Source organism: Nicotiana sylvestris, chromosome 7 (assembly GCF_000393655.2).
Source record: "Nicotiana sylvestris chromosome 7, ASM39365v2, whole genome shotgun sequence".
Taxonomy (NCBI): Eukaryota; Viridiplantae; Streptophyta; class Magnoliopsida; order Solanales; family Solanaceae; genus Nicotiana; species Nicotiana sylvestris.
The window spans coordinates 66,440,307-66,512,395 of NC_091063.1; the positions used below are offsets into that span (position 1 = coordinate 66,440,307).

The 72,089-nt window shown below is 38.2% G+C and overlaps 3 protein-coding genes and 1 non-coding gene across 4 annotated transcripts; 1 reads left to right on the top strand and 3 right to left on the bottom strand.

Annotated features, from left to right (window-relative positions):
• Positions 1 to 21,052: 21,052 nt before the first annotated feature.
• Positions 21,053 to 21,180, bottom strand: LOC138874256 (U6atac minor spliceosomal RNA). Its single transcript, XR_011401300.1, has one exon. It is a non-coding gene; the product is annotated as a U6atac minor spliceosomal RNA (small nuclear RNA).
• A 1,003-nt stretch (positions 21,181 to 22,183) lies between these two features.
• LOC104231622 (COP1-interacting protein 7-like) lies at positions 22,184 to 27,870 on the bottom strand. Its single transcript, XM_009784642.2, has 9 exons — positions 27,704 to 27,870; positions 27,427 to 27,603; positions 27,149 to 27,273; positions 26,582 to 26,634; positions 26,458 to 26,510; positions 26,214 to 26,366; positions 25,478 to 25,749; positions 23,498 to 25,200; positions 22,184 to 23,143 (listed from the first exon to the last, which is right to left on the bottom strand). Exons 1-9 carry the CDS (start codon positions 27,760 to 27,762, stop codon positions 22,184 to 22,186), a joined length of 3,555 nt encoding a protein of 1,184 aa, XP_009782944.1. The 5' UTR covers positions 27,763 to 27,870.
• Positions 27,871 to 30,938: 3,068 nt separating this feature from the next.
• LOC138873254 (uncharacterized) lies at positions 30,939 to 31,757 on the top strand. Its single transcript, XM_070151699.1, has one exon. The coding sequence runs from the start codon at positions 30,939 to 30,941 to the stop codon at positions 31,755 to 31,757; it is 819 nt and encodes a 272-aa protein (XP_070007800.1).
• Positions 31,758 to 55,130: 23,373 nt separating this feature from the next.
• Positions 55,131 to 55,780, bottom strand: LOC138873255 (uncharacterized). Its single transcript, XM_070151700.1, has 2 exons — positions 55,616 to 55,780; positions 55,131 to 55,415 (listed from the first exon to the last, which is right to left on the bottom strand). Exons 1-2 carry the CDS (start codon positions 55,778 to 55,780, stop codon positions 55,131 to 55,133), a joined length of 450 nt encoding a protein of 149 aa, XP_070007801.1.
• Positions 55,781 to 72,089: the final 16,309 nt, after the last annotated feature.

Consider the following 72,089-nt stretch of genomic DNA (forward strand, 5'->3'; position numbering starts at 1 on the left):
GGATTTGGCATTTTAGGCTCAATTGGATTCAACATGCCCAACTACCTCAACCTGTGGAAAAGACCGGTATATGATTCCCCCAGTGGAGTGAAAGTCTTTTTCTTCTGTGACCTCTCATTCTTTAGGGCTTGGTTTGGTCGAAAACCTGTCCCGGGGGGATTTCTGTTGGCCCTTGGGGGTGGATATGTGTTTTGTGGAGCTGGGTATGGATTTTGTGGAGCCGGCGCACGCCATTGTGCATGTGTCTGGGTTTGGGCATAGGCTTGTGCATGATGGACGGAAAAAAATGGGGATCTGGCGGTGGGTAGTAGTGCTGTGGAGGGCTATATGAAGTGTGGAGGTAATTTTGGTGGTAGGGTCGTGATTGGCTATAGTAGGGTGACGGGCCTCTAGATCCGAACCAGGCTTCGGACTCAACAGTCGTGACATCTTCTTTCTTCTTTTTCCCAAGCACACCCCTAGTGCCGCTTTGAATGGCCTGGGTGGTTGCCTTGATTGCTGAATAACTCATGATCTTGTTGGACTTAAGCCCCTCCTCAACCATGCCTCCCATTTTTACAACCTCATTAAAAGATTTGCCAATTGTGGACACCAGATGACCAAAATAGGTCGGCTCCAAAGCCTGCAAAAAGTAATCAACCATCTCGCTCTCTTTCATTGGGGGATCTACCCTTGCTGTTTGCTCCCTCCACCGGAAACCATATTCTCTAAAGCTTTCACTGTGCTTCTTTTCTAGTTTGGTCAGGGACAGTCAGTCCGGAATGATCTCAAGATTATATTGAAAGTGACAAGCGAATTCTTGGGCCAAATCGTCCCATGTGTACCACCTGTTATGATCTTGTCTGGTGTACCATTCAACCGATCCACTTAAACTTTGGCTAAAATACGCCATCAGTAATTCATCTCTTCCGCCTGCTCCCCTCATCTTGCTACAAAAACCTCTCAGATGAGCCACCGGATCACTGTGGCCGTTGTACAAGTCGAATTTGGGCATTTTGAACCCTGCCGGTAGTTGTACATTTGGGAACAAACACAGGTCTTTGTAAGCTACACTCACCTGACCTCCTAACCCTCTCATATCCCTGAAGGATTGTTCTATGCTTTTCATTTTTCTGAACACCTCTTCCTGTTTAGGATTTTTAGCCGGTTTTTCTGCTTTCCCCGGTAGGTCAGAATGTGGATCATGTGGATAGGCTTCAGGCACTTTGAAGGTAAGCTCCAAGGGATAATACTGGTTATCCTGCGCTTGGAACACAGGTTCACTCGGGGATTTATGGAGTGCAGCTGGTGGAGATGCCACAAAGACAGGGGTGATTGGCGGAGGAGGGTATGGAATTGATTTTGGTGGTGTAGCTTGTGGCGTATGAGAAGTAGTGCCATGGTAGTGTTGATAAATGGGAAAACCTGGATCGGTGGCAAGATGATCCTGAGACTGAGCTAATGGTGGGGTAAAAGCCGGGTTGGCTGGGTAAGATGGCGGTGATTGCCCTTTGGACCAGGCCTGGTACATTTCGGCCATCTGTTGCTTAAGATTGAGAATCTCCTCTTTCATTTTATTGATGTCCAACTCCTCTACCTCAACACTAGTGTCGACATCCGGGATAGACATAATTTCCGGTATTGGTCCCTTCGATCTGGTTTGGTAATGATAATGTGACAGTATCTTCTAAATAAACTAGCTTCTTGAATTCTCTGGAAAACAACAAACTTGTTAGTTTTTAGAGTTTAACACATATGTAATTACACGTTGGGATGCAATGCACCTAGGCAATTAACCATTTCTATCATGTATTTGCTTCGGTTGCGTGCGTCATTCAGGCCTCTCATAATTGGGCCCCTTCTTTTAAGCTTCCTTTATTCTATCCTTCTTTATTTATTTTTCATTTTCCCCTTTTTATTTTTAGTGGTGGTCGAATCCTATAGAGATTGCCTACGTATCACATCCCCGCATGAATCAGATTGTACGTAATTCTGTCAGATAAGCGTGCAAGTAAATAAAACATTTTTGGGGTTTTTAGCTTTTATAAAAATAGATGCTTCGATTACAAAGACTCAATATCAACAAATTTCAAAAGACTAACAGACTCTAATGCAAAGATGACAAACAGACTCCGAAATTAAGCTATCATACTCTAAAGAAATATAGACTCAAAATAGAAAGAAAATATAAACCTAACATGACTCACAGACTCTGATAGAAAAAGGAAATACAAATTCAAACGGAAAATCATGAGTACATCAATGCTCCTGGTGTCCATGGGACATCATTCGGTCTCGCCACGGGCCTATGTGCAAGATCCCTTTGAAGTCGGTCCAAGTTGTTCATTATTTGTTTAACAAAGGTCATCACCGCTGCAAAGAATGTAGTGCGAGTCATATCCTTACAAATGTGGCACTTCATAATGATGTAGTCAGCGATGTTTCTAATTCTCTCTCTTATGACGCCCTTTTCTTGTAACAAACACCCAATCTGCTGGACCCTGGCCTCCAAAGTTTGCTTGGCTGCATAGTTTTGTTCCTGAAGTTGTTGCAAGTCTATTTCTAACTATGCCAACGTCATGTAACAGTGTTCCCTTTCAACCTTGAAGTCTTTTGCCTGCTTGATCATTTTGTTTCTCATGGCGCCCGCGACCTCATCGTCATACCTTTCTCTCAACTGCTTAACCAGACATACCCGTTCATCTGCATTTTTAGCCAATTGTTTTTGAGCCCTGGCCAGTTCACTTTCTGCTTTGTTCAAATAGAAACTATAGTTACTCACTTTCTGCCTTAGGTTAGCTACGAGCTTTTCATCTCTGTTACTTCGGACTGGATTTTCTGCCGCTACTTTCAGTTTCTGAATTTGAGCTCGGAGGGCCTCATTTTCTTTGGCTAGACATTTCTTTTCACCCTCATCCGCCACTTCTTGTAAGCCATTCTCGAATTGAAGGTCTTTGACTTGCTTTTCCAGCTTTCCTATTGTGGCCCTGTACTCGTTTTCTTTGGCCAACCAAGCCCACGGTTCTTGCGATGCCTCGACGAATTCCTGAATGTGTGGTTTTTTGGCCGGTCTTTCTGATTAGGCCCTTGCAGCGTTCTTCTTTCTATACCAGGCAAGGTAGGCGGGTGAGACCTCGCCTTTAGATAGGTTCCGCACTCGGGTGCTTGCCGTCAAATACTGGCACTCGTTCCAAACAGAACGAACTGTTTCTTCGTGAAATTGGTCATCGGAACTAATCTCAACCGTGTGGATACTAAGATCTTCATCTGGATGCATCACCTGACACCTTCCTAATTGTCTCATCACTCGGTAGGGAGCGTAAGGCTGAATACCTCGAAGACCCATTAGGAGGAAGTAAGGACCTGTGGCGGGTATATACATAATTTCTTCAACAGGAAGCCAACCTAGTGTCCATCTATTTGTCCCGTAGTGATGGCGCGAAGGCGGGCTATCCATTCTCCAAACCCCTCCGGTAACTTGAACCCTGAAACCCTTATGTTGAATTCTTCAATGCAGCTTTTCTCTGCGGATCCATAACTCATATACTGAGGGTGGTGGCACAAGTGCTCGATCATCCATATTTGTAATAGTAAATTGCATCCCTCGAAGAAGTCTGCCCCAACTTTACAAGCTGTGAGAGCTCGGTATATCTCAGACACTATCATAGGGGCGAGAGTGCTCTTGGCATTGGTAACAAGGACCTTGACGACTCCAGCCACCCGCAAATCGATATTCCCGTCTTTTTGGGGAAACACCACAAGGCCTAAGAATGCTACCATGAAAGCGAAACGCCTAGGCTCGTCCCATTTTATTCGGTTCCCTTTACTGCAAACCCCGCTTTCTGGATATTTGAACCCTCCTACATGACCGTACTTCTGGTATATAAAACGTAGAGTGGAAAAACCCCATTCCAACTCGGAATATGGTATTCCCTTGCTTATCTTTAGCAAATCCATGAATTTGTGAGAGTTAACGGCCCTTGGAGCGATCAGATACTTATGCCTTAAACCTGCAGTACTTTTCATATAACCTGTTATCTCTTCCAAGGTCGGGGTGAGTTCAAAATCCGAGAAGTGAAATACGTTATGGGCCGGGTCCCAGAACGTAACCAAAGCCTTTATGATGTCTCCTCTAGGTCTGATCTTTAATAACCCGGTGAGACCCCCCAAATGTAGATCGACCTTATCTTGCTCTGACTTGCCCAGATCTTCCCACCACATACGCAACTCCAAAGGGATTTTGTTCATAACTGTTACCGGCAAATTCTGACTCGTGCTCATTCTGCATGTTTATTGGGGTGTTTAAAATTTAAGACTTATTTGACTCAAAATAAAATTAACACATATTTTTTCAAAAATAAAATAAAAACCCGATTTCGCAATTACGGCTTTTCAGCACTTCAAGAACGAAGATTTTAAGGCTGTGTTGGCTCACTGGTGAAAGCCTTGCAAAAAAATGACCACAGGTGGCTGTTCTTGCAAAAACGGCCTTCCGGCGCCCTTTTTCAGTACATTCGGCTATTTCTGACAAGAATGACATCACTCTAACTATTTTTCAAATAAAAGTAAAATTTTGTTCTTTTGGCTATTTTTGCGAAAAGGAAGTTGGACCCGATGAGGGTTGCCTACGTATCTCACACCCTGTGAGAATCAAATTGGCGTAGTTCGGGCAAAGAAAATAAACTAATTTGGAAAATAAGACTTCGTTCTTTTGTTTTTTACAAGTAAATCACACTAAAAACATTTTATTTTCATTTTCTCAAAATTTTGGCAGAGTTTCGATGCTATTTGGGCACTATTTTTTTCTAACAATAGGTAATTATCTCTCTACACTGCTATTTTTCTTTTTCTCTTTTTCCCACTTTTTTCGATATTCCCGTATTTTCAGAAGCCAGTCAGCATGCAAATTTGAAGCAAATAAATGCGTAAAACAAATAGGATGCAGCAGGATGGTCATTTCATTTCAGGTTGCTTGTCCTAGACGGACCCAACCTCTGTGTTGAGTCCCCTAAGTCAAAAAATGCATATGATGCACACAAACGTTCCTACTAGGGATCCGACATGAGGTTTTGTTATACTAGGTATAATGCCTGGGTGTATTGTTCTAGACCTGGCTTACCCGAGCGGACAACTCGAGCCGAGGATGGGAGCTGTGTACCGGTAACCAAAAGATCATCCCGTTTTGCAACTCCTCCGAATCCTCGTTCTATTTTGGGATATGACACTAACAGAAAGAAGTCACGACCAGCGTGCACTCCTCAGGAGAGAGAACAGAGGGGTTACGTAGCAGTTTATATATACAGTTCAAATAATATCAAAGTGGTAAAAGCAACATTTAGCACATTAGGCCCAAACAGGTAATAAAATCAGATAATAAATAAAGCCAATTATAACAATTATTCTAAGCTCGAATTCTGGAACCCTAAACCAGAAGTTCTGGGTTCTCGTCCCCAGCAGAGCCGCCAGAGCTGTCACACCTCCTTTACCTGCGCCCGCAGGGTGTAAAGTATAAGGGAGTTTTTTCAAATAAAGGACAATCGAAATGGGATTTGTTATGAAAGATTCAGAGTCGCCACTTGGGAGATTTAGGGCATCCCAAGTCATCAGTTGAATCCCAAATCAAGGAAAAGAATGACTCTGTTTAATAGTTCGCGAACCAGAAATCCGAGTAAGAAATTCTGTTAACCCGGGAGAAGGTGTTAGGCATTTCTGAGTACCGTGGTTCTAGCACGGTCGCTCAACTGTTATATTCGTCTTAATTATCTGGTTTTTATACATGTTTTAACCTATGTGCATTATAACTTTTAAATGCTTTTATTATTATTTTTAAATAGAATTGCAACGTCGTTAAACACGTCTCGAACCACGTCACATAAATGCACCCGCGGTCTTTGACATATTTCAACTTCATTGGGATTTGAATTTGGGTCATATAAATGCGCACCCGAGTTTAGGAAGATAAAATTATTAAAATACGCGCTTAAAGCTTTTCGCATTTGTAACTTTACGAGGGCCAAGGAGTTTTCTAAACGACACGCCTCGATTTCTAAGGAGTCGAAGTTAATTATCCGAGGGCCATGCATTTGAGATTTTATTTGACATGGCACACCTCAATTTTATTAGAGGAAAAATACTCAACTAGGTGAACTATGGATATTCATATTTAAAACTAGTTTAAGATTAAGTATCACAACCATGCCATGGGAACCATACCCGTAGTTGTAGTAAATTAATTACGTGCCTAAAGCAAACTACGACATTTATGAATCGTATCCATTACCGAAATACTTGTTTTTCTAAAGATATAAATAAAAACCCCATAGCTTTGGTAGTATATCAAGTGACAGACACAAATGCAACTCAAATCAATATGTAATTTATATGCCAACACGAAGTATCCTGTCATGTTTTAATAGCATAACTTTGCTGGAAAAGACAATGTCAAACCTTTGTAGTAAGTGATCACAGATATTATCAAACATTTTTCATTCTCATAACAAGTGATAGTATAGAATATCATACACAGTAACACAGCCCGAATCAACCCAAAGATCAACTATCGTAAACATCAATACTACATCTTGGAATGATTAAAACTTTAAAGCCAAATTAACTAGCTTCTTTACTTATAACTTGCCTCTCAGCCAAGCACAAAGTGTCACAAGCTTAAAGACCACAAATGCAACTATAACATATATACATATTCCTTTTTTAAAAGAAATCAACGTGTATATATATAGTATCCAAGTTCACCAGTCAGTGCCTTATGTGAACAAATTAAAATCTAATTAACATAATGCAATTACTTTCTATATAGAGAGACAGATAAGGCAAGCTAATTTACATTTAGCAACAAAACAGTAGCCCAAACTGCTACGAAAAGTGTAGTGTACATATTAAACCAAATTGACAAAAAAAAAAGATTAGAAGATGAACAAAAATTCAAACCTTAACTATTCACAGAATCGACCTTCCTATAAAGTTAACTACTAAAGATAACAAAATTATTTTGAGAAAACTAGCCAAGATCAGAAAACTACTATCATTCATGGATTAAAAGGGAACAAACATTTTCTTGCTGAAACTTTAAACCAACAAAAACCAACAAAAGATGACAAACTAATTTATGCCAAAAATGAACAGAAAAATAAAAATGTTCAACCAATCAGTACGTATGAGCCAAACATTTATACAAATACCCCTTATAAAGAATTCAAATTTATATATTAATCGAGAATAAAGTAATGGAAGGACCTTATCTTGGCCTCTCATGAAATCGAACAAAGAAAAGCTAAGGCAAATACAACTTGCATTCCATAAGATTTCTACTTGAATTACACAATCACATTCATATTGTTGCTCGTAGATAGAGGAATACCTGAAATTGGAAAAGAAAAAGGAGAGGAAGATCAGCAATAAAAGCAGCAACACACAACAACAAACAGCCCAGATTTAGTGATTAAAACCAAGGAATTCAATTCCAAATCAATGGAGCAGTAAACCTTTTAAAAGCTCTGATTAAAAACCTTCTCTAACCCAAGATAAACACATTTCAGGTTCCCAGGATGGTTCAGAATTGTTTTCAGAATGAAGAAGCCAAGAAAAATGCAATCAGAATAACAGTAATTGTTTTTCTTTTTTGCCCTTTATATTTTAGAAATCTGATTTCTCATACTCTCGTTATCAAAAATGTGTCTTTCGGCTTTAGATTGCTTAAGACTTCCTCCCTGTTGCTCTCAGTATCCTTCGACTCTTTTTTTCTTTCTATATATATCTCTCTGTCTTATAAGCTTTCAAATCTCTTTTCTCCTAATTTTAAGCCTTAGTGGACAATTAAATATACTATCTTTAACCCTTAAAATCAGCAAGTGTTGTCTTCACTGCTAGTTGTCTTTCCTTTTTTACAATCCCACTAACTTAGTGTTTATTAACTAATATTATTGTGTCCCAAGCATTTTTAACGGAAGTGTAGTCCAAACAATCGATCAAACACAGTTTCAATTCAAGTTCTTATAAGAGTTCAATTTATACTTTTGTTAAACCAACCCAATAAGACTTAATTGAAAATCATATGCTTATGAGACACAAATTCTAATAGTAGAAGCAAACACAAACAGTAATATGATAGACATACTTACTAAGTGAAAAAGTAAATTCAAGTAAGAATCGAATACAAACACGATTAGAAGAAACCAGGATTAAACCACTGACCGGATCAGAAATCACGCGCGGCAACGGAAACCCGAACGACGACCTCAACGAACTCAAATTCGACCACAACGAACCTTAAACCGGCAACCAAAATCAACAATCTTCCGAACCTCAAGCGAATACCATGATTTTTAATACCAAAACCGAAATCAAAAATGAAGGAATAGAAGCTCTATTATATATATATTCTGTAATTTCAAGTAAACTAAAATCTGAATTTGCAAACTACAAAATATCTTTCATTTTTTCATCCCCGTTTTCCGTTTGCTGCAGTTCCTGCACGCCATTGCTGCTAGTTCCGGCGAGCTTTGGTTGGAGACGGGAGCAGCGACTCTTGAGAGGCGGGAGTGGGGGGGTTGCTCATTGAAGCTCAGGGGTCGTTTGGGGTAGGTTTTGTCGCGGCTGGAGGGTGAGGGACGGGCTGGTTCCGGCGAGTTGACAAACGGGCAGCAGCTGGTTTTCGAGGCGGAGCAACGGTGGTTTTGAGGTGGTCCAGCGGCTGGTCGTTGGTGTTGTCCAGGTGGGGTAGGAGTTGTTATGGCTGCTAGAGAGGGGACGGCGACGGCTGAGGGTTATGGAGAAGGTGGTCGTTTTGAGAAGAAGCAGCAGCAGCTGCTCCTTGTGTATTGCAACTAGGGATTGGAGATTGGAAAGGGGAGGGGGGTCCTTTGGTTATGGGTTTGGTGGATAGGGTGTGGGAACGGTGTTGGGCCGGGTAGGGGCTGATTTGGATTGGGTTTGGGGTGAGGTTTTTGCTTTGGGGCCTGGGATTTTGACCAAACTGGCCCAAACCAAATTTTCCTCTTCTTATTTTCTTTTCTTTTCAATTTTCTTTCTAATTAAAATAAATACAAACCTAAATTTAACCTTGACCAAATTATCCTAAAAATATTAATTGACTCCAAGTAGTCATTATCACAAATAACTAAATATCGAATTAAAAGAAAATCACACAATTTAACTTAAACATTAAAAATGCAAAATACCTATTTTTTTTAAAAAATGTCAAAGTAAATCCTAAAATTAACTACAATATATTTTTATGTATTTTTCATTAATTTTACAAATAAACATGCACAAAGAAATGCAAACAATAACAGAAAATATCATGAAAATTCACAAAATTGCATACAAAAATAAAAATTATTTTATTTTGAATTCTTTGGGAGTAATTCGTACAGGGCAAAAATCACGTGCTCACAGATACGAGTCAAAGATTCGTGTAGAAGATGTTCAGATAATTAAATTGGCATCTTCTACGGCCCAAAATCAAGGTCAATTGAAGTTTGATCGGAGGCATTCCAGATACCGGTTTGAACCATACCCGTAAGGATCACGTACTAACATGAGGCAGGGCATACCCGAAGCGAGTTGCCATAAAATAACTTCGATGAAACACAATAATGTCTATGAATGTTGGGACTATTGCATCAGAGCTGCAAAAACTGCAACAATAAGTATCGAAAACATGTGAAGATGGCTCTAGAACAATCTGTACAGGATACCGGGGATAGTCCGAATTGGCTCCGGAATAAAGAAAAGGATTGAGGACTGCTAAATCAACTTGAGAAAAAAAAATAGAAAGAATTATAATAAAAAATCGGCTAGACCCGATAGATGTCAGCCCAGTCGCAATTCTATTGCAATGAATTTTTGCTCATTTTCTGAAAACTGTCATATATACAAAGTTGTAAACACTTGTGTGCGATCAAGGAATGGAATGTAGCAAAACTTGCACTTTCTAAGAACATTCCCGTATATGTTTGAATGAAGAAAATCGTTCTTAATATTTGCTCATACTTATAAGCAAAAAGGGGATTACAAATCCGAACAATTGTGCCCGGATGAACATGAGACGCCTTCTTCATAAGCACAGTAAACATAATGGCCCTATCTTATAAAGCCATTAAATTAAATGGCTAAAGGTTGGATGCCTTGTTTTCTAATCACAAAATTAACCGAATGCATTAATTTTTTGGACTTTATCAAAACCAGAAGTATAAATTCCTGGTCATTAACATCCCTAGTCTCTAAGGCTGCGAGGTTATAAAAGTTTTCGGGTTCAACTAAAAAATTCAAGAGTCAGAATTCAAAGAAAAGTTTTTGAGTGCAACTAAAAATCCAAGAGTCGAAATTCAAAGATTAAAAGTTCCGGGTGGACATTAAAAACCCGAGATCAAGCTTTCTATAGTGGTGATACTTATCAACACCAATCGATCATCGACGAAAGAATAATAAGTGGTGCAGTTGTCATCTGAATCTCTAACTTCTGCACTCTTTTTTTCTTCGTCCGATTTTTATCCCGATTGGATTTTTTTGGCAACATTTTTAATGAGGAAGTAACGAGGATGGAAAACTTTCACTTCCCGATCACATCACAGTGAATAATCGGAAAGTTGAGGGGGAGATTATATGTATACGTTAAAAACCGATTTCAAAAGATGGGTAAATTAGGAAACAACACGTTCCAATCAGTAGTAATTCAACCATGTTCACACCAGATACAAATCTGTGGCCAGATAAGTTATTAACACCAGATATAAATTTATGGCCGGATAGAGGCAATTCAAAATATGACCATTATAGAAACGTTATAGAAGACCCCAAGATTCCTCCGCTCTTTATTTGCCTTTATTAGGCTTTATTACCTTTTATTATTCTTTATCACCTTTTTTTACCTTTTATTGTAGCATTAATATTGGTAATTAATGGGATATAATTGATAGACCATACACCCATGGTGCTAGTATAAATAGTGACTTTCAGTCTATTGTAAGACATCAAGAAATACTGATAACAAAAAGCTAGTATTCTTTCTCTCAAGCTTATATACAAGTGTTGTCAAGATTTTACAATTACTCTTGATCAAGGAGAAAACATTCTAAAGCCCAGGCTTGTTCTTTCTTTCTTTAATTGTCTTTATTTTATTTACTTTGTTCTTTGTTACTTTACACTTTCGGATCAATTTAATCCACATGTCTATAAATCACATTATAAATTCAACTGAACAGTTCCGAAGTAGCAAGACGAGTGAATGAAGGCACTGTAAGCAGTAATAAATACTTTTTCCATGGAGACTCTCAGGCATACTCAAATCGATTATTTGGCATGATCGAAACAATCTAGGAAAGGTTGTCAGCCTACATAACCAACTTCTCATACCAAGGGAGTTTTACGGGTAAAAAATAACATTTGAATTCCTTTGGTCACTTTACTATAACTTTTCCTATGTCAAAAGGTATTCAATAATTTATATATAACCAAAAAATTACTTTTATCTTATTTGCATAGTATAATTCTGATAAGTTATATTATTTCGTATTTTGATGATTTGCCAACCAGATTTGATCAGTTCCCCAGGTCATCATACAAGTCAACTCTACAGTTGTAAAAGCTGATGCACTATACCGTCTGGCAGCAGTATAACAACACAGTTGTAGCTTGCTAAGGCCAAACTAAATGATACTCCCTTGCATCATCTTTCTTGACCTCGCACATATATTATCAACATGAGGTAAGGGGTTTCACTTAATACTTGAAAATCCAAAAATCATATTCTCTCAAGTGCTAGCCACCGCAACCTTCAAGGCTCTCTAAAAAACAAAGCTTCTACAACCTCAAGGACCAGATCCAGAGATTAAAGATATTTTTAAGTCCTTAGGTTTGTTGAATCTTTGTCATTTTGTTCTTCATTTGTAGTCCTACACTACTTTCAAGAAGTGTCTTTGTAGGACAGATTTCAACCATTGTTTTGTTTGGTTTCTTGACTAGAGTTAGTCAAGGTTTGTTGCTTCATAATACAGTTATTACAAAGGGCTTACAATAGAGTTATTGTAAGGGGTGAGGGATTAAGAGTTTAATTCCTAGATTGCAATAGACTGTAATATGAATTTCGCTCGGTTTAGTGGAGTTAAAATCCTACTAGGGTAGGTTGTGGTTTTTAATCTCTTGATCAAGGAGTTTTCCACGTAAATGTCATGTGTTCTTTATTTACTGTATATTTACTGGGGAAACAGATAGAGAACCCGGTTCCCTATACTATGTGGTTTTATTTTCCGCTTATTTACTGTGAGAATAGATAGAAAACCTGGTTCTCTATATTGGTCGGTGGAATCCTAGTTTCTATCAAATTATTTTAACTAGAAATTAAACCCCTCATCTCCAAGCTAGTTTCGCGCCTTCCGCGCTCTGAGTGGCATGCCTAGTATTTGATAGTAAGTATCAGATGTATGACGTTATCGGGTTTGGCTTAATGAAGCAATCTAATAATTGGTCGAGTCAATATTTAATTTTGTCACGTCTAAGAGCACATATATATGTTCATGTAAGTCGAAGAAAATATAATTTAAGAAGTGCACCAGGCCAGTGTCAATTTGGAAGGAATTTTCAGAAAATGGAAAATAAAGATACAAAATTGATTGTAATTGATACTATTTCCTTTGCCTTCCTTTTTCGAGTGGATGATCATGGGCTTATCTAGCTAGTAGTTTTAAGGTCAGAACAACATAAGATTTTTAGGTATGCCTTTGTATTTCTCTTCTATAGTCCATTGAGAAGTTGATAGTACGTTGGCGACGAAGCAAGCATAAAATGGGGTTGATTCTGCTCTCTCCATTTGCTGGATTTATTAAAGATTCAAGATGGAGACACCATGCCGAGTGGTAAAACTTCTAATTTCTCTACTCTTCCTTTGTCCTCCCCCCGCACACACACACACACTTTTCCTACAATAAACTATAAGTCATTTATTTGTCATTTATGTTAAACTGATGGATAGTTCCTAAGTAAGAATATTCTAGTTACTGGTTGTATGGATATGATTCTTTTACTTTTAATGAGAGTTCTCGATTTCGAGCTCTGACATAAAAAATAATGTTGGTAGGGAGCGCTTTCCTCTTTAATCGGCCTTACACGGCACGAATCTAAAATAGCTAGTTGAGACCCAATACGAATACCGAACATTGAATAAAAAAAGAAAAAAGATATATTCTAGCTTCATATATCTCATTTGTGTTCGCCGTATACACTGCACTCATTAAATCCACCCGTTATTATTCACTAATCAATTACACTAATATTATAGGTAGTGACTAGGGGTGTTCATAAAAAATCCGAAAATTCTAACCAAACCGAAAATCAAACCAAACCGACCAAAAAAAACCGATACTTTTTGGTTTGGTTTGGTTTTTGTTTTGAAATTTAAAAACCGATCAAATTTGGTTTGGTTTTGGTTTCAATTAAAAAAAATCGAACCAAACCGAATATAGGAGTAGCTATTTTTAAATTCTATATATATACATACATACAAAGTTTTAAAAATTTTATACTAAATATTAATCGTTTGCACTTTTAGTACAGTTCTTTACCTTTACATTCTAGTTTGATTGGTAGTTTTCTTTTGTTAAGTGTAAGAATCTATTTCATGTTAAAAATAATATATTTTTAATTGAGTCCTTAAATTATTCATCACTATTTGATTCAATTATCATCAATATATCTTGGTAAATAATAGATTTCTCAAAGGGCAACTGATTTGATAGTGTTAAGTTGAAAATGTGGTCACTGAAATGTGTGTTTGGTAGTGTATGTCTTATATTTAAGAAAAAAACGACAAATAACCGAAAAAACCGAAAAACCGACATAAACCAATCGAGAAAAAACCGACTTAATTGGTTTGGTTTGGTTCTAATATTTGAAAAATCGACTTAATTGATTTGATTTCTTTTTAGGGAAAAACCGATCCAAACCGAACCATGAACACCCCTAGTAGTGACCTGTAATAAACTTAAAACTGTCAGCAAAGCTAACGAGTTTAATTTTCGTGTCTACAGCAAGAAGCTAATGAAACAACTTAAGGCACGTTTAGTGATACAAAGGAAGAGAAGAAATGCAATCATAAAACAAGTACGTTCCGACACTTTTCAACTTCTCCAGATTGGGCACCATGATGTCGCTTTTGCCAGAGTATTATTCTCTCACTTCTTCCTTATGTTTAATACTCCTATTTTTTGTTGTCCTATGTTTGTTGCATATACTAATAGTAGTTAGTAGCTAATGAACCCATCGCCATTTTCCATTTAGTACTCACTGAACAAACAAATTTTTTACAGGTTGGACAACTTTATAGAGAAGAGAGCAGGTTATCTGTATATCAGCAACTTGACAATTTTTGCGACTGCATCACAACGAACCTCCGTGATATTAGCAGACATAGGTAAAACGAATGATTTTTTTTCTAATTTCTCATTTCCAACAAATCTTTCACTATTGTTCTGTAGCTGTTCCGAACAATTCAACAACAGATGGCAATAAGGTAGTTAATGTATTTTTCATAAATTAGTAGCTTAAGTTTTTCAAAATTCACATAATTCCCAATCTCCAAATTAAATTGTATGTTTGAGTTGTGTTGCATTGTGACCCGTATTTGGATTACATAATTTTGATTCATTTTGACCAAATAGTTTGACGAGTCATTTCAAGTTTGACCTGTTTGGTCAAGTCAATATACGAGTCATAATCCAACCTGTTTATAGCCTGTTTGGCCAAGCTTTTTTTGGGTCCAAAAATGCTTAATTTGAGGTGTTTGGCCAAGCTTTTAAATGGAAAAAAGTGTTTTTGAGGAGAAGCATAAGCAGTTTTGAGAAGCAGAAAAAAGTAGTTTCTCTCCAAAAGCATTTTTCTGAGAAACACTTTTGAGAAAAATACACTTAGAAGCCGTTTTCAAAAGCTTGGCCAAATACTAATTACTGCTCAAAAGTGTTTTTTAAATCAATTAGCCAAACACAAACTGCTTCTCACCAAAAACATTTTTTTGAAAAGTACTTTTGAGAAAAACACTTCTCAAAATAAGTTGATTTTAGAAGTTTGGCCAAACGGAGTGTAAGTTTTGAGGGTTTTGGCTCCATTTCTTAAAAATGGTTTGATTTTGCTACCTCTGAATTCAACTCTAGTAGTGTTAATTATATTCTGCGTTTTCTGCAGCAAGTTGCCTGATGAAGTGCAAGAGGCAATGTCCAGTATTATATTTGCAGCTTCGAGATGTGGCGAATTACCAGAGCTGCATTCCCTTAGGAATCTGTTTAAAGAAATATTTGGTGAAGCATTCGATCGACTCAACGTTGAACTGCTTCCAGGTAACGCAGTTAACGCACAGACCAAGCAGTATCTCACAGCCACAAAGCTAAAAGAAGACGTAAAACTCCAAATCATGGATGAATAGCTAAGGAATCATGTACTATACCAGAAGATTTCAGCAGCTACAAAACTAGTCCTCTTACTACAGACTCATCTTGGGTTGAAAGCCTAAACAGTTCTAAGATTTATACTTCAAAGAGAACCAGATCAGACCAACGGCGCAAAGCTATGATTGAGAAAAATGAAATCTTTGATTGTAAAAGCTATGAAGCTGAAGAACAATCGCCTCGAGTAAGCCATGTACATCCAAAGCTTCCTGACTATGATAACTTAGTTGCCAGATTCAGAGATCTGAAAGGTGAATGTGTATAAGAATACAAATCACCAATCCTATTCTAAATGGATTAGGTGGTAGGATTGTTTCGATTGCCATATGTATATTTCTGTAGTTTATAGACCATTGACATGAACAATGGTGCTTCATTTAGTTGATCCCAATTTACTTGAGATCGACTAGATATACATTAGGAATTTATTTAGTCGAGCCTAATATACTTAAGTTTTAGTCATAATTGTTGTTAGCTTACACGAGAAGATGTATACACCATGAATTTATGTTAGTAATCTGTATTTGAAAATATATTTAGAAAAAAAAAAAAGCAAGGTAAAACTAGAAATGTAGAAGAAACAGAAAATTAATTCGAGCCTACTGAATTCACAGTATTTCTTTAAGGAACTTAATTTAGGATTATTTCTTTTTAGGATAGAACGAATTACCCTACCCAGTGACCAATGAACTAAAAGATCGATAGCAAATCACACTTACTGCATTCTCTTAAAACAATGCAGAAGGAAGAAGGAGAAATCAGAATTTTCGTAAGAAAAATCTATGAAAAAGACCATGTATTTATAGCCAAAAAGTTGAATAATACCAAACCGAAGAGTTGCAACTCTTAACCATCAAATTTAAATTATAAAGGGAAAATCAAAATGGAGGAAAACTAAATTATCGTTACAGAAGCGGCTAATTTGGATTAATATAATATTACTTTAATGTTAATATTAATTAACAAATAAATTTGGTCCATAACATTAATCAATGAAATCATTTGACCAAAGCTGAAGCCGAGCGAGTGACGACGATGGCACGAGACTTGCCTTCTTTTCAACTCTATAAGAGTTTGAAGAAGTGCAACTTTATATATATATACCCTCAAAACCTTTTTCCTCCTCCAATATGGGACAATATCCCTTTGCCGAAGAGGAAAATTCAAATTTTTTTATTTTTTCCTCCATTTCTTGGCCACCCTATTTTAAGCTATTACAAGCTTAAACCCAACAATTTACCCACTCAGTTTTTCTTATACAAGTCCATATGCGGGTCTAGGATAAACAATTAAAAATAAAAGCAGATGATGCAGCCTTTAAGAGGAACTAATTTGTTAAGATTTAACTTGTAGCTATTCTTCAAACTACTTGTAAATGGTCTTATTATAACTCAATTATTGTTATATGATGACATAAGATGTCTCGCGATAGTTTTACTTTTAAACAGTCATTTGGTTTTATTTTTACTAGCGTTAGGGTACGCAATTTGCGCGTGTCCATCTCAATAAGTATAAAACTTTAAAATATTATATTAATATTATTGAACTATGTATATCTTACGTGTCATTGTTAAGTATCATTTTAAAATTATTTCTAAAATTTGATTTTGAGATATAGAGTATAATAATTGTGGATAGTAATTTATTATAGTTTATAGTATTTATTATAATTTTTATTTATATTTTGGTACAAAAACTCTCTAGAAGGAGCGTTTGATTAAAGAGTAATGGACATGTTATTATATACCTAGATAATCAAACATAATTTTCCCAAAACTTTCTCTGTTTTTTATTTTTTTATTTTACTAAGATAACTAAATTATCTAAAATTAATTGGTCTTAATTCTATAACAATTACACATTTGTAATTAATCCATACTATTATAAAAGCACAAATCTCCTGCGCAAAAAATGCACACACATATAAGGAGTACATGCATTTTGGTCTATTAACCATTTGCATTTGACCCTCCCGCTTTTATAATAATCTAGCTTTTAAGTACGCGCTTTACATATGTACTCCATTATCAATGAGTACATAATTTTTAAAAATTATATAAATATTTTTTATGAAGACCAAATTGTTGCTATCTTTATTATCTAATATTAAAAATAAACAAATAACGCAAAAGTACTTTTATCATTGATTGTTCAAAACTTTGTTTAATAAAATAAAATAAACTATTTCATCTTTTAGGTTTTTTAGAGATGTGAGAATGAAGAGGCTAGTCTTACACATTACAAAATAAGTTAATAAAATAACAATATAAAATCTAAAATGACTAATTTTGAGTTAACAGTTTATGAAAATAAATTACTATATAAAGAATAAAGAGAGATGTGCTTTGTTGGATAAATGTAAATAAATTTACGAAAAAATAATATCAATGACAACTTATTTAAAATATATTACTATTTTTTCCTATTGCTTTAAATTCTCATTTTTACCAATTTGGCTCTTAATACTATAAGAAAATATTGCTCTATTGTATGGTTTCTTTTGTTGTTGATGCTCATATTATGGGATAAATTTATGTATCCCAAGAGTTTCATGAAAAATAATTTTACTTATATAATAAATTTAAAAATTCGAAAAACTGTTAAACACAATTCTTATGCTAATTAGTTCATTCAAACGTTTAATTATTTGTTCTCAACATTAAAGAAAATAACTCTTTTAATTCAACTTCTTACTATTAGCTCATCTTTTGCTTTAAATATTTAGTGTAATTATATTTTATCCAATAAGAATTATATTGGATTAAAAATAATAATTAGTATTTTTTAAAGAAATATTATACCTAATGACTAGAAGTTCTTTCCGTTAATGTAGGACACTTTCTAGGAGATTCTAAGAAAGCACATGAGATTTTCTCTAACCCAAAATTCAGAAGTCCATCATTTATAATTTGATTACAAAGTGTGAAAAGATCTTTTATATCCTATTGGAATTAAGATAAATAATAGGAAAAATTTACAATATTATAGTTATATACAAGTATAAATATGAAACTAACCAAACACCAATTTAGCTACTATATATAAATGGAGAAAGTGAACGAACTGTCCTACTAATTGAGTTGAAAGTGAAGGAAATTTTATTACTGTTAATTGAAAGCGCATTGAAAAATCAATATTATAAATAGTAAGAGAATAATTAAATTGTATGTGGTCAAAATCAAGGGGGCCGATTTCGAAATCTTGGATTGGGCTATGAGTTCGAGCCCGAGAGACTCAAAATGGTGGGCAGATCCCGCAGGGACACCAACCTCGAGGAAGCTGATCGAAGGCCTGACACGGTCTGCATCGAGGGCAACATAATCTCGAAGTCAATCAAGAAAGAGTGAAAATTCCACAAGGATACGTGGACCTGGGCATTAATTATAGGATAAGGGTTGTACGAAATGGTACAGGTTACTAGGCCGTTATACACCTGTACCAATAAAATTCTTTACCTTTATAAGCAAGGTACTATATTGGGGTTTTTTCCTCCTATATAAAGGGGACCCCAATCATTTTGTAAGGGCATCAGATCATTCACTGCAATAGAACATTCTTATTCTTCTCGTGTTTAACGTGCTCAATAATTATTCTTCAGCTTTATTGCCTTTACTTTATTGTTCATACTTTATTGGTCTTAGCTGACCTCGAGGTCCCTAGATAGACGAGCTCGAGACCCCCTACTATTTCAACAACATTGATTTGGTTTATTATTTCTTCTTACTTAAGCTCAATATCACTTATATAATCACTAGTATTAAAATATATCGCATATCTTTAAAATCACAAATTATCTTTAATTGTTAAACCCATTTTTCGAGGTAAAGATAAATGTCTATTCCTAAAGAGTAGGGAATGAACTAAATAATTATTCCTAAAGAGTAGGAGATTATTTATTCCTAAATATTAAGAAAATAATCAAAAAGACTATTTTATCCAAGGTAAACTCTATTTTTAATGGTAAAAAAGACAGAACGATATTTCACTAAGGGTCTTCGTGTTTTTAATATAACTAGTCTTAAGGTACGTACAACGTGTATATAACGTCAGTAAACTAAAGCTTGTATACAAGAAAAAATTAATTATCCAAAATAGAAAATAACGTGTAAATAACAGTCATTTAAGTGACAAAAATAAACGTGATTACATAGACATAGTAATTGGATATTTTCATAGCTTGCAAAGATAAACAGATCAGTTAAGTTAGTTATATATTATTTTAATTATAGGTATTTTATTTTATGAGATAATACTATGTTAGTATATTATATAATCTAACCCAATTTCTCTTTCATAAACGATGTTGTCGGTCCTAAAAATTTTAAATTATTTATTTAATACTGAAAGAAAACTGACGACTCTTTATCATTTAATCATTTAGATACGTATTGATTTACAATAATAATAACTTATCAAGTAAAATATTTAATAAAAAAAACTATGATTTTTTTAAAGCTAATCAGCATATTTAAATATAATTAATAATTTAAAGTTGTAAAAGGAACAAAAAAACTTAAAAGAATAAATTTATAGAAAAGGAATATAATTGAATAACATATAATTTCAGTGAAACTACGTATAGACATATAACACAAAGATTAATAGCAAAAATTCGAGAATTTAATGGAGAAAGACAAAAACCTCAAATTTGAAGGAATTTAAAAAATATCTTAAAAACAAGGAAGGGCTAGACAACATATTGGATACCTACATGGGATTTATGTTAACAAATACTAAAAAAAAGGTTTCAAAAATATGTTGGATGCCTCTAACATTATGTTGTTATGTCTCTTAACTATCAAAAAGAAAATAATTATGAAAAAAGTATGTAAGAAATTATAGTCATGATCCATAATTAATATAATTAATGATGGATTTATATAAAGTAGAATTTTAATAAATTTTAAGTCCTAAATATTAGGTTTCATGCGTAAACGCATACTCCTAAACTTGAAATAAAAGTGCTCGAGATATTTACCATAAAAATAAAAAATTCCTAAACTTACATCAAGATGGAAGTGCTCGAAAAGTTTACCTAAAATATTTATAAATAGTTAATAAATTTTGTACCTAGCATACTTATAAAGAATTAGTAATATTTTTCTTATAAGGAATTGATCGGTTCATTTTGTTTAAAAAAGATTCCTAAACCTAAAAGAAAAATTGAAAGTACTCAAAACTTTTACCTAAATTACTTATTTTTTAAAAAGAATTAATTGTTGAATGTAGGACAAACAAAAGGACTCCCACAGTAAAAGTAGTAAACGGCTTTTGTGAAAGACGTCACAAAATATTGTGATTTTTCATTGTTATTTTTCTTTTACTAATTTTTTATATTACACATTTCAAATAGGAAAATATTTAATACATAAAATCTAATTGATATCGAATTTCTAAATATTAGGAAACTATTAAATGACTATTCATATTTTTAATATTAGAGTAATCAAATAATTATTTTGTGTATTGTGAAATCTATTTCTAAAGGTGCTCGATATAGATATATGTTGGACTATATATTTTCAACACCATTCACGCACAGTTCCTAAGTTTATGATATTTGTAAAATTGATTAAGAAAATAAGTATGACCTACGCATTTTAGAATAGAATCTTACTCGTAAAAAAATTGGGTAAGATCCACCGAAGTGGGTAGCCTTAACCGGATGTGTCTGTTAACAGGTAAAGCCCGAAGGCTGTTCCCGTCCCTGTCAGGGGAGATGCCAACCGTCTCTCCTTTCTACGAACACAAGCAACAGGTTGGTAAGGTATGTATATCAACACACGTAATATCAATAAAATGTCGATGTGGGATTGCTGAACTTAAAATTAGACAATCATTTGCAGTTTTAGTCTTCTCTACAATTGGACATTCTGTGGATCATTTGCAGAAACTGTTAACAAACTGTAAAAGCACAACAACATGAGTAGGGAGAAGGATCTGACACTGACTTTTTCGAGGCAGGCCTTCGACCCCAAACTCAAGAGAGCTCTCCATCTTTCCCCAAATTCTGACTAGTACGGTTCTTTTTCTCCTTCAATTTGAATTCCATTTCAATTTTAATTTTAATTTTAAGTTGAGTAGTAAGTAGCTAGGCGGATTTCGCGCCTATGATAGTGTATGATACGGAACTCGGAAGGTCTTCCACTCCAGAAGACATTGTCATTTCACTCTTTCTCCCACTTATCATCTCTTTATGGGACTTTTTCTAGGAAAAATAGTTGCATTTAAGGAATTTTGTTAGTCATGCATTGTCAAAATAGCGTCTGGAAAGTTACACTACATTTGATGTTTCACTGAAGGATGTCTAAGTGTAATGTAGTAGCACTTGAACCACTCAAAGACAGCTTCATAAAAAGAATATGAATTCAAACAATAACGTTATACAACAAAAGAGAACTACATGATTGTAGGTTTCACTCATAGAAATTAAACGATTCTTTTCTTTTTCTTTTTCTTCTTTCCTTTAGGCAGAGAATAAGGAGAAAGAGGATCGCGAAAAGATCACAAATAACTGAGATATATTCTTAGGATACAAGTTTTTATTAAATAAAAACCAAACACTCATCACACAATTTCACCTATTCACAGCAACCACCAATGCAGCAATACCTGATGCCTTATTGTTCCTTAAACATGCAGCTTCTGTATATTTCCTATTTCCTACGCTACCACTCAAGAAGGTGATATGGACGGACGATAAGCTTCTGCAGACACACAACAAATGCCATGACTTGACCACACGGAAGGATTCAGCTTTTCCGACCAAACAAGAGAAGTTTTCTGAATCCTTTGGTAACTTTAAGAGAGCTTTCATCAGTTATCCATTTTCTTCTCGTGTTATTTGCCTCGAGGTTCATTTCATTATTTGGAGGAGGTGTGGAGACTTCATTAGAGAGGATCTCTTGGCATTCTGTAGGCTCCACATTTATGTTACTGTCCTCATGCATTTTGGAAGCAGAGGAAGTCAGAGGATTGATGGGGGACGGATTACCATTCACTTGAGGACTAACTCCAATAACATCATCAACAGCTGCTGAGCTTTCAACTTCAGATAGTACAAACCTTACCTTGTTGGAACTTTGTTTCTTTTCATCTTTCAAATGTTTAGCAGAAAGCAAAGGTATATCCTTCTTCTCATTTAATGATATGCTACGTACCTCCTCCGTGTTCTTAGCATCAACAGTCTCATTACAGAACTGTGGTCTTAGTTCAGATCCGCGTTCATTTGACATTAACATTATGTCATCCTTACCATCTTTTACCTTCTGAGAATCAGATGCAGAATAATCTTTTGCATGAACTTTTGTATCCGAAGGCTTGACCTGATGACTTTTTGAATCTGAAGGCTTGATTTTACTTGGACATTTCTTACTCTCATTTCCAGCTTTTTGTAATGGAGCGATCACTTTATTCTCCTTTTGACTTGCTTTCCTACTTGGAGTAGTTTTTGACTCAATTGATCGATCCTTAGCTGTCCTTGTAGCTGAAAGGCGATCTATAGTGGAACTCTTACAAACTGGTTTATGTAATCTATTCGTTGCCTCAGTTGGAGCCTCAGGTTTTGGCTTCTCAAATTTTGAAGATGTGGCTGACTCTTTTGCATTCTTCCTTGTAGTTGGTTTGGTAAAACCAGTGGTACCACTTCTTTCTGCAATTCTCTTTTGACGCTGCAATAGTGATTGTTCCAATCTCTTTCTTGTGTCTTCGTCCTGTCAGTAACATAGAGAAATTTAAAGAAAAATAATAATAACAATGATAGATGAAAAGAATAAGAAAACCATCACTTGGAAGAGGGGATTTTAGTATTTCTTTTCCTTCTCCTTTTTAAGATATGATATGTTCATATCAAGCAGCTAAATGACATGAAATTTCTACCCATATTAGAAATTGAATGTTCATCTTCCTCTCAAACGACACATTTTTTGAAAAAGGTTTCACCATAAACATAACCGATCCAGCAAATTGAGTGAACATGAATTACACTGAAAAAATAGAGATACAAGGTGGACAAAAGTAGATTTTTATTAGATGTCCATGCACCCCAGTATAGAGACTGTCCATACCTTCTCAGCTTTGCTCTTTTGCAACGTGGTTCTATTACTTGCAGAAGGAGATTTCTTGATTCGTGAAGATATCTCAGATTTGGTCCTTCCAAGAGATCCAACTGAAGCTTTAGATTTTGGTTCTTTGCTAACTCCCTTTCGTCCAAGGTCCTTACCGATCTTTTTGGTTTCTTCACCATTTTGTGGAAGCTTCATATCAGTAGGTCTGACATCAGTGTGAATTTTAAGAGTTTCAGACAAGAAGACATCATTTTCGTAATCTATTTCAGGATTCCAAGAAGCTGAAACTTGCTCAGCAGTTGAAGCCCTTCCAAGCACCATGAAAAGGTCATTTGGTTCGCATGTATCAGAAGCATCAAGCTTATCTTCTACTACATGATTAGGCATGTTGTTCTTAACTTGTTCAGCTCCAACAATGTCTGAAACCATGAAAATGTCTGTCTGTTGGTGATAATCAGACGCGATATCAACTGAATGGGATTGAACCATAATGGAGTCATCAAATTGAACGCCATTCTTATCTTTCCCCGTCTCCGAAGCATAATCTCCAACAAAGATACTTTGATCTGAGATTTCTCCTTGATGTGTTGATTTATTCAGTAGATTACCAGCTAACCAATCCTCCTCTTTGTGGCTCTTAAGGACAACTGATTCAGTGGCACCATTGGACAAGATAGACTGAGGATAGCGATCTGACTCCTGTGTTCTATGTGAAAATAACAACTCTTCTTCTGTGCTTTCTCTTCTATTAGCTGGTTGAAGACTTTGTTCTTCCCCAATGTTATGTTGAGGCACTTTATCTTCATGTCCTAGTTGTCTCTCAGTAACAATAATAGAATCGGCTGATGGAGTCCATTGCTTTAATAAACCTTCTGATCTAACATTGGATGCAGGTGCTACATCTTCCACAAAGCTCTTTGACCCCGTGTCATTGGACCTTGAATCTGCATCTTGCATAAGAATGTTCTGGAAGATATCCCAATTCTTACCGATGTTTTCTTCTCTGGTAACTTCATCCTTAGTATCCGCCTTAGAAGCCCCATTTGAGATATTGCCACTTTTGTTTACCTTCTTTCCATCTCGTTTCTTCTTGTTGCGAGACCTTGAGTTGTGGTGCCTCTCCCATGATCCAACTGCTTCTTCTACCTGCTTTCTGAGGGAACCTGCATCCTCATCGGCAGAACTATCATCAGTGTCAGTGCTGCTGTCGCTTTGCTCATTTCTATTCGAAGCTATGTAGTTTATGTTGCGGATAACAACTTTTCTTGATGAACTTTTCCCATGCTTCTTGTTCTGAAGGTTGTCGATAGGCAGCTGCCTTTTCTTCTCATCCTCATAGTCATCAGAATCACTGTTAGAGGCTGAATTGTTGCTATCATGTCTATCATCTTCTGTTGAATTATTAGGTCCTCTCCCATTTGAATATTTCTTCTTGTTCTTGGAAGGTGGTTTATTCTTCCAATTATAATCTGATTCATGAACAGGACCTCGACTAGAATCTTCGGCATTTGCAGGCCATGGCATTCCAGGATAGTAAGTTGGATTAACCTGCATGCCTGGAAACATGTACCCTGGATATGGTGGCACTTGTTGAAATGCAGGATTTTGAAAATTTTGCATGTAAGGTGGTAGATTGTTTGGCCATATTGCTTGTGATTTTCCATCTGTAGAGTGCATTTGGATTGGTGGCGGTAAGCCATTTTCTGCAATTCCACATACAAAAGCAGCAGAGTTTAGCTATCACACAAGCAAAGAGGGTCACAAAATTGAATATAAACAATGTGAAAAGACTCATTAGTCAAAAATTTAAAATAGGAACATCTGCTGTTCAAGAAGAAGATTAGAAGAAGTATATAATGAAGTAATGCCATATTCATGGTAAACATGGCTGAAAAAAGTCATCATGGAAGTTATTTACGAAGAAGTTACAAGTGAAACAAACAAGAAGACAATACAGGTTTTGAAAATATAGACGTGTACCTAGATTAGTGTCTAAACTTCCATGACTTATGGTATCAGATGTCGAAGCATCAATAGAACCATTCTGTTTTCTGCTGGAGAGACCGATGTTTTGATTGTTCATCATGATATCTTGAGTAACATCACTATGTTCAGCAGCAAGCATGATTCCAGATCTTCCAAAATATGAAAATTCAGACGGAGAGTAGGCCTGAAGAGCTGCCACTTCATCCATCCAGATTCCGTCATCTCTCTTTTTGTTACACAGCTCCATAAATTTAATGCATGCTTCCCTAGATACAGGCAGAAGTATATTTCAGTACTCATCCACTATTGGGAAAAGGTACAGATAGTATCTTCAAAGTCCACTGGCCCACACTAAATTGGAATTAGTATGACATGGTTAGAGAGTAAGAGCAAAGAACAGAAGCAAGCTTGGTCAAGCAGTATTTTAGTTCCCAAAGATAAGGTGTTGTCAGAAGAGTGACTAGAGAGAGCAAAGAGAACCTAAACAGGAATTAGCTAAAAGTTTTCAGAAAGAAAATAAAAGCAAAGAAACGAGGAGAGGTTTAAATCAGATGGCTATAAACTGAAAAACTCGTCTACTACCTTTCAAAGAAAATGTAACCTAACGAAGAGATTTATACGTTGGCAGCAGAATGAATAGTTTCAGTAACTCGTTGGCAGAAACAAAAAAAACTAAAACTATATAACCCTGTATATCTACATGTCACTAGTGGCTGCATTCAAGTCCTACCTTAAACGTAGAGCTCCAAAAGCATTGGCAAAAGATATGAGGTCATCCAAGTTATCCATATCAAATCCAGATACCAAAGCACGGGCGTAGGCCATTGCTTGCTCTCTCCTTAGAACTGCTTTTCTGCTTTCTAGAACACGTTGAAGACTAACCCTATCCATAGCAATGCGTACACAGTCATATGAGTTGAGTCCCCTTCATTTCTAGTGATGTTGTAATGATATGGCGAAAAACAAGAGCTTACTTGGGATTTTCTTCTTGTGCAGCTTCACCAATACCATCAGATTCACCTTTGGACTTCAGTACCACAATGTCAGTTATTAATGAGTAAGCATGAGACGAAACATAGTTTTATCGAATTGATATACCTTTGGAAAACCAGCAGAGAATTTGGAATCTCCATCAAAAGCTGATGCATTTCCTGAAGATTAAATATAAAGAACCTCAAAACGGTGCATCAATCTGTTTCTTATAAATCTCAGTTGTCACCCTAAAAAATTGGCTGAAGCCTGTCTGTTGTATTGCACTGTGACAAGTGACAACACACATTTGACTTCATAGCACATCACATTAACATGACAACCATTACCGTCAAAAACTGAACAAACAAAGAACACAAAATTATTCCTCAATTCTAATCTTTTGACTCCTTTTGTTAATAGATGAATTCTAACCTTTTGACAAACCAATTCGTTATAGTTAAGAACATAATCGCCAAAAGTATCGAATACATCCCTTGCAAGAAACTCTACATTTGGGATCAGGCAAAGGAACGAGAGAGAGAATCTATGTAGACCACATTAGTTGACCAGAAATTCTGGTCCAGAATTGAGATCAATTGAAAAACACAAATTCACACACACACACACTCTGCAGTGAATTAAGTGACATTCATCAGGTGCAGGGACCTAATATGGATATATTGGTGAACATACCTTCAACATTGATATTGCCATTTACTTGTTCATTAGATTGAACTGAGCTCTCAATCTGCGTAATTTCTCTTTCTATGGTTACAAATCGCTCGAGAATTTCAGGAGTACTAACAAATCCCACAAACCTGAGGATGTTGAAAAACAAAGCAGCCCAGTAAACATCGCAAAAAGCAATGACAAGAAAAATAATAAGGTAACAGAAGTTGCATGATTATTTGGACAAGAAAAAATATAAAATTAAAAGCTAATAAAAGGTAAAAAAAAATCAGTGTCTTTACCTTTGTAAAGTAGCTTTAGTGAACCAAGAAGCATTAGTTGGTGAAGGTCGAAGAGTAATGGAATAACCCCCTTTAGAAATCTGATCTTTAGCTGATTTGAGATGTGTGATAAAAGGTTCAAGTAAACCAGAAGCTAATTTTTCCGAATTGTTACCCGCATAGATAACAAGATCGCATCTACGAACATTCAATCAAATTTGAAACAACATCAATGTTAGATCCCAAGAACAGTTTGCATTAACATGAACAGTGTCAATGAATAGTAGTAAACAAATACCTGGTTCTTGTTGGGGTGAGCTGAAACAAAGCATAATCCAGACGGGTCCTGGAATCCATGTAAGCTTATATTTGACAGATATAAAATCTTGGAAAATACCCACAAAGAGAGGACCACAACTTCACTATTTTCTCATTAAACTAGTGTTTCTTGAAGAGAATGTGAATATAGAGAGAGTACTGAGATGATGGGTTGATCAGCAAGAAGAGGAACAAGTGAGACACAGAGGTATTGGGAGGGATTTGTTGATTCAAAAGTGGGGTCTCAATGTTCAATGCCGACAATTCATCTGAATAGAATGAATTTAATATGATGGTAATATCTTATACAACATACTTAAAATTTTGGATCCGTCCTTGTGAATCTGAGTAAAAGTAATTTAGTAGTGGTAGAGTGGAATATGGTTTGAGAGTGGTAACTGATGCTGGGGCAGGGTGTTGGGTGAAGGGTCGTCTCAAAGTCTGTTTGTCTTATAGTTGAAGACAGCAGAAATGGCGGGCTCCTCTTCCTCTGTTTCGCTCTGCTCTACTTGTAATTCAATTCTTGATCTAATTCTTCTAAATTGCTTTTGCTTTGCTTTGCTGTTACTCTCAAGTGTAATAATAACAGAGAGAGCAGGAGAGTATAGGCAAATGGTATCATATCTTAAAATTCATAAGGGTAAAGTCCCACTATTGCTGGTGTTACCGAATTTACCAGACGTCTTCCTCCAAAAAAATAAAAAAATAAAAAAAAAACAAAAAAAAAAACAGAGAAAGTAGTTATGCTAAAAAATCTTTAAGAGAAAGAGTTTAAGTTTTATGTATTAATGGTGTAAAACATACTTATTTACACAATTAGATCATTTGTAAATTGGCATGTAAATTTTTATATCAAACATTACTTGGTGACCTGATATAAATAATACTACTAACTGATCAGCTATCAAAGATAAGAATTTTAGTGAGTGTAGAAAATGCTACACTTATCAACCCTGCACCTATTAAATTAAGGGTGTCAAAATGGACGAGTTTTAGTTATTTTTGCGTGGGGTCAAAATGAGCTGAGTCGATAAATAGGTGGGTTAAAATGAGTTGAGTCAATAAATGGGTGGGTCAATGGCATGTCCAAAAATTACTTGGGCTGAGAAGGATTGTGTCAAGATGGACTAAAATTTGGGTTATAGCCCAACCCGCCCCTCTTATCAACCTTTTAGTAATATGATTTTTTTTTATGAATTGTTTCAATTATCAAATAAGCATTTTTTCTTATGTTATGGTTATATATAACATGTCAAATAAAAAAGAATTATTTTTAAAACATTTTAGCAAAGTTACTCATGAATTTGTTTGGACTAAAATCAGCGCAATTTTAGATAGACTGAGTTCAATAAATGGTTGGGTCAATGATCGGCCAACCTTAGGCTGATTGGACGGGCCAAATGGATCTGAACTTAAATTGCCACCTATATTAAATTTAAGTTCAGCAACAAGTTTCTCTTTCCCTGCAGAAAAAGATAGGCATGAAATTTATGCAAGCAACATCGCACCTGTTTATTAAATTTTGAAAAGATGGAACAACACAAATATCATATCATGAAGGTGGATGGAAAAAGAAGAAGAAGAAGAAGAACGAGAGTTTTAGATAGAAAAAAACCTACCTCTTAGCCGGATTAATTAGGACAATCTTCTCCATGATGATATTGACCTAATGCCTTTCTAATTTCGTCAATTTTTCTGCACTGCCTAATTATTTTAATTCTTGTTCCAAACACAACCAATTATTGATTTTGATATGCAAACCACCACCATCACTAGTATACCTTCCAAGCTAAAATCCTTCTTTGTCCTTGCATTTCAACCAAATAATATGAACTAGAAATACGCACCCAAGTGTATAATTTAAGGGTCAATGTAGTGGGAAAAAAATTATGGAAGTTAGAGGTTTCAAGAGTCCAACATGAAAAAATTGTATGTGTCCAAGGCAACCACGACAGCTGTCGAGTAGGACGTGGAATGAGGTTACCACGACACAACGTCTGATGGTTGTCGTGATGAAGGACGACGACCAAGAGCAGTCAGGCGAGATGAGATGTCAACGGTAGTGTAAACCTAGTAGGAGACAGTAAGAATATGCTTTTCGAATATTCTTTATGTTATACTTTTAGGGTTTCTTGGGAGATTGTACCTTATAAATAGGAAGAGTTAGTAAAGAAAAAGGGGATCCAGGCAAAAGACAAAAGAACACTTTGTAAAAGATTCATCTGAGAGTAAATACAAGAGAAGCCTTGTTCATTGATCATATAACCTGAGCATACATCATTATACGATACTGATAAGATCCAAAGATCCCACAATCATCTCATACTTATTCCCTTTCTGCGCCGACTGCATTTATTTAGATTGATTAGGGGTTTAGGTTGTCACATTTACGAGCATTTAATTGATTCCAACATATTAGCTAACATCATTCATCTTGCTTACTTTCTTTATCACTTGATCTAGATTTTATTATTCTTAACTGAGATTCACTCTTCTTTTAATCATAAGATTAGTTTAATCAAAGGGTTGGACATCTTTTGGTCAAACAATTTTGCATCGTCTGTGGGGAGCTCTTTAGTTAAGATTTTAGTTTCATCTAGATCATAAAAAGGAATAACCATCGCTTCCTAGCTTGGCATAAACTAACAATGGTAGGAAAAGGAAATGCAAGGTTAAAAGCGATAGCAAGTGTCACAACTAACATCCTGAACACCATCAACGAAGACGGCATGGAAGACAAAGAAAACGTGACACCAAACGTTACACCTAGGAGAGACGCTTCACCTTCCCACTCGAAAGCGTAACTACTTCGCTTGAAAAAGAAGCCTCCACGTCTACAACAGGAGAGACACCACCGGCAGTAAAAAGACTACTGGAAGAGTGGCTAATAAGCACTCTGAACAACATACTTGATAAACCAGCTCAAAGAGAGAATAGAGACATTGCACACATAGATGTCACGAAACACTCATACTACTGTTGATGCAGGTAATGACACACTCGCTACCATTCTACAGAAAATGGAGGAAATGGAAAATGAGAATAAGACACTCCGCGACTAGATAAAGGAGCATCAAGAAAGGGTCGACAAAATATCAGGCACCCTAAAGTTGTTACCAAAACGGGACGTTGGTCGATTCATCGAGCAACCATACAATGAGGAAGCAGCCCCCCACGCCATTCCAAAAACCTTCAACATGCCACCATACCTAAAGATGTATGATGGTACTATACATCCAGAGGATCATATCATCCATTACGTCACAACCGTAAAAGGAAATGATCTTTCGAAAAAACAAGTACCATCAGTGCTACTGAAAAACTTCGGTGAAACCCTAACAGGGGGACCCTTAACCTGGTACTCACAACTATCAGCACGATCAATAGCAACGTTCGAAGAAATGGTGGACAAGTTTGTCACCACTCATGCAAGAGCTAAAAAGGTGGGAGCCAGGGTAAACGACATATTCGCTGTTAGGCAGACGCACGACGAGGGACTCAGGGACTTCGTAGCCCAGTTTAACAGAGTGAGAATGAGTTTGCCGAATGTGTTAGAGGGGATGGCGGTAGCAGCCTTCCAAAACGGGTTAACCAGAAATGAGTCGAGAGCGACTAGAAAACTGTTAAGCAGTATCATGAAATACCCTCCCACCACTTGGGAAGAAATCCACAACGCCTATTGCGCCGAGGTAAGGGTCGACAAGGACGACCTCAATGGTCCAACCCAACGGCTGACGTTAGTTCAAGCTGAAGCAAGGAAAGATCATCGCAACGAAGGTCGAAGGGATCAGTTGGGACCTCGTCTTGGCCGAGAAAGGCATCAGCCCTACATCAGGACATCCATCCCACTTCCTCTGCTGCACACAGATGCCCCTCCTCGACATACCGCGCCATACCAAAACGAAAAAGGTATGCCTCTGCTCTTATCTGCTCACAATTTTTGTGTTTCTCCTTCAGAAATAGTGTACGCACTAGAGAAGCTCGGCACAAAGGTACAATGGCCGCAAAAGATGAAGTCTGACCCGAGCACTTAGAAGTCGAACTTTCTTTGCGAATTGCACCAGGAAAGGGGTCATAAAACCGAAGATTACATAGGTCTGCGGCAGGAGGTAGTAAGAATGCTAAATCAGGGACACTTGAAGGAACTGCTGAGCGACCAAGGACGATCTAACTTTGCCCATGGACGTGAACAACCCCAGGGACTTCCAAAACCGCCCTCTCCCGCTCGTACCATACAGATGATCATCGGTGGAGGCGATGACACATTAATCAACCATGTAAAGTTCACCACTACACACAAACTTAAACGGTTGATCACTCATGAACGACATGATGACCTCGAAGATAGTATCATCTTCGATAAATCAGATACTGACGGTTTGTCTTTCCCTCACTAGGATGCTATTATTATCACTTTACGTATTGCAGATACTGATGTAAATAGAATAATGGTAGATGGCGGAAGTGGAACATGTATTATCCATCCTCGAGTCCACATATAGATGAGACTCGAAGATAAAATAATATTACATTGCATAACACTAACAGGTTTTTATAATGCAGTCGATCGAACTTCAGAAGAGATAATGCTACCCATTCTAGCCGGAGGAGTCACCCTGGAAACAACGTTTCATGTCATGGACCAAGTTACAAACTACAACGCTATCATAGGGCGCCCATGGATACACGCCATGCGAGCAGTCCCGTCAAGTCTCTATCAAGTAATCAAGTTTCCTACTCCAGGAGGGGTATTCAATATTCGAGGCGAACAACGCACCGCACAAGAATGCTATCGTATCGCCCAGGATTACACACACACCCAACAACTAAAAGGAACGAGTGTGGAAGCATAGCAATCAGCAATGTTGGGAACCAAACTCGACATACAGACAAACATTATCAAGGATCCCGACATCGTGTAAGACTCCGAGTCAACCATAGAAGATCTCGATCCCGTCCAACTAGACAATAATGACAACACAAAAAGGCTTATATCGGGCACAATCTCTCGGAACCAGGTAAGTTTCATAAATTCTTAACTGACAGTGCCAATTTGTTTGCCTTCTCCCATTCAGATATGCCTGGCATCCCGAAAGACATCGCCACGCACAAACTAAATGTTGACCCCTTCTATCCGCCAGTGCGGCAAATGAGGAGAAAGTTTAATGCCGTAATCAACGAAGCCATCAGCGAAGAAGTCGATAAGCTACTCGCCAATGGCTGCATCCGAGAGTCAAATATCCCTAGTGGGTCCCAATGTGGTCATGGTGAAGAAGAAAAATGGAAAGTGGTGAATGTGTGATGATTTCACAGACCTAAACAAGGCATGCCCAAAAGTCTCCTTTCTATTGCCACACATAGACCAGCTCATCGATGCAACAGCAGGACTCGAGCTACTAAGCTTCTTAGATGCTTACTCGGGTTACAACCAGATCCTCATGGAGGAGGAGACCCAGGAGAAAACCACTTTCATTACTCACCAGGGAACATACTGCTACAGAGTCATGTCGTTCAGACTAAAGAATTCAGGGGCGACGTACTAGAGGTTAGTCACCAAGATGTTCAAAGATCAACTTAGAAAAACAATGGAAGTCTACATCGATGACATGTTAGTTAAGTCGAAAAGGAAAGAAGACCACATCGATCACCTGAAGAAAGACTTTGACATACTAAGACGGTACGATATGAAACTAAACCCCGAAAATGCACCTTCGGCGTAACCTTGGGCAAATTCCTTGGTTTCTTGGTGTCACAAAGAGGCATTGAGGTCAATCTAGATCAGATTAAGGCCATCGAGAGAATACCAGAAACATTAACCAGCAAAAAGAAGGTACAAAATTTGACAGGTCGGATAGCCGCCCTGTTAAGGTTCATTTCACGGTCATCGGATAGGTGCCATAAATTTTTCAATATGCTAAAGAAAGACAACGGGCTCCAATGGAATTCAGAATGTGTCGACGTTCTAAGAAAACTGAAAACATACTTGTACTCGCCACCATTACTCGCTAAGGCAGATCCAGGTGAATGCCTCATTGTCTACCTAGCCGTCTCCGAAGTCATGGTAAGCACAGTTTTGGTCCGTGAAAATAAAGGTATGCAATCTCCGATTTACTATATTAGCAAAACCTTAGTTGATGCCAAAACGAGGTATCCCCACCTCAAACAATTGGCTTTGGCGTTGGTCATAGCTTCACGGAAGCTTAGACCATATTATCAATGTCACCCCATAAAGGTGGTGACGACTTTTCCCCTCAGAAGCATCCTGCAAAAACCCGAACTGTCGGGTAGATTAGCCAAATGGGCCATAGAATTGAGCGAGCATGATATAACATATCAATCGCGAATTGCGCTAAAATTGCAAGTACTCGCCAATTTTGTCGCCGATTTCAGTGCAGAAATACTGCCCGAGGTCGAGCAAGAAGCGCTTCGCACCTTCCCTAGGCGATCCGACCTCTGGGTCCTCAACACCGACGTCGTATCTAATGCACCAGGATTGGGACTCGTACTTAATAGGCGAAGTGATTCGCCAATCCATACGGTGTCCCGAAATGACTAACAATGAGGCTGAGTCTGAGGTTGTAATTGCAGGACTGAAATTGGCCCTCAAGTATGGTGCACGACGAGTCATCCTCCGCTACAACTCTCAACTCGTTGTAAACCAAGTTACTGGGACTTTCCAAATCAAGGAGCAGAGGATACAAAAATACTAGAAAGAATTCCATAAGCTGCTACCAGAATTCGACGAATGCCGACTTGACCAGATACCCCGGGCGTAAAACATCAAAGCAGATGGTCTCGCCAAAATGGCAGCGGCAACTAAAAATATCACCAAGGAAAATGTGGTCACCCTCCTCCACTCATCAATAGACCAAGTCGAGGTACATTCTACAAATTTAACTTGGGACTGGCGGTATCTCTTTTTTGGGTCAACCAAGGTAGGCTCGTGCCCAGGTTCACTCGTGAAAGGAAGGTTCTAGCGGAGCAACCGCATCATAACATATTTGCAGGAGGGAGCACTCTCACAAGACAAAAAAGAAGCCAAAAAGCTTCGAATACAGGCGGCCTGGTACATCCTCATAAACCACAACCTTTACAAAAGGATGTTTGGTTGCCCTTTGGCAAAATGCCTTGGACCAAATCAAACAAGGCGTGTGCTCAAAGAAGTACCCGAGGGCCACTGCGGTGCCCATACAGGCAACCGAGCCCTCGTCAGATGCCTTATTCGTACAGGATACTGCTAGCCCACTATAAAAAATGAAGTCGTGGATTACGTCAAGAAATGTGAGCAATGCAAAAAGTATGCACCAATGATACACCGAGAGGGCGAACTCCTGCACTCCGTTACTTCACCATGGCTATTCTAAAAATGGGGAATGGATATCGTCAGACCCCTCCCAGCAGGGCGAGGTAAGATACGTTTCCTTTTGGTTTTAACTGATTACTTTTCCAAATGGGTGGAAGCAGGTGCGTTCGCCCAAATACGCAAACAAGAGGTCATTGCATTCATACAGCAGGTGCGTTCACCCAAATACGCAAACAAGAGGTCATCACATTCATATGGAAAAATATCATATGCCGTTTCGGCATCCCCAAAGAAATCAGTTGTGACAATGGACCTCAGTTCATCAGGAAAAAGACGATCGAGTTCTTCGAAAAATGGCGTATCAAACGGATACTCTCCACGCCATATCATCCCGCTGGCAACGGTCAAGCAGAATCCTCCAACAAAACAATATTGAATATACTAAAGAAAAACCTCGAGGATGCCAAAGGGCTATGGCCAGAACTACCACCAGAGGTGTTATGGGCCTACTGCACCACACCAAAAACTAGTACAGGTGAAACGCCATATTCATTAGTCTACGGGAATGACGTCGTTATACCAATTGAGGTCGGAGAACCTAGCCCGAGATAATCCAATGAGAGTGGACCGAACAACGACGAGAATAAAATACAAGACCTGAACGAAGTGGAAGAATGGAGGGATATGTCTCACGTAAGGATGGTAGCCTAAAAACAACAAATAGAAAGGTACTATAACAAGAAGGCCAAAGTACGACCACTCAGAGTCAGGGACTATGTCCTCAAGGCCAAAATACAAGCAACCACAGACCCAAATGAAGGAAAATTGGGAATTAACTAGGATGGACCATATAAAATTACAGCAGCAGCAAGCAAAGGAGCATTCCAACTAGATACAATGGAAGGAAAACTATTACAAAACAACTGGAATGTCGCCCATCTCAAATACTTCCACTTCTGAAAAACAACGCCGCCCAAGTCGTACTCTTTTTCCCTCACCCGGGTTTTGTCCCAATTGGGTTTTCTCGGGGAGGTTTTTAACAAGGCGATGAGGGTGACGTCTCAAAGTTCAGAGCATAGTTCATCGCCTGGCCTGCCGATGGCATCCCCAAGCTGAGCAATGAAGGGACTAGATACAAGGAAACTTCAATGTATGAACGAAATAGACATGTATCTCCAATGTATGAGGAAACTTCAATGTATGAACGAAATCGACATATATCTCCAATGCATGAATGAAATCAACATGTATCTCCAACATACGAATTAAATCAACATATAAATTACTCCAGTAAATGAAAAAAAACGTCTCCATCAATATTTCGCAGAAAAGAGTTCGACACCACTCGAACCACGACGGGTTAAAATTTTAAGATTAACTCAAAATAACACCCCTACAGCTAAGGCCGTCGTCAAAGAAAAGAGTTCGACACCGCTTGAACCACGATGGGTTAACATTTCAACATTAACTCGAAATAACACCCCTAAGGCTAAGGCTGTCGCCAAAGAAAAGAGTTTGACACCACTCGAACCATGATGGGTTGACATTTCAACATTAACTTGAAATAACACCCATACGGCCATCGCCAAAGAAAAGAATTCGACACCGCTCGAACCACGATAGGTTAACATTTCGACATTAACTCAAAATAACACCTCTACGGTTAAGGCTGTCGCCAAAGAAAAGAGTTCGACATCGCTCGAACCACGACGGGTTAATATTTCGACATTAACTCGATATAACACCCTTACAGCTAAGGTTGTCACTAAAGAAAAGAATTCGACACCGTTTGAACCACGACGGGTTAACATTTTGACATTAACTCGAAATAATACCCTTATAGCAAAGGCTGCCGCCAAAGGCAAGAGTTCGACCTTGCTCGAAATGCAACGGGTTAACATTTCGACATTAACTCAAAATAACACCTTTACGACAAAGGAAGTCGCTAAATAAAGAGCTCTACCTTGCTCAAATCATTTAATAATCAACGTCACATAGATTACTCGACATTCGACGTCGCCCGAATTACAATAAAATATCACACAAGGCTGGGTAGCCCAGCCCCCCCCCCCTCCCCCATAACAAAAAAATGCACAACAAGAAAACAGTTCAGAGGTACACAACAAAAAGTAACTGCTCCATTATAGTTGATATATTACAAAAGTTTTTTACAAAGGGCTCAAGGACGCCCCCACAAAAAATAGCAAAATAAAAATAAATACAACCAAGTCCTAAGCTGCATCATCCCCCGTGTAAGGGTGTTCTAAACCAAACCGAAATCGAAGCTTAATGGCTTATTGGTATCAGGTTAATGGTTTAACGAACGGGGAGCAGATTAAAATTTTTTCATTAACAGCTTATCGGTTTGTGGATGGATTATTCAATTTTCTTAACGCATAATTTATTAACCCGTTAAATATATATATATATATATATATATATATATATATATATATATATATATATAATGCCACCAGTATCATAATCGGCCAAGCGTTACCATTGACCTTAAGTTTCACTTAACTTACCATCATCAAACACGTGTCATCGCTAATCTGGTGCCTTTTCATTCACAAACAGATAATACATAATAGTAGCAGGAAGAAAAGGCAGCATCACCTCCAAATTAAAAGTGAAATCGGTTATTAATTTCGTAATTTTACCTTCCGGTAGAAAATATATGTTGCCATTAAAACGGACCATAAAACGATAGTAATAATCAACAACCTTGGTTCAAATTTCTCAACATGTAATGAGTTCAAATTCATCATGTGAAAGAGGAAAGAGACTCATTTAGTTGACCATCAGGCTAACTTGGAACTACTAGAAGAGAGCGTATGTTTTCACACAATTCAACTGCTTGTGGAACGTGTAAACCTTTCCACTCAGTATATTTGATGTGATAGTACGCCCTCTGTAATGCACGCAATATAGATTGAATTAGGCCGATAAATCATATGATGACCGCCCGATAAGATCTAAACCGATACCAATCCGCCTGATATCTTATCGGGTGGCTAGCAGATTAATACATTTAAAAGCTGATAACCGATAAGCCAAATCGTTAAGAGTAAATAACCACCCAATCTGCCCGATAAGCAGCCCTACCCCTATGGCATACTCCCCTTTGTACCAAGAATCAGAGGCGAGCTTTTCCATATCATCATAGTCAATGTCATCTCTGCCATGCGTGCAGGGGTCTTAACCACACGCCTCACGAGCGACACATGCTTTAATACGCACCTCTCGAAGTTCTGCCTCAAACACTTTCTCGTCGGCACGAACAGACTTATACACATCAAGTTGAGCTTCGGCATGGACCCACATCTCATATAAATCTCGTGGCACGACAGGTTCAGCCGAAACATGAGAGGTAGAGGTTTGCAACTATCATCTCACATCCTCCACTTTCAAAGCGACAGCTTGATCATTTAATGCGGACAACTCCGCCTCTAAATCTCGGATACACCCCTCAAACCTTGTTGTCTCAAGCACAGACGCCTTCGACTTCTTGTCCCACTCTGATCTACAAACTCGAAAGGCGTCTTCCAAAGCCACTACCTCTGAGATGGCATCCACCTTTTCCCTTTTAGCATGGGCCAATCCATCAGCCTTAGCGTTCAGTTCGCCCCTAAGGTCGACGACCTCCACCGCCCTCCTGTCAAGCTCAGCCGTTAAGGTGGCATTCTGCACTTGAAGTTCGGCGTTCTCAGCCATCAACCCTTTACTCATCTCGAGTTCATCTTCTTTGGCCTTAAGAGCCGCCTCAAGTTCGCTGCATCGGGCAATGGCCCTCATAAGGTCTTCATCCCACTCCTTCAGCTCTTTGATTTTCCGCGCTAACTGTTTCTCCTTCTGCTTGAGTTCGTCATAGAACAGCTGAAAATCACTGTCCTGAGTGAAGAGGTCGGCCAACACACGATGTTTGGAACGGTATTCCTTATATTTGGAAGCCACTCTCCCAAAAACGGTCGTCCTCTGCCTATCCCTCCGATCACGCTCAGTATCCATGATAAGGGTATAGTATGGAAAACAAATACACAACAAGGAAGGGATTAAGTATGGAAAACGAGCCCAAAAATAAAGAGAAGAGAAAAGTGCTTACCCACAGAGCCATGCCGGAAATGCTCCGCGGCAGGTCTACATCGCTTATTGCCTTAAGCACCGCGCTCTCGGAAGTAGCACATATAGGGGCAAACACCAGTGCTACTTGTTCACAATTCGCCAACAAATCATAGTCCACAGGGATGACTATATGTTGATTAGGACCTTCCGTCCTCACCTCTACATGAGTATGCTGCTCCAAGTAAGCTCGCACATCTTCTGGGTTGACATCCGAACCTGAATCGTCATCCTCGACATGTTCAGCTCTGCCCCCTCCGACGGCAGATGATGCACCACCCTCGGCGAATCTTACAGATCCCCTTGATATATTCCTTCGGTCATGGGGGACCTCCTTGCCAAAATAGCGTCCTCCATAAGAACGACACTTGTGCCTGACCTAGGAAAAGACGCCGCCCCCATAGTATTAGATCTGTTCTTTCCCAGTATCGGAGGCGATGACCTTTCCAAGCTTTACCCTCCTCCTCTTCCACGACAGTGATTTATCCCCGTTAGAGGGCTCATCCATAAGGTGATACACGGGTCGAGAGGAGATCTCATCCTGTACAACGACTTCCCGGGAAGAGTCTCTAACCGGTACGGATTGAGCACGACCTCCTCGGATGGACTCGGCCAGGGCAAACTGCATCCCTGCAGGCGGTCGAAATGCTGGGACTGGAGCCTTCTTTTTGGAAGCCCTACGACCTATCATCATAAAGATGTCGTATCAATAAACGACAACAAACATACAAAAGTCAAAATAAAGGGAACACTTACCAGATGGAACCTTCGGCCCAAAACGTTTGAAAGCGGGCCAATCTCGAGTCCCCGCCACATAAGGTAGTACACGGGATACCCAGTCCTCGTTACCGATAATGGGAAGAGGTGTACGCCTCACAGCTACACAAGAAAGTTACACATAACTACAAAATTGGAAAGAACGAAAGTAAACGACGAGTACCAATACCTACAGTTATGATTCCACCGCTCTAGGAATCTAGCGGGGTCCGACACTAGGTGCTCGGTTCTGATGAAGAAGTATTTGTGCCAAAATTTGTGGCTTGCCCGGTCCTCCGTCCTGACCACCAGCCCTCTGGTCCCACGATGCCTCAAGTGTATCATAGTGCCCTTGTGAAAACTCGGGGAATACAAATGTAAAAGATGATGAAGGCCAACTTCACACCCCGCCAACTCCGCATACTTCGTTAGTACTAGAAAAATATTATACGTATACGAAGATAGCTACGCCGGGAAGGCCTCGTAGAACCGACAGAATTCCTCCGTCAAAGGAAGAAGAGGGAGGGTGTGGCCGATCACAAAGGGATAAACGTAAAAAGCACAATATGCTAGTCTATGGACCTCCACGAGGTCCCTCCCAGCCGGACCATCTCAACGTAGATCGAAGGTCATCTATATGAGCTTGATCACTCTCAGAAACCACTGGAGCAGGGGAAGAGGCAGGTTCTTTATGAAAATCATTCCGGGACATAGGATTTTTCGGGAGTATCTCCTCCACGGTGGGAAAGTTGTCCCCCTCCTCCACTGCCATATCCTTACCACCAGAAGGAGGTGCCATCGATAACAGGGTGGAGTCAGAAATCTCTTCGTGTGACCGATGCGTTCTGGGCATCTTGATGGCAGAAGGTATGATAGTAAAACGTAAAACAACAAATGATGAACGGAAAAGATGAGAGGAGAAATCACAAAAGCAGAGCTGAAATCCCAAGAAGAGATGACCGAAGAAGATAATGCATACACAAGAGAAGAAATGGCTAAAAGTTCTTTAAAAACAAAACCTTCACCTATTTATAGGGTTGGGTGGCACTAGAATCTAAGCGGAAGGCCTGCTCATGGCACCAAAATCAAAGCGACAAGCAATCAGTCTCTGTCTCGGGAAGACAAGTAATGATGATGCACGTAGGAGTGACATCATTTCCCAATAAGCTACACTATCCAGGATACCGTGGAACGCACCGCTTTTTCTTTACTGGTCAAACCGGTATAATTCAACAGCCAAATTTCTCCGCGGGTATAGGCGACGTCCGCTTATCAAGGACGTACAAGGCCACGACCTCAACAAGCGGAAGGACTAACTGTATGGGTTCAAATTTGGCAACCACAACAGCTGCCGAGTAGGATGAGGAATGAGGTTACCACGACGCAACGTCTGATGGTCGTCGTGATGAAGGACGACGACCAAGAGCGATCAGGCGAGACGAGATGTCAACGGTAGTGTAAACCTAGTAGGAGACAGTAAGAATATGCTTTCGAATATTCTTTATGTTGTAATTTTTAGGGTTTCTTGGGAGATTGTCCCTTATAAATAGGAATAGTTAGTAAAGAAAAAGGGGATCCAGGCAAAAGACAAAAGAATACTTTGTAAATGATTCATTTGAGAGTAAATACAAGAGCAGCCTTGTTGATTGATCATATAACCTGAGCATACATCATTATACGATACTGATAAGATCCAAAGATCCCACAATCATCTCATACTTATTCCCTTTCTGCGCCGACTGCATTTATGTAGATTGAATGCTCGTTTAGGTTGTCGCATTTACGAGCATTTAATTGATTCCAACATATTAGCTAACATCATTCATCTTGCTTACTTCCTTTATTACTTTATCTAGATTTTATTATTCTTAACTGAGATTCACCATTCTTCTAATCATAAAATTAGTTTAATCAAAGGGTTGAACATCTTTTGGTCAAACAAAAATACTAAGCGATTTATTTGCCAGCCTAAGTCTTGGTTGAGATAGTTACTTGCTAAATGTGCTGATAGAGATAGCAAATACATGTTGAAATTGTCAAAAATATGCTCACGTTGACTTGAACACTACCATTATTATAAAAAAAAAAGTACATATGAATTAGAAATTCGTCCACTACCAATTTTTAGAATGTCTTTCGTGATGGTTTTAGTCTTGTAAATTACATTTACCAACATTAAAAGGCAAGGCAACATGGACTCCATGTGATTAAAACGTTACGCATTCGTCTTTTTTCCAGAGTGCTATGTTTATATACATTCCTTGGATCTGCTACATTTTTGTTATTCTTATATAGTACATGTAATTAATTATTTATCGTTAGCCGGATTTTGCATTGTCTTTATTTTTGGGAGAATTATATCCTTTGTCACTTGGTCCAATAATCCATTAGAAAATGGCCCATGTTTGAAGCCCTTACCTAGTATAGCGCAGGTTGTACATAATCTGAAAATTAATTTTCACCAGTTAGCCCACCCCTTATTTCTTCGTTCCCCTTTTTTCTTGGTTCTTCTTCTCCTTCCCATGTCAGCCTTTGCACCACAAAATTTCTCTACTATTGTTATTCTCCTTCAATTCTTTTCCGGATTTCAATGGTTAACTAAGGATTTGAAAAATAAAAGTCAACATTACAAGTGGTTCGAAGATTTGATTTCAGAAATTGAGTTTTCCGATTTGTTAGTTGTTTGGAATGAGTGTTGTCTCAATTGATTGGAATCATCAAGATGAGTTCAAAACTTAAATTTCAAGTAATTTGGAGTAGATTTAGGCTATATTTGAGTTAAATTTCAGAAATTGAGTTTTCCAATTTGTTAGTTGTTAGGAATGGGTATTGGCTCAATTGATTGGAATCACCAAGATGAGTTCAAAACTTAAATTTCACGTGATTCGGAGTAGCTTTAGACTATATTTGAGTTAAATTTCAGAGGATGCCCAATGGAAGAAGAAGAACACATTCTACACCTATATACATAGTGTATCAAGAATATTTTCACTGTGTGATTATACATCTTTATACACTTTTATACAACTATATACATACTGTACCTCTTTGTATAAAAGTGTATAAGCATCGCTGACGAAATTTTTGTACGATTTTCACTTGCAATTCTTGTATAAAACTAGTCCAAATCTCTAACAAATAACTTCAAACTTTGTATACAACCTACTTAGACTATTTCTAATAAGTTCAAACAATACCCACTCCAAATTTCTCACAAAAGTATAATCAAAATTTAACAAGATTAACATTAAAGGAGATGAGATTTTAGGTTTCTTGCGTCTGTTTTTGCATTTTGCAGGTGTGATAGGTATGTATAAACATGAAGATATACAAAAATATTTTAAAATAAAAAATAGAGAAGTATTGGTTATGGAAGAAGGCACGAATGAGTGTTGACTATATGGGAAACTAATTTTTCTTTTCAGTTTTGTTTGCATATGATTCTTTTTCATTAATTAAATTAAATATTTATGGGTGAAAAATGAGGAGAGAGCTACAATAGTGGTAGGAAATTTACTTTTATGTTGAAGTCTTTCCCGTTGGAAGGCTGGGGGCGCCTTGCACGTCTTGGAAAAATCTAGGAATAAATGAGGTTGTTATAATTAGAGGGAATGAGAAAAGAAAAGATCTTATAGATATTTGGCTACATTTGCAAACTTATAATTGGGCTAAAATAGTGCAAGGTCAACTTATGGAGTGCATTATTCTATAATTTTGTCTTTACTTTTTGCTGCTATCATATTCAGTTAGCAAGTTATTGTTACTATTTTTGTGCTATTTCAAGTAACCATATTTTATGTTGGAAAACTAATTCAAAGTTGTAGTAGGAAACCTTAATTGTCTAGGATTTGGTTTATTTAATTCATGTCTCAATAGGATTTGTAGTCAGAATTAATATAAGAATAGACTTTCCTATTTCTAGTTAAAAAATGTTTCGTACTATTATAAATAGGGGTATTACTAGCTTATTTTAATGTGTGGAGGAAATTAAAAAGTGAAGAGAGTTTTCGAAGAGTTATAATAAAATATTTTCCTTCATATTGGAATCAGAACTTTTACGAACTTGGGGGGGAATCAAGTAGCTTCCGCTGCAAGGGGCGGCACTAGCCAATGTGTGCCACCTATCTGACCAAAAAATATGTTGGCAAAATCATAGATAGTTGTCAACAAAATTAGATTATTTGATGAAAAGTTTCAAGACAGATTTAAGAAAAAAAAAAGAAGCAAGTTTGAAGAGGTGCAAATAAATATGGCACAAAAGGAAGAAACTATTCTCTAAAACTTGAAGAGAGGTTTAAAAAAGCTAGAAGTTGATTGCGTACTTCAACAAAATTGAGTGTTGGTGACAAAATACATCAACTTGTGTTGAAGATAGGTGCTTCAACAAAACTGGATGTTGATGACAAAGTGCATTAACGTTTGGTGACAAAGTGTATCAACATGAGTTGGATACATGTGCTTCAACAAAATTGGGTGTTGCTGACAAAGTGTATCAATGAGAGTTGGAGACAGATGCTTCAACAAAATTGGGTGTCGGCGACAAAGTGCATCAACGGGAGTTGAAGACAGGTGCTTCAACAAAATTGGCCGTTGGTGACAAAGTGCATCAACGAGGGTTGGAGACATGTGCTTCAACAAAAGTCAAAGTTGGAGAGAAGTGTTCCAAGACACACGAAAAACAATGGATGTTGAAGAGAAGTGCCTCAACAATTGAAGATTGGAGAGAAGTGCTTGAAGACAAGAGAAAACGTATACAACTTTGAATTACGGGAGAACGTTAGAAAACTAATTCAAAGTTGTAGTAGGAAACCTTAATTTTTAGGATTTGGTTTATTTAATTCATATCTCAATAGAATTTGTAGTCAGAATTAATATAAGAATAGACTTTCCTATTTCTTGTTAAAATAGGTTTCGTACGATTATAAATAGAGATATTACTAGCTTATTTTAATGTACGGAGGAAATAAAGAATCGGAGAGATCATTCATAAATTTATAAAATAAACTATTTTCCTTCATTTTATTTCCAGCTTGTAGCGTCGTATGAGGATTCTCTTTTTTTTTCTTTTCTTTATTTGGATACGTAATTTGTTAGGGGGTGGGGGGTGGGGGCGATGTGCACAAATAGCCACTAATATCACCTGTCTTTATTTTAAAACCAATGTTTTAAATGTCTTTAGTCTTTAGCCACTGGTTTAATAAACTTATACCTAAATGGACGAAAATACCCTTTTACTATAACTTATACCTACGCTTTTGTTAACGATCAGCAGCATCAGCATCGCTAACTACTTCACTGTGATCGTTGAAATTGCAGAAGATTCTCTTCCGATTTCAAACTATAGAATTCAACCTTCTCGTCCAAAAATCGATATAGATTTACAGTAAGTTATACGTTTATATGTTTCTTTTGATTTTTATTTCGACATAGTTATACTTTATTCCCGATTTCTATTGATTTTTATACAACAAGTAGAAATTTGATTTTTTTTGAATTTTTGGATTGATAAGGTTAAGGACATCGCGTCCTGTGATAATTCTATAAAAATTGAGCACATAATATTAAGGACATAGTGTCCTGATTTTGCAAATTGAATTGAAAAAGTTAAGGACATAATTTTGCAAATATTAAGGACATACTGTCATAATTTTGCAAATTGTTTTGAAAAAGTTAAGGACAGTTGGTCCTGAAGTTTGAGTTTCAAGTTGAAAAGTTCAGGAGACTTGGTCCTGAACTTTGACTTACATGTTCAATATTTAAGGACACTTGCTCCTTAACTTACAGTTATAAGTTAAAAAGTTAAGGACAGGTAGTCCTTAACTTCAAGTTTCAAGTTTAATAGTTAAGGACACTTTGTCCTGAACTTTGACTTACATGTTGAATAGTTAGGGACACTTGGTCCTTAACTTAGAGTTCCAAGTTAAAAAGTTAAGGATATGAAGTCCTTAACTTCAAGTTTCAAGTTCAAAAGTTAAGGACACTTGGTCCTTAACTTTGGGTTTCAAATTCAAAAGTTAAGGACAAGAGTCCTTAAGTTTGACTTGCAGGTTCAAAAGTTAAGGACAAGTAGTCCTTAAGTTTGAATTACAGGTTCAAAAGTTAAGGACAAACAGTCATTAACTTTGAATTCCAAGTTCAAAAGTTAAGGACACTTGGTCCTTAACTTGGTCTTGAACTTACAGTACCTGTTCTTAATTATACAAGGATTTCTCTATAAAATATGTCCTGAGTTTCTCATTCTCTTGACTTGCAGGATGGAAACAATATGCATTATAATTGCTTTTAATGGTAGATGGACTGAAGACTATAAGTATCTTGATCATCAAACAAACCTTGTTCTAGTACCTGAGGTAATTCGGTTTGAAGATTTCATTAAACAGATCTTTAAAGTTATTGAATTGGATAGAGACAAGTTTGAAGCAGTGATATGGTTTGATATCAACCTTGGACAAGCAAGGGAATGCTTGTATCCAAAGATTTAGATCTTCACACATGTATAAAGTTACTAAAAACTCATTCACTATACAAGGGTTGTCGTTTCATTGTTGATATTTCGGAAAGAGTTTTTGGATCAACAAGCAACTTTGAACATGTCAACAGATAAACTTAACATGATAATCAAAACAAATGCCAACAGATAATGGAAATAGATATGGTTAAAGCTCAACCAACAACTGAAGAGGTGCTTCAAACACATGTCAACAGAGAAACTCAACATGACAATCAAAACAAATGCCAACAGATAATGGAAATAGATATGGTTGAAGCTCAACCAAAAACTGAAGAGGTGCTTCAAACATTTGATTCTATTCAAGTAGAAGGACAAAGTATTATAGAGATTGACAACGAACAAGCTTTGGGTATTCAAGTCTTAGAGAGTGCATCGGTAATCGAAAAAGTATTGGGTATTCATTATCTACTCGGACACATTCCTATTCTTCCGCTTCCCCATCAAAACATATTCAACAAAATAAATTGTCGCCAACTTCATAGCATCACCATCGCTGCCTACAAATGATGCAGTTGTACCATGTGGGTGACTAGTAATAAAACTAAACAAATCACCCAACTCAACTCTATCCTTTCCGGGGAAACAAACTTTCGAAAGCCTATTCTCTTTTTCATGCAAACCTTTGATGTCCAGTGAAGAATTTCAAACCAGTGATTATATGAAATGTGTCGCATGTAAACGTAATTTCACGGTCAAAAACCTTGAATGTCATCGAATCAGGGTCATTATTTACAATTTCTGAAAGCAATACACAATGAATAAGTTTACCACAGAACTTCACACTTTGTAATCGGAAAACGTTTCCGGAAATACCATCCCTCAACTTCTTCCACTGCCTGTTTGACAAAAAAGTTTTGATTGTTTCCTTATACTGTAAATCTCCTTTCCAATAGATCATAAAATTACGCCAAATATCAAACTCGAACACACGATCTCCTTCCATTATCACACTACAAAGAAGGAAAAAGAACATAAAGATTAGGACTTATAGTTACAACTTGAAAAGTTCGAGGCACTTGGTCCTTAACTTCAAGTTTCAAGTAAAAAGGTTAAGGACAGACAATCATTAACTTAAAGTTTCAAGTTGAAACTTTAAGGACAATAGGCCCTGAACTTCAAATTTCAAGTTCAAAAGTTAAGAACACTTGGTCCTTAACTTCAAGTTTCAAGTTAAAAAGTTAAGGACAGACAGTCCTTAACTTATAGTTTCATGTTGAAAAGTTAAGGACACTTGGTCCTGAACGTCAAGTTTCAACTTCAAAAGTAAAGGACACTTGGTCCTTAACTTTGAATTCCAAGTTCAAAAGTTAAGGACACTTAGTCCTGAACTTTGACTTACAAGTTCAAAAGTTAAGGACACTTGCCCCTTAACTTACAGTTACAAGTTAAAAAGGTAAGAACAGGCAGTCATTAACTTATAGTTTCAACTTTCAAAATAAAAAGTTAATGACACTTGGTCCTGAACTTCAACTTTCAAGTTCCAAAGTTAAGGAAACTTGGTCCTTAACATCAAGTTTCAAGTTAAAAAGTTAAGGACACTCAGTCCTTAACTTTGAGTTCCAAGTTCAAAAGTTAATATCGCTTAGTCCTTAACTTTTATGAACACAATTAGCTTATGAATTCGTACGACTATTTTTATGAAATGTCCTTACATAATCAAATATATTGATTGAACCACAAACACATTTCAATACGAATCTTTTTTGAATTACAACCTCACAAAAATACGCTACTTATTCGACACTGAATCAACTTATAATCATTATTTTTGAAATTTCACACATACTTGACACAACATTGATTGCAATTACACATATACAAAAACAAAAATGCATAAAAGCAAAAAAAAGAAAAAATTAACAGTTTGATCGTTCGTAGCAGAGAAGAAGACAGAGAAGATGAAGAAGGAGAAAGATTAAGTGCAGCTGGTTTGCATGCGAGGACGATTACAGATGAGGAGCACGTGAAACTTGCTCTGAAATTTTCCCTCTTCTGAATGAATAAAACAAGGGTTTGGGAATATAAGAATTGAAGAAAGGGTAAAACTATCTTTTTACTATTAGTAGTGACTATTTTTGCTGAGTATTATAATTAGTGGATAAAAATTAAAGACCACTTTACTTAGTGGCTATCACACGCCATTTTTACGGGGGTGTGGGGTGGGGTGGGGGCTATGACAATAAGTTTTGAGTATATTCTGGCTAATCATTACGTAAGCATCATCACTTCTCCCACCAGCCCAATAAAATTTGTTCTTGCACCCTTTTCATGCATCCACTTATACTCTCATCCGTTAATTTGTGAACCGGACATTAATTTGCAAGTATGTTTTCAATAATCACAAATATTATGCATGCCCAAAGTATAAATATCGCAAAGCATTTCACCGAATATACTTTCTCTATACCAATTTATATCACATCTTTTTTACGTTCAGTTCTTTTAGCATATTTTTATTAGTATAAATTTACTTTACGGGGTTTTACGAATTTAAAATTTAAACTCATTGAATTATGTAACTTTTAATCCTTGATAAAGTATTTTTCTATCAGACAAAAATCAACCAACATTTAGTTTGATATTCCTAATCTACCATTATTGATATGATACAACAAGTCAAAATAGATAATTTAACTCCATCAAGTAAGATGGATAAATGGATACTAACTACCACAAATTATTATTCAGTTGCGAAATATATTTTTCATAAAAATAATTTGGATGTTAGTTTACCAGTTCACATCATCGCCTGTGAATAAATAGTAGTACTAATTACTATACAGAGTATCAATAGATATTTAATAAGCATTTGGTACTATCATTCTACCAGAAAACGAGGCACGACCTCATATATGATGATAGTAAAGGAGAAGGTTTTATTGTGTGTCTCACACAACTTACATTACTTGTGTGAGGTTTCTTTTTGTCTCACAAATTTGTGAACCTTAATCTTACACTTTTGGATCCACAAAATATGTGGGTCCACAAAACTGTGAGACAAGAAGGATGTCTCATACAATTAGTGTCAGTTGTATGAGACACAAAATAAAATTTTCCATTGCAAATATAAAAGTACAACTATAGATTGTATCAGTTCAACTAGAGATTGTTACCATGTAGGGGTGACAAAATGGTTAAAAGAAAACAGTTAACCACCTATATTATCCATACTAAAAAATGGGTTGGATAATGAACTTTTTAAAAATGGGTCAAATATGGATAAGAACCATATTATCCATTTAGAAAATGGATAACCAATGAGTCTAACTTTTGCATTTTTAAAGCCTCAAATTGGGGGTTCCTCAAGTTAGGGAGACTAAGAATTCTCCCAAAAGTGATCATATGCAAGAATTCATGGATAATATGGTTATCCATATTATCCACCGGTTAACCCTTTTTTATCCATATTAAATATGAGTCGGGTCAGATAATTGATTCGTTTTATCATTACCCATTTTTTACCCAAACCATATCCGCCTCGCCCCGCCCGTTTGCTACTCCTAGTTACCTGGGACTTTGTATTGCGAAAAACAGGAAGCTATATCCAATGGAGATATAGACTGATGCTACCCAAGTAATTTCTTTCATCAATAAAGGATGCAAAACGCATGAATCTGTTATTAACTCATGCAGGTTGCTTCTGGCGCAAATGGACATGGTGGTGATGCACCACAACTTTAGGTAAGGGAATGAAGTAGCCCACACCCTAGCAAAGCACACAGGAGTTTTCCCAGTATTCAAACAAATTGAACTTTGGTTGTTTCCTCCCCCTTTTGTTCTGGCCAGGATGCTGGCAGACAAGAGTGGTTTTGGTTTTGTTAAAACTATTTCTTTGAAGTGTTGTAGAAAACTTGTTGTTTAACCAAAAAATGGAATTTCGGTCAAAGCTTTAATTTAGAAGAACTCGGGTTACTGATAATCAAAAGAATATATGAAAGAAAGTAATTTGGCTAGCAATAAGATAATTAGAAGAAAAGCAAGTAAATCGGTATATTCAGATAGTATTTTGTGTCCCTACAATTGATTCGTTCTCTCCCTTTTATAGCTATTTTGGAGATATGCGTTTTGCCTTTGTCATAATAAGGCCATTATGGACAATTAAAGACATTAAATGCTACGTTACATAATCATTGTATTTAATACAGATTCTCTAACGTTTTTAGCATTTAAGGCTCATTAAATACTGTATATGTACTCCCATGTAGTCTTAGATTCATTCCCCTTGATTCTTGGAATTAAATAAGTATGAGCGCTGAGTCTTTTGGATAACCGCTCATGCCTCTTCATTTGCCTCTGCTCGTACCTGTTGCAACTCGTACCTCTTTGCCAGTTGTAACTCTTTGACCAGTCTATGTGTCATGACACGTCATCTTTACACCACTTTAATATGTAAACTCAATTTTTTCCAATATAGATAGTCCCCCCACTTGCCATTTATTTATCGATTGAATATTTGGGAAGTGGATTTCATTAAAATGAGGATTTTTGTCACCATTAATGCTATGACAGAATCGATGCTTCAATTGTCACTTCCATTTAATGCTCTTCACACATGTCACCTTTTCCTTTGGCGGTTGCTTATCAGTATAAATATAACTTCCTTCTTTGTCTTTACCATATAAAGTTTTCTGAACATCCAATTTTCTCAAATCTCTGTTTGCTTCTTCATCGTATCATCATGTCTTCATCAAACCCTAACCCTAGAAGGGTTCCCATTGTTGATACCTTCCCTAATGCCCCAAGTAGGAGCAGAAGAGGAGGTAGGCTCCATAGTTTAGGATCTGTACGTGGTTCTTCTATTCCTTCACCTAGTTCTGGCCCTTTTTCTAGAACTAGAGGTTCTCTTTCACAAAGATCTTCTTCTAGGGGTAAAGAACCTTCTGACCTCTTCGTGAGCCTTCAATATAAGAGATAGTTCCCGCGGAATTGTCTTTTTATCATGACAGAGAGTCTCTTAGAAACCAAGTATCTTCTTTAGATCGTGCTGATATCTATCCCACTCAAATTACTGAAGGTTTGATTTCTATAGTTCGTAGAGACTGCCATTGGAGTCATGATTTTCCTATTATCATTCCCAATCCGAATCAAAGAATTACTTCCTACTTAACTGGAATTTCCTTTGTTTATACATACCCTTTCACTTTAGGATTTAAACCAGCTATTGGCCCTGTTATCCTTGAGTTCTGTCATTTCTTTGATGTTTACTTGGGTCAAATTGGCCCAATAATATGGAGGGTTGTTGCCTGTTTGAGGCATTTGACCAACGCAGCCAGTGTGCCTTTTACTTTCCCACATCTGATCCACCTTTACTCCCCTAGACTCTTTCGCAATGGTATTTTTACACTAGTAGCTAGGAGCAAAAGCGTTTTGGTAGCCCTGAAGATGACAAAGACCGTGGCTGGTATGCCAGGTTTGTTGCTGCCCCCACTGTTGGTTTAGTGGGTGATGGGAACATTCCCTTCCCTGAGAAGTGGAATTTTGCACGTGAGTCTTCTGACTTTCTCGTACCTTTTTCTTCAAGTTTGTTGATTTTTCTTCTAATTTTGCTTTTCGTTTTTAGCAACCATGGGAGTTGTGGAAGATGTTCCAATTTCCGTGATTGGGTAGACAAGCTATTGAAGATTGCTCCAATGGATGGTTGATCTTGGAAGACCCTTTCCCAACGATTTGGTTGGAAAGTAAAAACTCATGGTAAAAGCTTTTATTTTATTTTATCTTACATATTTTTTTTTTTATTTCTATGAACTAATTTCAATCCTTCTTTCTATCAGGATTTGCTATTCGAGGAGTTACTGTCGAGGTGGTCGCAACTTCTCGTATCTCTTTGGAAAGGGCCTAAGAAATAATCTTGAGTTCTTCATCGAAGAGAAAAGCCGTTGATGAACAAGATTCTAAAGAAAAGGAAGACGAGGGCTCTTTGGTAACAAGGCCACGGGCTCGAAGACGCACCATTTCTGATGATGAAGAAGAAGTATCCCCCACCGTTCTATTCCCCTTACCGAGTCTGTTGAGGCCCCGGTAGTGATTCCTGACGATGATGTTGCTCCCGCTACTGCTCATGACTCTGTTGAGTAGCTTTTTATCAGCGGGTTTGGTGGTGAAGGCTTAGGCCCAGTTTTGGATGAAGCACCTCTGGCTTCTTTTTCTACACTCGTGTCTGTGACTCCTTCTTTGCCGATCTCAGCTATTTCCATTCCTTCCCAGACTGTCTTTACTACTTCTACTGTTCCTACTTCAACAATTCCTCCCCCAATCATTCACCATGCTGAAGTTGTCTCCTCAAGTAGGAGTGGTGCTATGAGGCAAGTGATCATTGAATTCCCCACTGAGGGAAATCTCTTAAGAAAATCGGGTCAAGTAGATGTATGGTTAAAGCCCTTAATTGGAACAATTGAAAGAGCCAAGCTAGAGAGCTATTGCTCATTGACTTTGATGAATGATATTGTGCACGCTTCTTTATAGGTATTCCCCTTCTCTTTTTCCTTTGCTGTGCTTTAAAATTTTTCTATCTTTGAGATTCTCATTTCCCTTCCTTTTCTTTTTTTTATAGGCCAATCTTATCGGCACGGAGATGATGAAAAGGGTTGCCGTCTCAGAGCAATTAGTGCATGATTCTCAATTAGAGGCGTGCAATTGGAAGGAACAGTATGAAAGCCTTCAGATTGATGTGGATTACTTAGAAGAAAGTAAGAGTACCTTGGAGCAGCAGGTACGGCCCTTGACTTCAGAGTTGGCAGTTGAAAAGGCTTCCTCAAGTTAAGCGGATAAAGAAAAGGCTCATCTTGAAACCTCTTTCTCCGAGCACCTGTCCAAGGCAAGTGAAGAGAATAGAGAGTTGAAGGCTCTCTTGGGTGAGAAAGAGGCTTATGCTGGAGAGCTCGTGCAGAATTTGACTCAAGCACAAGAAGACCTCCGAACTTCTTCTGATAAGGTTTGTGCCTTGGAAAGTTCCCATGCCTCTCTTCAAGTTTCTTACACTTCTGCCTTGGCTAAAAATGAGAAATTAAAGAATGAAATTGCTGACTGGGAAAGGGATTATGAAATCCTTGAGGATAAATCTACCATTGCAGTGAGTTAGGCGTTTTTGAATTCTCGTCGTGATACCCTAGTTGAAGCTAGCCAAGAGACTTTTAACTTGGAATCTGAGTTAGCTAAAATCAATGAAACTATTGAGAAGGCTCAGCAAACTCAAGATTTTCCTTCTCCCGTGGCCGAAGCTTCCGTGAATGTTGAAGTTGATATGGGTATCCCAACTCCTTCAAGCCCAGTTAATCACCCTGCTGTAAACCAAGTTGAGCCCGCTGCTGTTGATGTACCTACTTCAGTTCCTACATCTTCTTAGTGATAAGATTAAGTCATTTGAATTTCTTTGTGTTGTTTTGTTTTTTGGAAAAATTGTGGTAAAACCCTTGGTCTTATTTGAGGGTTTGTTTTGGAAATTCAAGTCCCCGGACCTTTCATGGGGCAATTTGTATAAACAATTCGCAGTTTATGACTAAGTTCGTACTTAGTCTTAAGCTTTTTAATATTAAGAAGTTTTCTCGTTACTATCTTGAACTTCCGTTTATTTATTCTTGCCTTTATTTCTAAGGACTTATAGAATAATTTGCATTTTTATTCTTTAAAAATGCTTCTATTAACTTCATGAATATTTACATTAATCATGAATTTTATAAAAGAGGGCCCTTTTATATTCGACACTTAATGAAGAAGACGTCTCAACTTCATAATGGTGTTAACATACGATAAAAGAAATAGGAATACACATGTTTCTTTGAAATAACTTTGACAAGTTTTTATTTGAACTTTGTCTAGTTTTGAATAACACTTTACACGTATTTGAATTACATCTATAACTTTCTCGTAACTATTTTTCTTGTAATAAATTTAAAAAAGAAAAATAAACACGAGGTTTTTATCTATAACCCATTTCAGTACATAGCCTTTACCCTAACTATGGTAAGGTTTTTCTTTGGCCTTAGCTCGTGACTTTGCTCTGCACTTGACTCATTTAATGAGTGAACTTTTCAGGGCTTGATCTTCTTTGCCTTCCTTATACACATGCCCGTGTATATTATGTGGTCCCCCAAGTGTTTGAGCGTTAAAGTATGAAGCCTCGAGCACTTGATTATTCCTATCATTTGGTCCTTTCCCTGTAAAGGAAAAACATACGGGACTCGAAGGTACGATTATAGATGAAGACTGCTTAATCCATTTGAATTTCTATCAGAATAATTGTAATCCTTGGCCAGGAAGTTTAATTTATTCCACGTGCCTTGCAGGTCGTGACTCATTATTTAGTACGGGTTAGCATTTTTCCTATCATCTAAAATCGTTAGTAAAATTTTAACAATTCAAAAATTAAATTTTAAAATATGGATACTTGACCGTGGGTATTCTTCAGAAATAATATCTCTTCAGATGAACAACATTCCAATGTGAAGGTAGTATCTTGCCATTCATTGTTTCCAGCTCGTATGCTCCTTTACCTGCAATATCATGAATTCTTATGGATCCTTCCCATGTTGGACTTAATTTCCCCGAGTTAGCTGCCTTCGTAGTTTGAAAAACCTTTATGAGCACGAAGTCCCCAATTTTGAAGAATCTTAGGCGTGCTTTTCTGTTGTAGTATCGTTCTATGGCCTGCTTCTGTGCTGCCATTCTTATTAGTGCAGCTTCTCTTCTTCCTTCAAGTAAATCAAGATTTACACGCATTTACTCATCATTAGATTCTTCTGTTGCCTGTGTGAACCGTGTACTCGGCTCTCCTATCTCAACTGGAATTAAAGCTTCAGCTCCATAAACCAATGAAAATGGTGTTTCTCCTGTACTTGTTTTTGCTGTTGTGCGATATGCCCATAAAACACCAGGTAACACTTCTGGACAATTACCTTTGGATTCCTCTAAACGCTTCATTAGATTGTTGATAATGACTTTGTTTGTTGACTCATCTTGCCCATTACCGACCGGATGATAATGTGTAGACGTAATCCTTTTAATCTGCCAACTTTGAAAGAATTCTGTGATTTGAGTGCCTATAAACTGAGGACCATTATCACACACGATCTCCTTTGGCACACCAAATCGGCATATGATATTACGCCAAATGAAATCTTTAACTTCCTTTTCTCGCACCTGTTAAATGCTCCTACCTCTACCCATTTAGTAAAATAATCAGTGAGTACGAGCAAAAATTTTACCTGTCCTTTTGCTTGCGGTAGTGGACCCACGATATCCATCCCCCATTTCATAAATGGCCACGGTGCAATGACCAGATTTAATAACTCCGTGGGCCTATGCATATTATTACTATACCTTTGGCATTTATCATATTTAGCCACGAAACTTTCAGCTTCTTCTTCCATTTTAGGCCAATAATAACCTGCCCTAATTAAGGTTCTTACCAATGACCTTCCTCTTGCGTGATTCCCACAATGCCTCTCGTGTATTTCTCTCATTACATATTCCATCTGAAAAGGTCCGAGGCATCTTGCTAAGGAACCACCGAACATTTTTCGGTAAAGATTGCCTTGCTTTAAGCAATACCGAGCAGCCTTTTTTTGAAGCTCATGAGCTTTTTTCTTATCTTCAGGGATGGTACCATACTGCAAAAAAGCAGCAATCTCGTTCCTCCAATCCCAAGTTAAGTTATTAAAATTTACCTCATTCTTATCAAGGTCGAGAACTGAATGAAACAAATGAATAACTGAAGCATTTTCATTGCTTGCCACGTCTGCCGTAGATGCAAGATTAGCTAGGGCGTCGATTTCAACATTTTCATCCCTTGGTATTTGTGTTACTATCCAGGTTTAAAATTGCTTTATCAAATCCTGTACCTTCTCTAAGTATTGCTGCATCCTTGCTTCCTTGACCGTATAAGTCCCCAGCATTTGATTAACTACGAGCTGTGAATCGCTTTTGATTATAATTTGATTTATGCTAAGTTCTCGTGCCAGTTCTAAACCTGCAATTGTCCCACCTCCTTTTTACCTACACCCCCGTAAATGAGTATATATAAAGGGAGTTTTTCCAATTAAAGGACAATCGAAATAGGATTTATTGTTAAAAGATTCAGAGTCGCCACTTGGGAGATTTATGGTGGCCCAAGTTACCGGTTGAAATCCCGAATCGAGGAAAAGATTGACTCTGTTTTAACAGTCCGCGAACCAGAAATCCGGGTAAGGAATTCTGTTAACCCGGAAGAAGGTGTTAGGCATTCCCGAGTTCCTTGGTTCTAGCACGGCCGCTTAACTGTTATATTTGGCTTAATAATCTGATTTTAGAACATTTTGAACCTATGTGCAATTTTAACCTTTTAATTGCTTTTAATTGACTTTTAAAGAAGATTGAACGTCGTTTAAAACATGCCTTTGGATTGCGCCACATGAAATGTACCTGCAATCTGGAACATATCTTATTCAACGTTTTAAGATTTGATTTGGGTCACATGAAATGCGCACCCGAGTTTAAGAAATTAAAAATTATTAACTAACGTGCCCTAATGCAACTACGCGTTTTTAACTTTACGAGGGCCATGTATAATTCGCTAAATGGCACGCCTCGAATTCTAATAATTAAAGTATTAACTAAGTGAAGGCCATGCATTTGGAGATTTTATTTGGCATGACCCCCTCAATTCCAATTTTAAAAGGGAACTCAGACTAGACTTGGAGGACCATAAGCCACTTATATTATCCAATATGGCTCACCTCGTAATGTAATTAGTGAGAATTCAATTAATTTGAGGACAGAATTATCAATGCTTTTAAGACTAAAGTTTCGGAAGACATGTTTCTCGGAAGACCTACGAGTGGAATTAAAGGGCATTGAGCTCGGAAGGCTGGCCCTACTGCCAAAAGACCTGGCCTGCCCTGATATAGGCCCAACGCAAGCCCAAACCGTAAAGAACGGGCATCGACAGGTGCGAGACTCCAGATCGAGTCCCTACGCAGGCAACACATTAGAATTATCTGAATTACTGGCCTTGATCTCATTAACTGGGCCATCGCTAGGCCCAAGTTCAAACTCGCCCTTTGTGCACAGTGGAGTGACTGTAAAGAATTCAAGATAATACATGAAACATAAGATGGAATTGACCCCCCGACTTCTGAATCTCGATTATTCATGCCTGAGGTGACCAACCATTCTCAGCAAAATGCTCAATGTACAATTAACTGCTGCACTTCAATTAAGCAACTCGGTGAAACATGAAACAAAGCTAACCCTTTATTCCTGAACTTTAACTATCAACTAACCCTTATGAGTTGGCAAACAACAAATCTAACTCAAACATGCTCATAATCAACACCAAGATAGACTAATGCTTCTGAGCTTTAGCCATTTAATTGAATATTCTGAATTGAAACAGCTAATCCAAACTAAGCATGCTCACATAATATTTCAAACTTTTAAACCTAAACTTAACATTTAAACATGAAGCAACCTTGAAAACACTTGACTGGAAACAATACTCTTATAAATCAAACCACTGATGACTTCCATACTTTGTGAACAACATAACTCAATTATTAAGGTTCATCCAAATTGCTATATGAATCTCAAGCTTACACTTCTACATACAAATAACGAGGATTGCAAAATTGACCTATAACACTAAAACTAAATAAACAGCAAGATCCAAGTATGTCATAGTCTCCACAGTTCACAACTAATTATAGCAGGAAAATCCGATTATTTAAAGAGAATTTAACTATGACTATACTATGAATAAATGAAGGAATATAAACATCAAGCAAAGAAACAAAGAACTAAAGCATAATGGTGCTTCCATTTTATCCTTGAATCAAGCCTTACATCATGAAGGTCCAGAACTTGTACCTGTAATTCGAAAATAAAAGCAGAAAATGGAGAATCAGCAACCGAACAGTAGCAGACCAATACCAGCAGCACTAGCTCAACCAAGATGAACTTGAAAACAAAATGAAAACAATCCCACTCAAACAATACCCAAAACAACTTCAAAATTAAACCTCAAACACCCAATCTCAGTCCATTTTAATACTGTATCAATCAGAAACTCTTTTCAGGATTAGAAAACATGCAGGAATTACAAAGTGAATTTCAATGAAACAGTAATTTTTTACTCTAATTTTCAGCTGTTTGGCCTTTTCTAAATTTCAGCTCTCTAATCTCTCTAATTCTGGCTGGAATGACAAGGAAGAGATGCCTTTATAGGCAAGCAAATTGGTAGACCCAAGAAGATATGTTTTTGCCATTTAGTCCCTTATTTAGTTTCCATTTTAGCTTAAACACCCCTGGTTTAAATTCAGATTTTGCAAAGTAGTCCCCCTAGCTTCCTAGAAGCTTCCCAGACAGTTACAAGTAGATTCCCTTACTAAAACTACCCAAACTAACCCCATACCCCTGTTATTTACGTTAAGCCCCAAATGAGACATGGGTCAAATTAACCCACAGCTAAATTTACCCCCAAGAACCCAAACCAATTTGGGCAGCCGCCTTTTTGCCAAAAGGGCCAAACACAAACCAAAGCCAAGACGAACACTTATCAAAGCAAATCTACTAATTTACTGATCAATTAACGATGACTAGGCAAAGATTTAACTCAGTTGAAGTAACTTAATTTTAAAATAACTTGGATGACTAATCAAAAAACAAGATCAGAGAGTTATCAATGCTATTGACACAACGGACTAAAGATATCAGAAAGCAAACTTTCACGAAGAAGAGAAGGATAATGACCGGAAGACCAATCTAAACTCGAGAGATTAGTCGAGTTTCAGCCAGACTGGTATAAGAAGATTAAGCTAAAGAAAAGGGGAGGAAGAAGAGAATAAGAAAATCCAAAAAGGAAGAGCAGACAAGAGAAAAAAAGAGCTTACTGATTTAGACTCGAAACCCATCGGAGACAAGAACCCTAACAAAGCTAAGGTCGATCGTTTGAATCCGAACATCAAAACTCGAAGAACGGTGCCTTCTGACCATGCATGTACTAGGATTGACGAAAATGTGGTTTTGAACTTTTGGGGTTGACCTCAGATTCAAGATTCACAGAGCTCCAGGCAGATTCGAAGGAAATTGGTCCGGAATTTAGAAAGAGGGGAGTGAGGGGGTTATAGGGTGTTGATTTGGTGGCGTTTGGAGGTGGCGCCGCCACCAGACGGTGGTGGATTAGGGGCAGCTCAGCTAGGGTTAGGCTTGGGTTCTGATAGACGGGGGTGTTGGAATGATGAAATGAGGGGGGTAGGGTGCGTTTGGACATATATATATTAAACCCCCCAGTTCTGATCCGTTGGATTAGGCGATATCAACGGCCCAGATCAAGTTTGCCAAAACGGTGTCGTATGGTACTGCGAGGGTTTGGACCGGGTTGGACGGTCTGGGCCTGGGTCAAACGGACGGGTAGGGGAAAAATGGCTTTGTGCCTGGGCACTTTTAACTGAAGGCAGCCCAATTCTATCTCTTCAACTTTTCCAATTTTCCATTAATTTTCAATTCATTTTCTTTTAAAAATCTTTTTCTTTTTTCTAAAATTAAAATTAAAACCTAAATTAAATCCTAAACCAAATTATCCTACCAAATTAAATTAATTAACCCTAATAATTGTTACTACAAATAATTAAAAACCAAATTAAAGGAAAAACTACCAAAATTCAAAAACAAAAATTAAAAGTGCAAAATAAACTATTTTTATGATTTTTCCCATTTTATAAAATAACTAATTTGTCAATTAATCCTAAAATGTAAAATTAAATCCTAAATGCAAATGCAACATATTTTTTGCAATTTTCATTAATTAAATAAAAATAAAAATGCACAGACAAATGCAAACAACTACCAGAAAATGCCACAAAAATCCCAAAATTGCAAACACTGAAAGAAATTATTTTGTTTTGAATTTATGGGAGTAATTCATATAGGGAAAAATTCACATGCTCACAGCTGCCCCTCTTTGCTCGGAAACACGAAGAGTTTTCGTGCAAAGATAAGTGAGCGGATACGAGCGATTTTTGCCTTTTTGAATACTCCGCGTGAAGCATTTTTGAAAGATTTGACTGCACCCTGCTTCTATGGCTGCCTACATATCCTTGGCTAAAAAGGAATCAGGTTAGTGTAGTTCGGGAAGTTTTGGTAGCTGAGACTACCATGAAGCTGTGCTTTCACTATTGCTGCTGCTGCTACTACTGCTTACTAAACCCCTTATTACACCGCGTCAAAAATAAAAGAAGCTAGACTAGGCTATGATCTATTTTTAACAAAATCCTATCTAGATCTTCAAACTTGATCTTGTGTCTCTTGTTGCCTTATTGCCTTGTATTCTTTCGGTAAACTTCCTTTGTTGTCATCTTGAATTGTAAACTGAGATGCTTACCTTTCTCCAGGAGGATTCCTGACTGCTGAGCTTGATATGTATTCCCATGCTATCCAGGCGGGTTCCTGACTGCTAATCTGAAAGCGTTCCCTGCTTTCCAGGCGGGCTCCTGACTTCAACATAGACAAAACAAAGAATTTGAAAGCAAAAACTTAAATTGTACTCCCTCGTTCTCCAGGCGGGATCCTGACTGCTAATTTGAAAATATTCCCTCTATCCAGGTGGGCTCCTGACTCAACTTGAAATATATCTCCTTGTTCTCCAGGCGGGCTCCTTACTTCAACTTGAAATGTATTCCCTGCTCTCCAGGCGGGCTCCTGACTTCAAAATAAACAAAGTAAAGAATTCGCAAACTAAAATTTAAATTGTACTCCCTTGTTCTTCAGGCGGGCTCCTGACTGCTACGCTTGAAAGTATTCCCTGCTCTCCAGGCGGGCTCCTGACTTCAACTTGAAATGTATTTCCTTGTTCTCCAGGCGGGCTCCTGACTTCAAAATGAACAAAGCAAAGAATTTGGAAACTAAAACTTAAATTGTACTCCCTTGTTCTCTAGGCGGGCTCCTGACTGTTGCGCCTGAAAGTATTCCCTGCTCTCCAGGCGGGCTCCTGACTTCAACTTGAAATGTATTCCCTGCTCTTCAGGCGGGCTCCTGACTTCAACATAGACAAAATAGAGAATTTGAAAGCTAAAATTTAAATTGTACTCCCTTATTCTCCAGGCAGGTTCCTGACTGCTGCGCTTGAAAGTATTCCCTGCTTTCCAGGCGGGCTCCTGACTTCAACAAAATAGACAAAAACAAAGAAAATTTTCTGCCCCAGTTTGGTGGCTGGGGACAAATGTGATTGTAAAACTAAATCATATTACCAAGTATTACTAAGGATTTTCAATTTAGGTCCCATTATTCATGGGGGTCCTAACAACTCTTAACTAAACGACAATTTAAAATATAAGTTATATATTCTACAGGTGTGACTTCTGCTAAATCTTGCTATCTAAGAGGATCTTTAAACTACTCCCCATTATCCAGGAGGGTTCTGAAAATTAAGAGTCCAATTTTATCTTAAGGGTGACAACTTTCATGTCTGAATTATACTACCCTATAGCAGACTTTACGCTAAATGTTGTTATCTAATTGAATCTCTTAAACTAAGTCCCATTATTCAGGAGGGTCCTGGAAACTCCTAATTGAATCCTATCTCGAACATGCACACTTCTAAGACGACTTATATTCCTTTGGGATGCATTTATGCTAGATTATGCTATTTCTGAACATTTAAACTAGGTCCCATTTTCCAGGAGGGTCCTGAAAGTTTTACAGTCAAACCTGTTGTGATGATTGCTCTTTCCCCTGCGGAGCGTTTCTCCGAAGCGAACGAATTTTCTGCCCCTGTTTCAATCAAAGAAAATTTTGTCAGTTTAAAGTGGTGGTTAGCTGATGGCATTCTTGCTGAAGATTTTTCTGCTGCATTGTTTTGTTCTGACAGGCTTTCCCGAACTGGTCCTGAACCGCTTTGACTTTTTGACCGACTTTCAAACCCCATGACCTTTGACAAACCGAGTGTTCTATATCCATGCTGTTTTTTTTACCTCTGACCCCTTTATCTGAACCTTTGCATCTCCCATGACATTACCAAACCATTCCACAGATGAAACTTCTAGTGATTCCTTGTACCCCTCTCTTGTATCATGTTATCCTTAGTATGCTTTGACCACTCCGTGCTTTGCAATTTTGGAAGTTGGTAGTGAGCTTTGAAATCCTTTTCCCTTGATTTGAACAAGACTGGCATTGAAACATCTTTAGATAAATACCCAAAAGATAATGAAATGCAATGACTTTGCGGGTTAAGGATAAGAAGAATCCAAAACTAGATGACTGCTACAAAAGGAAAAAGAAAAGGAAACTTCTCTGAGTGGAACAACTAGTACCAATGATCATGACATGTATTTCGGATTAATCGGCCCAATCTGTCCAACCCATCAACTTTCAGTTGCCGTACTTTGTTGCCTCAGGATTTCCATGACCTGATTACTTTACCCAAACCTTGACCTTGTTCATCATGCGGTGCCTTGAAAGGTTTTCACCAGCATACCTCTTTCATTCGTTCATCTCTCAACTCACTTTCGCCTTACGGTGCCCGTGAGGGTTTTCACCAATAAGACTCTCTCATTTTTCTCTCAACTCCCATCGCCTTACGGTGCCGGTTTTCACCAATAAGACTCTCTCATTTTTATTTCTCTCAACTCCCGTCGCCTTACGGTGCCTGTGAAGGTTTTCACCAATAAGACTCTCTAATTTTTATTTTTCCTGCTTGAACCAGAGTGCTGCCCCTGACATGAATTACATTTACCTTCTTGACTTGACATTTCTCGAAGACTGATCAGAAGGTCTTTCTTTGGACCGTAATGTAGGCTTCTGGATAGGGTTAGAAAGAAAGGGTATAAAAGGCTCAAAACAATATGAATGGGTTACAATTACAACTTTCAAAATCAGGTTTCTCACAACAACTACAACTTCTGTCCCAATTTCTTGCATGAGGACTTTTGGATTTTGTTTTGGTGGGACCGAACCGTGAGGCTGCCTACGTATCCTTAAAAGGAATCAGGTCAAACGTAGTTCATGTCATAGAAATTACTTTGTTGTTGTGATTTTCTCTTTTCTCTTTCTTTTCTTTCTCTTTTTGCTTTCTTTTTCTCTTTTTGTTGTTTTTTTCTCTTTTTTTCTTTCATTCTTTTCTTTCTCTTTTCATTCTTTCTTTCTCTTTTTTCTCTTTTTTTCTCTTTACTTATCTTTTGCGCTTTGTGTTTCTGAACTTTGCTACCGATTCCAAAAGAGGGGTAAAAAAGAAAATAAATAAGGCTCAAAAGGGGTAACGAAGGATCAAATGTTTAGATATGAGAACAAAACGCCTTCGTCATTTCAATCTTCAAAATATGCCAAATACAACCAAGTACAATCAAACAAAGAAATCATACATAGTATCTCTTGACTGCATCAGAATTGATAGCCATTTCTACACATTTACCTTCTACATCTGTCAAATATAACGCGCCATTGGACAACACTCTAGTTACAACAAATGGCCCCTGCCAGTTTGGGGCGAACTTTTCTTTTTGCTTCAGCCTGATGAGGCAAGATACGTCTCAACACTAACTGACCCACTTGAAACTTCCATGGACGTACCTTTTTGTTATATGCTCTCGCCATTCTCTGTTGGTATAATTGGCCGTGACATACTGCCGCCAATCTCTTTTCATCAATCAAACTTAATTGCTCCAAGCGGGTTTGACCCATTCAACGTTATCAATTTCTTCCTTAGCGACAATCCGAAGGGACGAGATTTCAATTTCTACGGGTATTACCGCCTCCGTGCCATACACCAACAAATAAGTAGTGGCCCCTACCGAAGTACGGACAGTATTTCGATAACCTAGCAGTGCAAACGACAACTTTTCATGCCACTGTTTAGAACCTTCCACCATTTTTCGAAGTATCTTCTTTATATTCTTATTGGCTGCCTCGACTGCTCCATCCGCCTTAGGGCGGTATGGGGTGGAATTGCGATGTATAATCTTAAACTGTTGACATGTCTCTGTCATCAGATGAATGTTAAGATTAACGCCATTTTCCGTGATGATTACCTTCGGAATCCCAAACCGACAGATGATATTTGAATGCACAAAGTTGACCACTGCTTTCTTGGTCACAGATTTGAACGTTTTCGCTTCAACCCACTTAGTGAAATAATCAATGGCTACCAGAATAAACCTGTGTCCGTTTGATGCTACTGGCTCGATTGGCCCAATGACATCCACGCCCCAACCAACAAAAGGCCATGGTGCAGACATTGTATGTAATTCAGATGGTGGAGAATGAATCAAATCTCCATGCACTTGGCACTGATGACATTTACCCACAAAACTGATGCAATCCCGCTCCATAGTGAGCCAGTAATAACCTGCTCGGAGAATCTTCTTTTCCAGAACGTACCCACTCATATGCGGTCCACAAACTCCGGAGTGTACCTCAGTCATGATTGATGTGGCCTGTCTAGCATCTATGCATCTTAGCAATCCCAGATCTGGAGTTCTTTTGTACAATACCCCTCCACTAAAGAAAAATCCACTTGCCAATCGTCGAATTGTTCTTTTCTGAACACTAGTGGCCTGTACCGGATATACCCCCATCCTAATGTATTCTTTGATAACATGGAACCATGGCTCCCCATCTAGTTCTTCTTCCACCATATTACAGTAAGCATGCTGATCACGGACCTGAATCTGCAAAGGGTCCACATAAGCCTTATCTGGATGATGTAACATTGATGCCAGAGTGGCCAAAGCATCGGCGACTTCATTATGGATCCTCGGTATATGCCTGAATTCTATCGACTGAAACCGCTGACAAAGATCATGCAAACATTGTTTGTACGGTATGAGTTTCAAATCCCATGATTCCCATTCTCCCTGAATCTGGTGCACCAGGAGGTCCGAGTCACCCAAGACCAAGACTTCCTGGACACCCATATCCACAGCTAACCTCAAACCCAGAATGCAGGCCTTATATTCTACCATGTTGTTGGTGCAGTAAAAATGAAGTTGAGCCGTAACAGGGTAGTGCTGTCCTATTTCAGAAATAAGTACTGCTCCTATCCCCACGCCCTTCATGTTTGCAGCTCCATCAAAGAAAAGTTTCCATCCAGGATTCTTAACTTGTTCCAACTCATCAATGTGCATCACTTCTTCATCAGGGAAATAAGTTTTTAAAGGTTCATAATCTTCATCAACCGGGTTCTCGGCCAAATGGTCTGCCAAGGCCTGTGCTTTCATTGCAGTTCGAGTCACGTAGACAATGTCAAACTCTGTGAGCAGGATCTACCACTTTGCAAGCCTCCCTGTGGGCATAGGCTTCTGAAAGATATACTTTAATGGATCCAAGCGAGTTATGAGATAGGTAGTGTAAGATGACAAATAATGTTTCAGCTTCTGCGCCACCCAGGTTAGGGCGCAACATGTCCTCTTAAGCTGAGTGTACTTGACCTCGTACAGTGTGAATTTCTTACTGAGATAATATATGGCCTGCTCCTTCCTGCCAGTGATATCATGTTGACCCAATACACAACCGAATGAATTGTCCAATACCGTCAAATATAGAATCAAAGTTCGCCCTGGTTCTGGCATGACCAACACGGGTGGATTTGACAAATACTCCTTTATCTTATCAAACACCTCCTGACATTCATCTGTCCACTTGACCGCAACGTCTTTCTTTAACAGCTTGAAGATAGGCTCACAAGTTTTCGTGAGCTGAGCGATGAACCTGCTGATATAATTCAATCTCCCCAACAAACTCATCACCTAGGTCTTGTTCTTCGAAGGTGGCAATTCCTGGATGGCCTTGACTTTCGATGGGTCCAACTCAATGCCCCGGCGGCTGACTACGAACCCCAACAACTTTCCAGACGGCACCCTAAAAGCACACTTTGCCGGATTAAGCTTGAGATTGTACCTGCGAAGCCTTCGGAAGAACATCTTCAGATCCCTGACGTGGTCAGACTGCTCTCTATACTTCACGATCACATCATCCACGTACACCTCGATTTACTAGTGTATCATATCATGGAATATTGTTGTCATTGCCCTCATGTAGGTTGCCCCAGCATTTTTCAAACCAAATGGCATGACCCGATAGCAGTACGTTCCCCACGGCGTGATGAATGCCGTCTTTTCTGCATCTTACTCGTCCATTAGGATATGATGATACCCGCGTAACAATCCACAAAAGAAACAATCTCATGTTTGGTGCAATTATCAATCAAGATATGGATGTTCGGCAACGGGAAATTGTCTTTTGGACTTGCCTTGTTGAGATCCCGATAGTCAACACACACCCTGGTCTTGCCATCCTTCTTTGGTACAGGCACAACATTGGCTAACCAGGTGGGATACCGGGTAACCCAAATGACTTTGGCATCGAACTACTTGGTGACCTCTTCCTTGATCTTTACACTCATATCCTTTTTGAACTTTCTCAGCTTCTATTTGACAGGAGGGAATACCGGGTCAGTGGGCAACTTTTGAACCACTAAATCAGTGCTTAGACCCAGCATGTCATCATAGGACCATGCAAAAACGTCTTTGTATTTGAACAATGCTTTAATTATCTCTTCCTTGAGTTGAGGTTCCAGATGGACACTTATTTTAGTTTCACGGACATTTTCTCGGTCCCCTAGATTAACTGCTTCAGTGTTATTCAAATTAGGTTTGGGCTTTTCCTCAAAATGACTTAGTTCCTTACTAATTTCTTCATAGGCTTCATCCTTCTCGGTCCCCTAATTTATTCAAATGCCCACTGACCAGGAGGGAATACCGGGTCAGTGGGCAACTTTTGAACCACTAAATCAGTGCTTAGACCCAGCATGTCATCATAGGACCATGCAAAAACGTCTTTGTATTTGAACAATGCTTTAATTATCTCTTCCTTGAGTTGAGGTTCCAGATGGACACTTATTTTAGTTTCACGGACATTTTCTCGGTCCCCTAGATTAACTGCTTCAGTGTTATTCAAATTAGGTTTGGGATTTTCCTCAAAATGACTTAGTTCCTTACTAATTTCTTCATAGGCCTCATCCTTCTCAAATTCCAACTCGTCATCACACTCGATTTCTTGTATTATTATTTCGGAGTTAGATTGGCTTTTAAAACTAGGCCGAAGATTCCTCATGCATGTCATGTCATTGATATCAGCATAAAAAGAACTGTACAAAAGAAAAAAACAAAAATAAAATTTGAAGAAATGAAGGAAAAAGAACAATTGCATTTTATTGAATATAAAGATAACAGGGTTTTAACACATCCAACTGGACGGAACATAATATTTGAATTACAGACCCTGGAATAATCCAGACAACTAAAAGAAAATCATAACCCACTACCAAGACTCCCTCCGGGTAGGAAGAGGAGTAGCTTCCTAGTTGTTGACTTTTGCACGTGGTCCCACAAATTGCACATCTGCCTTGCTGGACCTTTCCCCAGCCTGAACCATATTGACCTCGGCGAATAACCTTTCAAATCCCTTCTCCAAGTCTCCATCAGCACCAATCAGTGGTCTAGGGACCTTTGACAATAGTTGCTTTCAGATACCCGACCTGACGAATGACCTAGACAGACGTGGGATTGGCTTTGGCAATGCCCATGCTTTCCATTTCATTTTTTTAGCTCTTCTCACGTCTGCAACGGTAGGCTTGAACCCCAAACCAAAAGTATCCAGATTCTTTGGAAGAGAAACTGGCTGCACAATACCTTGCAGAGATACACCCAAACCCTTGCCCGGTACGAAACCATTTTTCAACATTTCAACAGCCACCATAACTGATGCCGCAACCATCTTTGGAGTTGGCACACACTTTCATTCCGGAATTTTGTCTACCGATACTGTGTCGGAAACCTGATAAACCCATGGTCCCTTGCCATCGTCAACCTCTATGAACGAAACGATGGCACTATTGGGCACACACAAATTATTTTCGCCGTGTACAACAATTTCTTGTAGATCCCATTCAAACTTGACCACTTGATGTAAAGTAGACGGGACTGCTTTGGCCGCATGGATCCAGGGTCATCCCAATAACAGATTGTATGAAACAGCCACATCGAGCACCTGGAATTCCATAGTAAATTCAACTGGCCCTATTGTGAGCTCAAGCACTATGTCCCTGACTAAATCTTTCCCTCCACCGTCGAATCCCCGAACGCAAATACTGTTCTTGTGAATTCTTTCATTCTTCATTTGCAGCTTGTTCAATGTGGAGAGAGGATAGATGTTCGCGCTAGACCCGTTGTCAACGAGTACCCGAGTAACCACGGAGTCTTCGCATTTCACCGTCAGATAGAGGGCTCTATTGTGCTCGGTACCCTCCACGAGCAATTCATCATCAAAAAAGGTGACTTGGTTTACCTCAAATATCTTGTTAGCTATCATTTCCAAGTGGTTTACTAAGATTTTGTCAGGAACGTGAGCCTCGTTCAAGATCTTCGTTAAAGCACGACGATGTTCGTCTGAATGGATCAATAATGACAAGAGCGAGATTTGAGCTGGTGTCTTCCTTAACTATTCCACAATGGAATAGTCTTGCGCTTTAATCTTTCTCAGAAATTCTTCTGCTTCTTTCTCAGTCACTGCTCTTTTCACCAACACTGGATTATCTTTTAAGGTCTTAGCTTTTCTCAACTCTTCGGGTGCAAATCATCTCCCCGATCGAGTCAAACCATGAGTCTCACACACATCTTCTTTAACCTTTTTTCCCTGGTAAGTTACTTTCATTCGTTCATAATTCCACGGAGATGAGTTACTGGTTTTATAATAACAGGCTCTATGCGAGCACCCTTCATAACCACAACAGGTTTACTTGTAACCCTGATACCACCCCTTTAACTTTCTCTGGTTTCACTGCAACAGTGCTTGAAGAACCTTTTTTGGATACCACAGCTGGCTTATTGTCTATCCCTTTCAACTGGACCACTGATTTCCCACCGGTTACCTTTTCCTTTGAACTGATATCACTGGAGAGGATCATCATCACCGTATGCGAGGGTTTCTTAGCCTCCCGTCCCTTGTGTATCAACTCAATCATATGGGTCTCATGGTGAGTTGGTAGCGGATTATGGTTGATATTTGGTGCTTCTGGGGCCTGAACCTCGATCCAATGAGTATCAATGAGCTCTTGTACAACTGTTTTTAGTTTCCAGCATTTCTTTATATCATAGCCCAGGGCCCCTGAACAATACTCACAACTCACCAAACGATCAAGATTTCTGGGAAGGGGATTCGGCAGTTTGGCTTCGATCGGATTCAACATACCCAACTGTCTCAGCCTGTAGAATAGACTAGTATAGGATTCTCCCAATGGAGTAAAAGTCTTCTGCTTCTGCAGCCTCTCGTTCTTAAAGGCTTGATTGGGTCGAAAACCTATTCCAGGAGGATTTTTGTAGGCTTTTGGGGGTGGATATCTATTTTGTGGAGCATGGTATGGGTTTTGTGGAGCTGGCGCACGCCATTGCACGTGAGCGGGAGGTTAGGTATAGGTTTGTGCGTGATAGATAGAAAAATGGGGATCTGGTGGTGGGTAGTAGTATTGTGGTAGGCTATATGGAGTGTAGGGGTATGTTTGGGGATAGGTTTAAGGTTGGTTGTAGAACGGTGGAAGGTTCCTAGATCCACCCCAAGCTGCCGACTCGATCGTTGCAACATCCTCTTTCTTCTTCTTTCCGAGCACACCACCAGTACCGTATTGAATGTCCTAAGTGGTTGCTTTAATTGCTGAATAACTCATGATCTTATTGGACTTGAGTCCCTCTTCAATAATGCCTCCCATTTTCACAACTTCATTAAAGGACTTGCCCACTGCTGACACCAAATGACCAAAATAAGTGGGTTCCAAAGCCTGCAAGAAATAATCAACCATCTCGCATTCTTTTATCGGAGGGTCAACCCTCGCCACTTGCTCTCTCCAACGGAATCCATATTCCCTGAATCTCTCACCGGGCTTCTTCTCAAGTTTTGTCAACGACAGACGATCTAGGATGATTTCGAGATTATACTGAAAATGACAGGCGAAGGCTTGGGCCAAATGGTCCCATGTGTATCACCTGCTATGATCTTGTCTGGTGTACTATTCTAGCACCGACCCACTCAAACTTTAGCTAAAATACACCATCAGCAATTCATCTCTTCTGCCTGCTCCTCTCATTTTGCTACAAAATCCTCTTAAGTGTGCTACTGGGTCACCATGCCCATCGTACAAATCAAACTTGGGCATTTTGAACCCCGCTGGCAACTGAACATCTGGGAACAGACATAAATCTTTGTAGTCCACACTTACTTGCCCCCCTAACCCCCTCATATATCGGAATGATTGCTCTAAGCTTTTGACCTTTCTGATCATCTCTTCATGCTCGGGATTTTTGAGCGGTTTCTCGGTCTCCACCGGGATATCAAGATGAGGAGTGTAAGGATATGGTTCTGGAATTTTGAAGGTAGGTTCAGGGGGATAATACTGGTTGTTGTGAGTCTGGAGCAGAGGTTCACTGGAGGATCGGTGTAATGTAGCAGGTGGAGGTGCCACAAAAACAGGTGTAATTGGTGGAGGAGGGTATGAGACTTGTTTGGGTGGTGGAGCTTGAGAAGTATGGGAAGTGGCACTATGACATTGTTGGTAGAGGGGAAAGGCTGGAGATGAGTTCACAGTTGGAGGCTCTGGAGGTTGGGCTGATGGTGGGATATAAGCAGGATTGGCGGGATAAACCGGTGGTGGATGCCCCTTCGCCCAAGCTTGGTACATTTCAGCCATCTGCTGTTTCAGCTTATACATTTCTTCCCTCATCGCATTAATGTCCATTTCTTCCACCTCTTTCGATGGGTCGACGATGCTTGTTTCCAGTTCCTGGTCGACCATATTCAGCCTGTCTTTCGATCGGGTGTTGTAGGAGTGAGTTGCTAGAATGCCAGTCAACTAACCACCTGCCTGGACTTAATACGTCAAACAAACAACCTTGTTAGCGATTAGGCTTTAATAGATTGGTAACCGCACATTGGGCATGAATGCACCGAAATAGTTAACCGTCTCTATTATGTATTTGATCGGTTGCATGCGTCATCCTGGCCTTTTCTTTCTTTGCAAACATCCTCTTTTCTTCTCTTTTCTCTCATTTCCATTCATTCTGGCCTCTGTGCTCTCTTTGTTTTTACTCTCTCTTATTTTCTCTTTTTCTTTCTTATTTTTCCGCTCTTTCCTTTTCTTTACTCTCTTGTTTTTCCTCTTATTTTCTTTCCTTCTTTTCCTCTCTCTCTCTCTTTTTTTTATTTGGTTGCGGTCGAATCCTATGGAGATTGCCTACGTATCATGACCCCGCATGAATTAGACCAAGCGTAGTTCTTGTAGATAAGTGCGAAATAAAACATTTTTGGGATTTTCAGTTTTCATAAAATAAAACAACAAATGCTTCCATTACAAATTCAAAACTAACAAATTCTGAAAGACTAACAGATTTCGATGCAAAGATGAAACACAGACTCCAAAATAGACATTATATTCCAACAGAAGAAAATACAGACTCGAAAACAATTCGACGAACTTTAGCAGAAAGAAAACTCAACATGACTGACAGATGCTTAACAAAAGGAAATGCAGACTCAAACGAAAAAATCATGAATACATCAATGCTCCTAGTGCCCGCGGGACATCATTCAGTCTCGCTGTGGGCCTATATGCAAGCTCCCTTTGAAGTCGATCCAAATAGTTCATTATCTGTTTAACAAATGTCATTA

Excerpts from the sequence above, each read along its gene's own strand:
- LOC138873255 (XM_070151700.1), bottom strand. The coding sequence starts at position 55,780 with ATGGAAGAAGAAGCTGAAAGTTTCGTGGCTAAATATGATAAATGCCAA. Across the intron at positions 55,416-55,615 it reads TACCGCAAGCAAAAGGACAG|ATTAAAAGGATTACGTCTAC; the intron begins GTAAAATTTTTG and ends CAAAGTTGGCAG.
- LOC138873254 (XM_070151699.1), top strand. The coding sequence starts at position 30,939 with ATGTATGATGGTACTATACATCCAGAGGATCATATCATCCATTACGTC.
- LOC104231622 (XM_009784642.2), bottom strand. The coding sequence starts at position 27,762 with ATGGATTCCAGGACCCGTCTGGATTATGCTTTGTTTCAGCTCACCCCA. Across the intron at positions 26,367-26,457 it reads GCACAAGAAGAAAATCCCAA|GGTTAGTCTTCAACGTGTTC; the intron begins GTAAGCTCTTGT and ends TGCTATGGATAG. Across the intron at positions 23,144-23,497 it reads AAAAGAGCAAAGCTGAGAAG|GACGAAGACACAAGAAAGAG; the intron begins GTATGGACAGTC and ends TGTTACTGACAG.